Here is a 70,579-nt window from a genome sequence, read left to right as displayed (position 1 = left end):
AACTCTTAAATGCTCATCATAAATAACGAAAAATTTAAAAACATTCCAGACACGGATGGTCTTATATGTTCCAAAACCTAACGATGAAATTTAAAATTAAAACAAAAACAATTACAAATGAAATAATTTAAATAATGAAATGCAAATGTCGTATTCTAACTTAAGACTAGGAATTTAAACATGTAGTTACCCTATTCACGTGCCACAATCTCTATTTGCAACGTTGTCGTTATCCATACATGGGCGCCTTGCCTTTACCTAAAAATGATATGACACATGGCCTGAGTATTTCAAAGAATACTTAGCAAGTGACCCCACTATAGGGGTCATGCTAATGTAAAACATGCAATCATGCTCTTCGGACCTATCTCTATTCTCTACGGGTGACCTCCAGTCTCGGAAAAATTGGATGTATAGTACTTCCATATACACGACCTACACGTGCGAGTGTGAATCTCCAGGATGCTCGCACACCCCCTAGACCCTCTCTGGTCAAGCTAATTTGTAACAACGTCCGGAGGTCAGCGAAACCCCATAGTGTCATACTCCCCATGAACACCCTACTCTCATACTGTGAGCGTCTGCACTCATATCTCTAGGGGAAGTATCCCTAGCTTGTGAATATCCAGTATGCATGAGCATCCGCACACAACCCTCTAGTCTCATCCTTTTGTTACATGAAGTAACACATGCTTGTTGGTTAATTATATTAACATCATTTTCATGCTCTTAGGGTTGTGTCCTAGGTTGATCTAACAACGTGATGCAATATGACACTTATCATCATATAACATGCTCATTATAGAAAATATCATCATATTAAGATAAACGTCATGCAAACATCATACCTATCATAATGTCATCAAGTGCATCAAACATATCATGTACATCATGCATCGAAACATAAATCACATACATACAACATGCATCACAGCTCAAACATCATACTCATACATCATCATAACATCATACATCATCATGCTCGTAAATAAAGCTCCATGCAAACAATTCTAGTCTATCCTATAGTAAGGTCACTTTCATACTTTTTTTTACCGATTTTTTGTTCGTTCATTTTTTATGTATATTATTCTCGGTCAATTTTAGTTGAATAATACGCTCATTAAATTTCATACAATGTAGTTATAAATTTACGTTGAAATTTTGTAAATGGATATTAAAATTGTCGTTTTTAAAACAAAACATATTCAACACGACACCCTTAAATAAAAATATTTGACGAAGTCAAGTTGTTTGGAAAAATATAAGCATTTATACGAACGGAGTTGACTCAATGTTAAAAGACTTTCAGTTTCCAATGTCTATGTCGCTTAGCTTTGGGCAACACGCTAGAAAACTGTGCAAGGGAATCTTGTTTTGTATATTCATACATGTACTTATACATGTATCTATAAGTAACCATTCAACAAAATTTCGAGTGAGTTAAATTGGTGGCCCGAGTAATCGAATATGTTTCACAACTCAACCCAAAAACAAAGGGTAAGATTGAGTTGTCAGGTTACTTTTTTTAATTATTTAAAAAATCTTACTTATCTACCGTACATGTTACATTAATAACCATAGTTTCATAAAACTCAAATATCAAATATTCATATTTCACAGTGTATCAGTTACAAACATCAAATATTCTTCATTTTCATGATAATTTTAAAAATAGAGCGAGATTGGGTTGTACTCTATTTTTAGGTTGATCCGACAAAAAAATCTCTACGGGCTAACAAACCCAACTTTTTGGTTTTTAGAAAATTCAACCCAAATACAACATTTATAAGTTAAGTTGGGTAGTTCTAGTTACTCCTAGTTTTTAAATTGATATGGACAACCTTAGTACCAACCTTAATCGCCCATCTTTTCTCATTAACATGCACACTTGTTAGACACCAGTTTCACTCCCCTAAGTCAATGAATAGAAGAGCAATTCACCCAAAAGATGGGACTTGTCACTCAACAGATCCGTGACCCGTGACGTTAGAAAATGGTGAATCACCTCCTCTATATCTAGAGTTGGCCCATGAGCAGCTAAAGTACCACTTGAAACTTTAAAACGCCTTAGATGCTTAAATAGTAATAGAGACTAAACCCAAACTTCCTAGACCCAGAGTTGAGCCTATAGATACCTACTAGATTAAGGATATGATGTGAGCCTACAAATATATTGCTTACCAAGTATTTTTATACTCACCCATTTTCTCTTTCTTTTTCAGGCGTTTGTAGGCTATTGGTCAAGATGAAGCATTTGAGACCTACACATTCATATGGGGGGTTGTCGTTCCAGAGTGTCAGTTCGGTTTTACATTTTGAGTCATTTGTATTTTGATTTGTAATTGTATCCGTCCTCATTTCCCCATTCATAATAAAGTTGAGTATCACCGTTTTTGTAATGTCCCACATTGGTTGGGAAGGAGAATAAAACACCTTATAAGGGTGTGGAAATCTTCCCCTAACAGACATGGTTTAAAGTAGAAGTGTACATGATCCGGGTTGGGTTGGGGGATTTTTATTTTCGGGTTGGATAAAAAAAATATAAGGATTGATCATTTGTACATATAAATTATGAAATATGTTTATTTATATGTGACGTTAGAAAGATTTTTAATATATTTTATATATTTTTATTTGGTTCGGGTTAATCTGAAGTTGCTCACGAACTCGAAATCAAACCGATTCATTCCGTTCGAGTTCAGAAAAATGAACCCAATTTACCTAAAATGCTAATCCAACCCTTATAGTTTGGGTTGTCGGGTTGAATGTACACCTCTATTTCTATTTGAAAGCTTTGAGAGTAAGCCCAAAAGTGAAAGTCAAAAGATGACAATATTAAGTAGCGTGGATCTGGGTCGTTACACTTTTGTTCACTATAGTCACATTAGTCTAAGTCATAATTGATCTCTTGACCGAGTTCATTTACCATGCATCCTTGTCTACGGCAAAGATTAGGTTTGAATTAAATGAAACAGAAAAAAAGTTTGTTAGAAATGGATACACGTTACTTATTCATGTTAAAAATGGAAATTTTGCCTTATTCTTTCATAGACGCAATCAACCGGTGAGAAGAGCCAAGAAGTTTCGCCAATTATGTCAGTCAACCAAAACAAAAAAAAGTCTCCAATTGGGTTCTTCCCACGAATCTTCCTCGTATTCCGACGCTATAAATCATTTAGGTGTGGTGGTTTCAGCAAACGTTTTCAGAAGCCTGACATTTTCAGAAGCCATTGTTATACACCATGGAGCTCTTCACCAAAACAAAGGCCATCAAACTCCGAGCCCACAACGACAAGTACCTAGCCTCCGATGACGACAAACAAACCATCCGCCAGAGCCGCACCCGTGCATCCCGTAAAACCATATGGGTGGTCGAACCAGTGGAGCAGAATCCTAAAGCCATCCGCTTGAGAAACTGCCACGGGCGTTACCTGAGCGCGTCGGACCTACCAATCCTACTGGGAATGACCGGGAACAGGGTAATCCAGGATCCGCCGGATAAATCCTCGGACTGGATGGTGCAGTGGGAGCCGGTGCGGGAAGGGTTCCAGGTGAAGCTGCGGAGTTGGTGTGGGACGTTTTTGCGGGCGAATGGAGGAACGCCGCCGTGGAGAAACTCAGTGACTCACGACGAGCCGCACAGCTCCACCACCGGAAAGTGGATTTTGTGGGACATTGAGGCCGTGAATTTGGAGCCCGGGACGGCGTTTGCTGATGTGGCCGAGGTAAGTCTTCTATTATCTGATTAAATAAATTTAGGGTAATTCATTCAATAATTGAGATACCATATGCTAAAATGATAAATAAATAAATAAATAAATAATTGATATTTGAGAGTGACATGTAACAAAAACTAGGTCCTTGTGTTTGACGGAGCCAGCTGGATACGTTGACAGTTTACACCTCGGAAATCTAAATTCATATTTATTTCCACGTCAACAAATATAATAAAAACAAAAAATAATTGTCTTTGAAAATGAAAAAAGAAAATACCATTTAATGTTCCTCTAAAAACATTTTCAAACAAAATCCAATACCTAGAGATATCTTATGGGAGAAGTCTTTCACCTATTTTATTCCTATTTTTTCATTTATTTTTTTTTGTGAAAAAATATTTTTTTAAAATAAATAATATTTTAAAATTCCCATTTTATCCGCATAATTTTTTAAAATTTTTATAATATAACATCATCTTTAATAATTAAAAAGACGTAGTCTTTCATATAAAAATGAATTTTTTATGTGTTGAAAATATATTGATATCAAGTCTAGGATGGGTATCATGATATAATTCTATTCCATTCTCGTTTATTTAATAAGAAAAAAAATGTTTCTCACTTCTTCTTCATTACTCGTCTAAACGGGAAATTCCTTTCCCATTCAAGGCATTCTCTCACGGGATTGAACATCTCTACTAATACTCAGAGGCGTACTCATGTTGGATTGAAATTTCTTTTGGATAGAATCGAAATTTTGAGTTGATTGTTTTGGGGATCTAAAGAACTTAAATAGAGTTCATAATCTAACAAAATCCGACTCAAAATTAGGTTTTTTTTTCATTATTAAAATATGACACTATTAGATTGTAAGGCTATTTTCATTCATACATATCTATGTGTGTGTAAAAAACATACGTCAGCTAGTCGAATGATATCTCCGCTGTTTCCACCTTCGTGCCAACCCACACAAAGAGAATCTTCTTCAGCTTCCTTCCACTGTAAAGCAAAAAAACGCCATTGTTGCTTTTTCAGACCCATAAAATCGTGAATCCGTCTTAGAATATCTCTTATCAAACCTCTCAGTTTCAAATTCTTCTACAGAATCGCATCTCCTCCACTAAGTTCAATTCCAACATGGATTTCTTCCGCAACGCCAAGGTCGTCCGCCTCCGGAGCCATAACAAGAAGTATTTGTTCGCCGACGAAGACGAGGAGTCTGTTACTCAGAGTCGGAACGGATCGTCGGAGAATGCGAGATGGAGTGTTGAGTTTGTTAAGTACTCCGATTCTATAATCCGCCTCAAGAGCTGCTACGGCAAGTACTTAATGGCCTCGAATCAGCCGTTCTTGCTCGGAATGACCGGCTTGAAGGTTCTTCAGACTCGTCCGGAGCGGTTGAACTCCTCGCTTGAGTGGGAGCCGATCAAGGAACGCTCGCTTGTGAGACTTAAAACGCGGTACGGTAATTTCTTGAGAGGCAACGGCGGTGTTCCGCCGTGGCGGAACTCCGTCACTCACGATGTGCCGCATCGTACCGCTACTCAGGAATGGATTCTATGGGATGTTGATGTTGTCGAAATCGAGATTCAATCTTCTGTTCACAAAACCCTAGCTCATCCCGAACCCGAACCCGACCCGGATTCTTCTCTTGAATTGAGTTCGACATCATCTTCTGTTTCATTTGAATCTGCAAATCCTTCAAGATCTGAGGTGTTTTACTAATCTATTCCCCCAAATTCATTTCGATTAACACTAATTCCAATTTTCCCCAAATTTTTCAGTCGAATAACTCTGGAGCGTTGAACTCACCACCTAAATCGGAAGGGAGGAGGATATTTTACCAGATTGCTGATGATGAGGGGGAGGATGAAGATTCAGAGAGGCATTCTTTGAATTTCAATGGAAAAGGAGTGGAGGAATTGAGCCATAAATTGGAGGAAGTGACTGGAATTGAAGACGTAATTGTTTGTACTCGTAGTCCACTGAATGGGAAGCTTTATCCTCTTCGATTGCAGCTTCCTCCCAACAACACAACTTTGAAAGTTGTTCTGGTTTCGAAATCTTCAAAACGTAAGAATCATTCAACCCTTTGAAACTCTTTGAAACTCCTTGATTTAGATTAGAGCAAAAACTAAATGGCTGTGGTTTGATGTTATATTTTCATTGAATCTGTAACAGTGGGAATTGAGTTTGAGAAGGAAGGTTTGATATAAAGAACAGAGAGTGATTGATCTGGAAACAGGGGTGAGGCTGGAGCAGAACACAAACAAGAACACAAAGATTCTAGTTAGTATTGGATTACTGTTTTTGGGTTTTAATTTACAGTATTGTGATTGTAAATATAATGTGTTAGAAGCAGCCATTGAATTCAAAATCTAAATTCAAACAGAAAAGAACTCTGTTCTTCCACAGATGATGAAGGCGTCTGCTGCTGTAGAAATGAAGCTGATTAAATTAAGAACATGAACGAGCAGCACGCGCAAGGGCTGTGCGTCACAAGGCTGCCGATTTCTGTAAGCTTATTAGAATAATTATAATTAATAATTAAAAGGAGGTAGGAAAACGATAAAAAATTTGTAAAAGAGATTGTTCGACAATTAATTGTCTTTTTAGTTCCGTCAATTACTTCTAATAATTTAATTAAATTAGTTAATTTTAGATAGTTTTCATTAAGTCAAATTATTCAATTAAATAATATTTTATGTTTTATTCTTTAATTAAATAATAATAAATCTAGAATAATATATAATATATATAAACTCTTATTATTTAAGTTGTATCTAAATTTAAGTCATATTTAAATATTAGATTAGGGTACATTCAACCGGACAACCTGGACCAATTCAATCCATATAGAGTTGGGTTGGATGAGATTAGCATTTTGCAGAACCCGAATTGAATCAGTTCGGTTTTAGATTTGTAGGACAAAATTCTCGAGTTGACCTGAGCGACCCGATCCAAATAAAAATATATAAACTATATTAAAAATATTCTTTTATTAATGGATTTGTCAAAGTGGTACTTTGGCCAGTTTAGCAAGACCGACTCTAGTCTATTACATATATATATTTTTATTAATTTCTTTTATTTGTTTTTATTATTTTAATGTATTTATTATCTATTTGGTTCGACTCTAGTCTATTACTTTTTTTTATTAATTTCTTTTTATTATTTTAATGTATTTATTATCTATTTGGTGTAATATTATTATATCTCAATTTATATATATATTTATTTTTGTTTGCAACATTATTATATTCTAATTTATTATATATTTATTTTTGTTTACAACATTATTATATTCTAATTTATATATATATATTATTAATTTCTTTTATTTCTTTTTATTATTTTAATGTATTTATTATCTATTTGTGCAACATTATTATATTCTAATTTATATATATATTTATTTTTGTTTACAACATTTTATATTCTAATTTTTATATATATTTATTTTTCTAATAATTTATTTCAATTAAAATATTTTTATATATTTTTTATTTTTATTATATACACTACCTATAAACTAAATTTTTTTATTGTTTATTTATAATTTCTATCATCTATCCTTATTTTAACCAATTCTAAAAAATATGGGTATATGATAATGTTGAATTAGGTTAATATGTCAGAATTTTTGCTAGGATTTGTTTTTTTGTTTCTGTTTTTGTAAATAATTATACAAATCATTATTTGAGATTATATCCAAATAATTATACAGCATGGATTAATAAAACTTAAAAAAAATTGACAACCCAACACGAACCCAACCCGAAAATAGAGGGTTGGGTTGGGTTGTGAAAAGTTTTGGACCAATCCAACCAACCCGAATTTGGGTTGGGTAAAAAAAAATCTCTCAACCCAACCCAATCCAACCAGGACATGTACACCCATATATTAGATGATGTTAAAATTCTAATTACTTTTTATAATTTTTTTTTTTTTTTTTTTGTAGAGAAATTGTAATAGAGTATGAAGGTATAGCTTATATGCGTTATTATTATGTTACCTTCATATAGGAACAAATGAATTATATCTAGTGAAATTATGTTTTCAGCTGTCTACTGGGTAAAATCCTTGAAATTTTAAATTTGTTGAATCGACTACAAAAGTCACTTATCAATACAAATAAATCCTTGTATATTGCAAAATAAGCATGGTTAGGTGTTAAATCATCGATCTAGAGAATCGTTGAGACTTGAAGTTAGTGGACGTGATATTTGGGCATAGAAGAGGTATGCGAATGAAGTGATGCATATCCATAATTCAATCATTCTCTATCGGTATGGATCTCTTAATAAATTAATGTTAATTTTTAAAGTATAAAATTATATAATTAAATCATTGTATATTGCAAAATACACCCTTCAACAATTCTTGATAATTAAGATTAATCTTATATTAATCTTTATGAGTTTATAAGTAAGAGACAGTATCTCATTCTATTCTTTTTATGATATTATCTCGGCCTTATCTCAAAGTGTATGTAATAATTCCATTATAGAGATTGCTATTCTTGTTCTTATCTCTTTATGACTTTATTTAAAAGTTGATAATATCATACCATTGAAGAAGTGGTTACTCTCGTTCTTATATGTGAGATCCCACATTGATTCGAGAGGGGAATGAATGTCATCAAGAACGCTGGGACTCAAAGGAAGGTAAATTGTGAAATCCCACGTCAATTGGACAGGAGAAGGAAACATTATTTATAAGGGTGTGTAAACATCTACTTATCAGACGTGTTATAAGAACCTTGAGGGGAAGCCCAAAAGGAAATGCTCAATTGATAACGAACCATTTTTTTATCAGTTGGAGAGGAAAACGAAACAATCTTTATAAGGGTATGTAAACCTCTACTTACCATACACGTTTTAAAAATTTTGAGGGGAAGTCCGGAAGGAAAAACTCAACTAATAACGAAACATTTTTTTTTATTATATGGAGAGGAGAATGAAACATTCTTTACAAGGGTTGGTAAACCTCTACTTAGCATACACGTTTTAAAAACCTTGAGGGGAAGCCCGAAAGGAAAAGCTCAACCGATAATGAAACAATCTTTATTAGTTTGAGAGAAGAACAAAACATTTTTTATAAGAGTGTATAAACCTCTACTTAGCATATACGTTTTTAAAACCTTGAGAGGAAACCCAAAAGGAAGAGTTCTGATAATAAAACATTGTTTATCAGTTGGAAAGGAGAAGAAATATTCTTTATTAGGGTGTGTAAACCTCTACATAGGTAGACGCGTTTTAAAATCCTTGAGGGTAAACTTGAAAGGAAAAGCTCAAGAAGGACAATATCTAGTAGCAATGAGCTTGAGATGTTATAAATGGTATTAGAGCTAGGCATCGGGTGATGTGCCAGTGAAGAAGCTGAGCTCCAAAGTGGGGATGGACACCGGGCGGTGTGCCAACGAGGACATTGAGCCACGTAGGGGAGTGTACACGGAGAGGTGTGCTGTGAGGACGCTAGGTCCCGAATGGGTGGATTGTGAGATCTCGCATCGGTTGAAGATGACAATATCTGCGATCTCTATCGTAAAATAAACAATATCATACCATTGTAGATATGGTTACTCTTGACTTGTATCAAAGTAGACCAAAATCTCGTTCTTATCTATTTATGATCTACCGGAAGATAAGGGTTTGAATACTAATAAAAAAGGCTTTGGATATTAAATTAGGAATCAATCTAATGAAATTGGGTATTAGTATTAGTTTTGTTTGAACAGAACACTCAAACCAACCATATGTCCTAATCCTGAAATGATTTCCGTCCAATACACGGAAACCGCGCAGCGTCTCTAGGCGTTCCCAATCTTTTTACTGCTTTCATCCAACGCTCCCAAGAATCAAAAACCAGACGCATGGCTTCCCTGTCTCCCTCAGCGTTCAGGATTTTGTCCACTGCGCGATGGAATTCTTCCAAACCTTCTTCTTCACACACCAGTTCTAACAATTTCTTTTCTCTTCTTCGAAAATCTTCATCGCTTCCTTGTTGCCGTCATTCCAACTCTGGCGGCACCCGATTGTTCTCGATCATGGCAACCGCCAAACCTGGAAATGCACCGCAGCAATCACAATCACGGATTAAGGTTAATTTACCCTTTCTCTTTTGTTTTCTTCTGATTCATCGAGCTAATGAGTTATGATTCGTGATGGATAATGGTAGGGAGCTGAATCCTTTCTTAGGAATGTTCTAGCGAGCATGGAGGCAGTTTATCTTAATCGCAATCCCTCAGCAAAGGCCATATTGGAACTGGTTCGGTCCGTCGATAATGATAAGATTTGTTATGATCATCTTGCGTTTAGAACTTTTGGGGTATTTTTCTTACTCTGAAATTTGGATTACATTCTCCTCCTAGGCTGGGGCTTTGCTATCAATCTAATTAATGTTCAATTTGTATTTGTATCTATGATGACTTAGACGGATGGCCACGGCATTGATTCATTAGCAAACTTTTTTCTGGATTTTGGATATACACGACAAGAAGAATTATCATTCCCAGCCAAAAAGTTAAAAGCATTTTGGTTTTCTCCACCGGCCAATTCTGATGCAGCTTATGATGGTGATGGTGTTCATGGACCTCTACCAAGAGTATTCATATCAGAGCTTCTTGTGGATCTGATGAGCCCACAAACTCAGGTGTGGTTTAGGAACTTCTTAACTCAGGGGAATCAGCATATTGCTTGAATGTCTTATATTTTGTTCAGTTTTCTTCTTTTTTTGAATTTTGAACAAGAACTTCTATCTTGGGTCCTCTGTCATGATTTCATTTCTATCTCTGGTTCATTGATGGATATATAGTTGATTCCTAACGCCATTGTTCTCTACTTAGGTGCATAATTTGGGGAAATATTGTTATATATATAGATGTAACACAATCACCAATTGAATTACAACTTTGTATTGTTTTTAAGTTTTAATCAATCTATAGTATATCTAATTATTTTTGTTAGATCCCACAACGGTTGGGGAGAACGAAGCATTCTTTATAAGGGTGTGGAAACCTCTACCTGACGATGTGCCAGCGAGGAGGCTGAGCCACGAATGGGGGGTGGACACAAGACAGTGTGCTAGTAAGGATGCTGGATCCAAACGGGGGTAGATTGGGGGGTCTCACATCAATTGGAGAAGGGAACGAGTGCCATCGAGGATGCTGGGCCCTGAAGGGGGTGGATTGTGAGATCCCACATCGGTTGGGAAGGAGAATGAAACATTTTTTATAAGAGTGTGGAAACTTCTTCTTAGCAGACACGTTTTAAAAACCTTGAGGGGAAACCCGAAAGAGAGCCTAAAAAGGACAATATCTGCTAGTGGTGGGCTTGAGCTGTTACAGAAAATCAAATCTTTTGGTAATTTGCTTTAGCTTTTACCTATTGTGTTCAGGATATAATCAGAAAATACACTGAAAGTTCTCACAAGGGAAAGAAGCATGCTGCTCTTGCAAGTGCTCTAGGTTCCTTGACATGGGAAAAGCCTTCACACTCCGAGTTTGTCCAACTAGCGAGGTATTTCATCTCCATTGACTCCAAAATTTATGTTATAAAAGTTAATTCAGGATGATTTTAGAGTTGAAAGCTTGTGAAACGTATGCTTCGAGCACCGTAATCTGCAATGTCAATGACTTGTTTTATCTTTTCGAATCTATAGAGAGAGTGAATATGCCGCTTGGAGTCTTGTGAACGGTTATGCAGTTAATCACGTGACTATTTCGATCCATAGGCTGAAATCTCATCTTAGAAATATCAAAAACCTCAATGAGTTCATAGAAGAGAATGGTTATAAACTGAATTCTGAAGGTGGAGTTTTGAAAGGTACATGACACGGCTAGTCTAGTCTTGCTATCTGTTATTTATGCGTTTATGATCTATACTCGACCGTTTCGTTTCAGTAAGCCCAGATGGTCTTCTACTGCAAAGCTCAACCCTCGCGGATTCGGTTTCTTTTGAATTTTCTGATGGCATTACTACCACAGTCCCCTGCTCGTACATCGAGTTTGCTGAGCGTCTGGTCCTGCCTCAGTTCAAACATCTTCCAGAAACAGAGGTAATTAAACTAGCCCCAATCATAGGTTGTTTCATCCTTTCACTACTTGCCTGAGTCTTGCTGTGAAAAACACATCCTACTACAAAAAGTATAGAACATAACTTTCAAATGTGCTATTCTAAACCTTAAACTTCTCATAAAAGTTATCTTAGTCATTACTTTTCACTTTTCAACAATAATTTAAACACATTTGAGAAAAACAAACAAGACCCTTTGAAACTTAAAACATTTTAATTTCTGATCATTACAAACTTGTATAGGTGAAAGAGCAGCACAGAAGGGATGGATTTGAAGTTGGAAATGCTGATAAGATCTTTGAAAGTACATCCAAACAGCAGCAAACGGGAAAGGCTTGATTGTTCTGGAGGAGGAAATCAAATTGGGATGCGCTGTGAACTAATTTGGTATGATGTTGTATAGAATGATCTAATCTTTAGTAACTTAATAAATCGCTCAAGGCAGGTTTTAAGGCTCGTTTCATAACAATAGTTTTTTCTTTTTGAAACTTAAGCCTATAAATACTATTTTACCTATCAAATTGAGTATCATTTTGTTGACAACTATAGTAACTTTCCGACCACGCCAAATTCTATAATTGAATGAAGCTCATTTAGCTTAGGCTTACTAGATGCACTTTATATTTGTATATAATGTGAAGTAGGGCGTAGAACCGTGAGGGACCAAATGGTACACAATATTGAGATTCGGGTGTTTGTCGGGCGAAGAAGACGAAACAACGCAAGTCGGATTTCCATTTCGGGTGGCCCACACCAGTGCAGGCACTGCAGCCCAGAAGTGCATGGCCCAATAGCCCAATCACTCATGAGGCAGACCGAACACGTGAAGCCCGATCTGTTCGTCGACCCAAAGTCCACGCCTCAACTCGAGTGATGACCTGTGTCCTCAGCACCACACGTGCTAGGCACGTGTCCTGCTCCTAATTGCTGTTTGTCTCAACTCGACTTAGACGACTCGATATACATATTTTATACTGATTCCTAAGTTTTCAACCCTCTTGAAGCCATTTTTTGCTTTATTAAGGATAATTGAGGTCAATAAAACTCTCGTTTACTCAACTTTAGATAGTTTTAGGATTTATATTGAGAGCCATCACTATGTTAGTGAAGTTAAACGTCACAACATAGTTTTGAAGCAGCTATTAAATAATTAGGGACTTCGGCTAAGACCAACCAACCTTACCTTTGAAGTTGGATAATTGAATGATTTATGATGGTGCATGCCCTGTGTCCCCTGTGACACAATCGCACTTTTGAAGGCAGCGGACTAGCGATTGTGCGGCACTCACTTTCTAACGACAAGTGAGCTAAGCCAATTTGTTCTTGCGTCGCCTACGACCAAGCGACGTATGATCGAGCCTCTAGCCTCGGTTTTAAAAGAAGGTTTTAGAAAACGAGGGTGAGAGAGATTTTAGAAAGAAAGATTTTTGAAAGAGACGTTATATAAGCAAGCAAGAGAGAGATAACAACCACTTAACATATATAACCTTGGGTAGGGAGAAGTTGACAACTAGTCATATTCCCTTATGAGGCATTTCATGTCTGGCAGGCTTAGGCATGATATTTTTGAGGCGTCATACGCCCTATAACTACAAAAGTAAAAACACTAGAATGAAAAGACATGACAAGGGTTTGGCTTGCCATGGGCATGCGGCCATGGGCAACACGCCCTGGACGAGCATGACCGTGACACCCTGCATGCACCATATGATTTATGCTATGTTATGTGTTCTATATGATGACATACGATGCTACGTTATGTATGCATGTGAAACCCATTACACCATGTTGTGAATGAAATGAAATATTATGTACATCATGTTATGTCTTACCATGTGAAGCTATATGATGGATTTTGTGATGAGGTATACATGATGCATATGTACTATGTCATGGATGAAACAAAAAAGAGAATGATGTTAATGCTATGCTAATAATGTAAATTATGGGGACCTCATAAATTTATGTATGTCATGTGCATCAAAATACTTCCCCATTAGATTATGTTAGTATGGACGCATACTTTCGATATTTATGTTCGCCATGATATTATGTGGGGTCTTTCCTTTTCTATGGCATCTGACAACGCGTTAATGCGTTGTGCCCGACCAAGCTAGGCATAGGGGGTATGTATACGAGCTTGCCTGATGGGTCCATGTATGCGTGCATGGGCCGTGTGTGTAGAAGTGCCACACATCTAACTCTGCCCGGAACTGAAAAGAGTCCAAGACCATGTTGAGATGGGGTGACTTGCTGAGTATTTCTTGTACTGTCTTTATTTTTTAGGTAAAAGTAAAATGCCCCCACATGGATGACAATGAATGCTGGGATGGTCAAGGAAGTCAAGATATGACAATAGTATGCATTGACTAGGTGACTTTTTTATTTTTGTATTCAAATACTATGTTATTTCTATTTTATATTTTTAAATTAAATGTGTAAATTCATTTGAAAATGTCTTATTTTAAATTTTCGCATGTGTTAAAGACATTCCAGAAGGAAAGACAAAACCTTCTCCGGAACCTTTCTAGTCGAGTAAACTCATTCAATCCTGAACCTCTACAACTCGGTCTCACAATTTCATTCCCCCGATGGTGCCGATAATCGAGGAATGACAAAGTACTCCTCTTCCTTTCCTGTCAGTAGCAGGATAACAAAACGACCTTAGGTGCAACTCAACAAGAATTAATGATCCAAAACTCCTGACTCTATTTACCTTATTCATTCAAATGTTTCTAACTTAGACAAGAAAATTAGGGGCGTTACATTTTGTTAACTAGTTGCAATGAGAAAAGAAAAAGTAATAGGAGAAAGGAGGCCATGTATCTAATATTAAGGTTACATGATAATGGTTACATTCACGAATTTGGTGGCATAGGATGAGTTTGACCGTAGATGTTAGTTATGCTCTGGTGGCATAGGATGAGTTTGACCGTAGATGTTAGTTAAAGTAGCATATAGTAGATTTAGCATTTATTTTTTTTCATGAAACATAAACTTTATCTTAAAACACGGATATGGATATAATGCTTAAAAACATTTTTAAAATGACATAATGAAAGACTAAATAAAATAAATAAGCGTTAAAATTAAAAACATCATATTCTAACTTAAGTCTAAGAAAATAAATGCATCTGCCCTATTCATGTGTCATGGTCTCGAGTTGTAATGTTGTTGTTAGCCGTACATGGATATTTTTCCTTTACTTAAAATAGAAGTAGCACATGTCTTGAGTGTTATAAATAAAATACTCATTAAGTGACTTCATTACTGAGGTTAAATGCGAAAACATACAACCATGAATGAGACCTATCATATCAGTTTATTTTCCTGCGACGATTATCTTAACGGGCAATTGGATGTGTACTTAATTTTCCTACACACGGTCCACACCTGCGAGTATGGACCCACCATTCGGTTCGCACACCTCTTGGGCTCCTTTCTAGTCGGGCAAGCATTCTCTAGTAACTGTTAATTGGACACCCGTTAGGAATAGCAACCGTCACAACAACATTATGATAAACATAATGATCGTTTCCCAGCCTAGTAGCATACATGTTCGCATTATCTTGAAGGAGAAGGGATATTCCCCGATGCACGAGCACACAATAACGCATGAGGTCTTAACATTTTTCTATTTTCATGATCATTTAATACAACCCTGCTAGCGTCTTCTTTCATACATATCATTTTGTCATATCATTCCTCATATCCTTTATCGCATGTCGTTTATCATATCATTTATCATATCTTTCATGTGTATGTCAAGGTTGTATTTCGTTCTAGTTCGTCATTTTTGCATGTCAATCATATCATATCATATCATTCATATTACATACATATATCTCATATCATAACGTTTCCATGCTTCCAGACATAAAAATTCTTATCATGCACATATCATATCATATCATATAATAACCGTCACATAACATATCTCAAATATGGCTTCATCAATTTCACATCTTAAATATATCAATTCATCAAAAATATCATACCATAATGTATATCATATCATTCTCATATCATATATAATATATATAAATATATACATCGTTCCCATATCATACCATAATCATATTATTTCATAAACACTTCGTAGTCATATCGTTCCATATGCATATCTAGTCATATTGTTTCCTAAACTTCTCATAGATCAAATATATGACACGTGCCCTGCACGTGTCAATACACAACATCATTTCTAACCATACTAATTGTAAGAACACTTACTTGGTTGACCTTAGCCAGCGCTCTCCCTACACTTGAGTACATTTAGATTCCGTTTCCTAGAAGTTTCTCTATGTATTGTTGGGAGTTGTTTCCTATTTGAACGTCCATCTAGTTTACGTTAATAACACACATTTCTATCCTAAGTCAACTTAAACTTGGAAATAGGATGCTAAACTGACCTCAATTACCTCAATTAAGGTCAAATTAATCTCTAGGAGGGTAAAAACTATGGGAGTTGGTACCAAAAGCATCAATCCAAGCCGGATAGTCGAGTTTTGAGCAAAGAAGTGATGTCGCATCGAGCCAAGTCGCGTTGAGCCTACTAAGCCAAAGGAGTGGGTGTTCGCATGTGCGACACGTGTCATTGTGGGAAAGGAGACGTGTGTTCAGGTGGCATTCCGGTTCGAGGCGTAGACTTCGGGTTTAAGCCGAACGTATTGGGCTCGGTTGGGTTTTCGGTGTAGATGGGCTTAGGGGTTTGATCTGAGCCGTTGCATGATCTCAGGCCAAGCACTCTGGGTCGTAGACGCTTTGCATGGGTCACATGTGTTGAGAGCAGTGTTGAAAATTGCCCACAATTGAAATATGTCGAAACAAATATCTGAAGTAAGAACAAATTGAGGGGAGAGAGCTTTTGAATAGAGGAACCTTAAGCACTTAGGTATTGCTCTAGTTAATAACTTCTTTTGCTAAATCAAGCTTATTAACTCACATTCTCCTCCTTAAGCTTGACTTTGTTCGATATTTTTCACTCCCAGCAATTTCCGCATCTCTACAAACTTAACACTTGCTAGGGCCTTGGTTAGAATATCCACACATTGCTCTCTAGTGCATACGAACTCCACAATGATTTGTCTCTTCTCAACACACTCACGGATGAAGCGGAAGCGATTGTCAATGTATTTTCTGCATCCGTGAAATACTAGATTCTTTATCAGTGTAATCGCGGATTTTTTGTCGACGTAGAGAGTGTTAGATAAAACCTGAGTTTTTCAGTTTTTTCTTATTTAGATTCACACGATTTCAGAATACCTCCGTTCGACCATTTGACAAAACACTTCGAATGTATCAGCAAAGTCCAATTTTGTAGGGAGTGACACAGATTTAGTTTATCATTGTGGAGGAGCCAATCTATCAACAAAACAAGTTGAATAGCTCAAGTGGTTAGAGTGTCAACCTAACAACACATAAGTCTTAGGTTTGAGTAGAAGAAAATGCAAAGTGTGAAAACACACACATCGTGTGGGGCCCATCTTGGGTAGGCTCACTCACTCCTCCATGCTGTTGTCGTGTGCTGACATCAGTATCACTCTTTTTGCTTTTACCTTGGGTTTGAATAATGAATAACATAGGGGGGTGGTAGGTGACTCTCATATTCTTTTTCAGTTCAATCGCGGTCAGGTCATATCGGAAAAGAAGAAGAAAATTCCTTCTTGTTCAGTAGCTGATCTTTGTTTCATTTTCAGAGTCTTGAAAGAGCAGAATTAAAGGAATATCGGAAAAGAAGAAGAAAATTCCTTCTTGTTCAGTAGCTGATCTTTGTTTCATTTTCAGAGTCTTGAAAGAGCAGAATTAAAGGAAAGAAAAGAGAGACCGAGCCGAGTTCAACAAACACCTATTCCATTTACCTTGTTCAATGAAAGAATAAATAGAGAATAGAAAAGGGGAAGGGGCGAAGCCAAAGGTTCAGGCATGAGACCGAGTTTACATGGAATTGCGAGACCAATAGGTTAAGGAGTTTACTTCGAACAAGAACTGATAATAACACAAACAAGAAAAGAACAGAACAAGGGGCGAAGCCAAGGGACAGGGTCATGAGCAGTTTAAGAGTGAAATCAGTAATAGTCCAGCCAGCCAGGAGTTACTGTTCCTCTCCGGTGAACTAGTTAAGTCGAATGAATCGAAAGGTGAAGGTAAATGACCTTTCATCCAGCCTATTTACCTTGTATTTGACTGAAATGACCCTAAAAATAAATAGGGTAAAGCATCAATTTGATAAGAAATAGTCTTTACAGGATCAGGAGTCTTTGTCTTTGATTTACTCTTTCCTTGAGTCTTTATTTACTGTTATGAAAGTGATTGAGTTCAGGGCAAACAGACCGAGTTCAAGAAGGGACGAGTTCAGGAGAGTTTGTCAGGGGCGGGCACTGAGTGACGGGAGTTAGAACGCCTGAATGTCTCCTCTCATTGAGTAGCTGATACTACTGATTCAGTTGTTAAGGCAAATAGCCCATACAATCTATCCTGTTGGTCAATCCCACCTTGCGACCTTCATCCCCCTTCGAATGAACAAAGTCAACTACCCTAATGTCTCGTCAGCAGCATATCTATCTGACGCTGATTGATAATGAAGGGCGGTAAGAAGCCCTATTCAAGCTCATTCTAGCGAACGATCCTTGCCTACTTCCTTTCCAATGAAGGGCGGTAAGAAGCCCTATTCAAGCTCATTCTAGCGAACGATCCTTGCCTACTTCCTTTCCAACTACCTTACCTTAGAAGCCCTATTCAAGCTCATTCTAGCGAACGATCCTTGCCTACTTCCTTTCCAACTACCTTACCTTAGCTCTCCTATTCAAGCTCATTCTAGCGAACGATCCTTGCCTACTTCCTTTCCAACTACCTTACCTTAGCTCTCGGGAAGGGGGATTGATTGGTTGGATGTGCCTAAATAAGGCAAAACCTTCTAAAAGGCCCAACATGAGGTATAATCTGAGCATGAATAAATGTGAACTAGTCAGAGTTCATGGATGGAAAGTGAGAAGCCATTCCTTGTATGGATTTGCATTCTAAGGGTCCGCACGGGGCCGAAAGAGAGGGTGAATCCCTTACTCGTTGTAAGGCTTAGTGGATCCGACTATGTATGGGAGGTCTTACAAGACAGCCTAGAGCGATCAGGATGTATAGGGGACTCGTTAGGGAAAGAGCATCTTCGAAGCAGCATCGAGTTCCATTGATTATGGATCACCTTCTTACTTAAACTGAAAGCTTTCAAGGGGAAAGAGTGCCCTCTCGGCTAAGGAGGAATGAACTCAAAGCCCCACTACGAATGTCCACGGGATAAAAGGGGAACACAAGACGGAGTCCCTCCAACGCCAGAGCAAAGGGAAGGAGTAGTTTCTTAGTAGCCAGCTGACTTACGAGCACCAGCAGCACTGACGGTTACGCTTTCCTTATGTCGATTCTTCTTTCTAACAAGAGAAGGCTCCGCAATTGCCTGCTCCTTTGATACCCAATCCTATTTCGATTGTGAGAAGCTCGAGTAGGACAAAAGTCAGCAAGGCACGTACGGGACGGAAGTCAGATTTAGCTTTAGTAGAGAGGGATGAAATCAATTCCTTTGCTCTGGCGTTGGAGGGACTCCATCTTGCGTTCCCCTTTTTATCCCGTGGACATTCGTAGTGGGGCTTTGAGTTCATTCCTCCTTAGCCGAGAGGGCACTCTTTCCCCTCTTCATCCTGAGACTCAAGGCTAATATTGTGAGTCTGGGTCAACTCGATAAGGCCGGCTGCCACATTTTCATCAAGCGTGGGCTACTTAGGATCCGTGATGATCGACGACGGTTGCTCACGCAAGTTCGGTGCATGGAAAACCGCCTTTACATCTTAAAGCTGGAGATAGAGAAACTAGTCAACCTCTCAGCCAAGTACCGAAAGATGGAAGACCTATTAGGAAGAGGTGAACCACCTGGACTAGCGGCGCGCCAACTCGAAGAAGAGGTGACCGAACAAGACGTGGAGTTTGGAGGACATGCTGCTAGGGACACCGAGCCATAGGGCTCAAATCGGAGTTAAATCAAAATAAGGTAGATATACCAATTAGAGATTGAAGGGCGGCATGGCACCATCCTGTTCGTCGGCAAGGGAGGCAATCATCACAAGCTGACCGGCGTCTACTTCATCCCAAGACTCAAGGATAATATTGTGAGTCTGGGTCAACTCAATAAGGCCGGCTGCCACATTTTCATCAAGCGTGGGATACTTAGGATCCGTGATGATCGACGATGGTTGCTCACGCAAGTTTGGTGCACGGCAAACCGCCTTTATATCCTAAAGCTAGAGATAGAGCAACCAGTCAACCTCTCAGCCAGGTACCGGAAGATGGAAGACCTATTAGGAAGAGGTGAACCACCTGGACTAGCGGCGCGCCAACTCGAAGAAGATGCGGTCGAACAAGACGTGGAGTCTGGAGGATATGCCGCCAGGGACACCGAGACATAGGGCTCAAATCAGAGTTCAATCAAAATAAGGTAGATATACCAATTAGGAGGAGATTGTTGGATAAAACCTGAGTTTTTCAGTTTTTCCTTATTTAGATTCACACAATTTTAGAATACTTTCGTTTGACCATTTGACAAATACGTGGAATGAATCACCAAAGTTTTAGACGGAAGGGAGTGGCACAGATTTAGTTGGCCACTCTCCAGCCATGAGTGGCACAAATTTAGTTGGCCACTCTCCAGCCATTTTTAGGATAGTTTATATTTAAATAGGAAATCTGTTCAAAATATTGAATAACCTTATAAATAGATCACCAAAGTTTTAGACTGAAATTTTGTGGAGTGTCACTGATTTAGTTGACCACTCTACAGCCACTTTTAAGATAGTTTATATTTAAATAGGAAATCTGTTCAAAATATTGAATAACCTGATTTTGAGCGCAGTCAAAATTTCAGCCATTCTCTCTCTTTTATTTTACCCATTTTATTTTTTTTCCAACAACCTCCTGTCGACGATTTCCTCTCACTGAATTTCTCTAGCTGATTATCGAAAAACAACAGAGAGTTAGTGGCTTTAGTTCACTTCTAGTCACTTTGCTCAACAAATTTCTCAGCCACAATGCTTGGTACGACATCGCAATTGCTGCCATGAATTCGGCCTCACAAGAAGAGTGTCACAATTGGCTGCTTCTGAGATTTCCAAGAGATCAAATTTTCGTTGAGATAAAAAGTCACTCCTATGGTTCTTTTTCTATTGTCAATGAATTCGACCTCACAGGAAGCTAGTGTCACCTCACCTTCTTTGATATTTCAACCCATAGCTTGTGGTTCCCTTCACATAGCGAAGAATGTGCTACCGCTTGATGTGCATCATAGTGGGCTTTTCCATGTACCTACTCATTATTCCAACAACATATGAAAGGTTTGGATGAGTATGTGTTAAGTACCTTAGACTTTTGATGACACGCCTATACTCAGTGAGATTCATTTGCTGCTTGAACTCTTTGACGCCTTCCACACTTGTATCAATGACGTTTAGGTCATCAACGTACACGCCAACGATGAGTGTTTCAACCCCATCATTTCTTCTATACACTACTTGTTCTTGTAGCACTTCATGAAGTTTAGACTCTTTAAGCTCTTTTCCAGACATATGTTCCATGCCCTCAATGCTTGTCATAAATCGTAGAGGGACTTTGACAACTTGTACACTTTATGCTTTTTTGCTTTGATGACGAACCCTTCAGGTTGGGCAACATACACTTCTTGGAGGTCACCATTTAGAAAAGGTTGATTTGACATTCAAGTGATGGATAAGAATCTATCTAACAGTGTACAGTCTAGCCATAGGTGCGAAAACCTCCTCAAAATCAACTTCTTGTCGTTGCACATATCCCTTCACCACGAGCCTTGCTTTATGCTTGATGACATTTCCTTCACTATTCTTCTCCAACTTAAACACCTACTTCAAACCGATGGGCTTGTGTACGAACAATAAGTTAGTTAATGTCCACGTCTTGTTCTTCTCAATGGCTTCAAGCTTCTTTTCCATGGCCTCCTACCACATCGTCTCAGTTGCTGCCTCACGGTAGGTTGTTGGATCCTGAATCGCGAGCAGTAACTCATTGGGATCCAGTTATACTATAATTTCAGCAAGAAAACGAATTTCTTTGGTCCATCCTCTGTTGTGGATCCTCGTGTGCTCTCAACTGAGCTCTCTTGTTCTAGAGAGACCATCAAGCCTTTCTGTGTCACCGGTGATGACATGTGTGGACTTGCTGGTGTTGTTGTAGGGGCACGTTGTAAGTCTGTTGCGTCTCCCTCTTCTTCCAGAGCAATGAAATTTGTAACAGTCTGCCTGTTATCACCAATGCTGCATCAATCCCATTTCTTATCTTCTTCAAATACGACATCTCTACTTACATAAATTTTCTTATGTTGCTAATCATACAACCTATGTGCCTTGGTTCCATCCTCTATGCCAAAATACACCATCTTTTAGCTTATGTCATCAAGCTTTTTGATATATGGTTTTGCAGTCTTAACATGTACTGTACAATCAAAGCCTCTTTGGTAATCGAAGTGAGGTTGATGTCTTTTGACTGAGGAAATCGTTGGTGAGAGGAAATCGTTGACGAAGGAAAAACAGCCTAAGAATTTTTTTTGGAAGAAGAATGAAAACAGAAAGCGTAAGAAAATAGCAGAGAGAACGAAAGCTTGGGATTTAACTTTGCTGGAAAACACTGTGATTTATTTCTCATTAGATTGACTTACTTAAATAACAATTCTACCCTAAAATGGCCCAAAGTGGCCAGCTAAAAATATGGTAATCCATTCGACGTGTATGTCAAATGGTCAAAAGAAAAGATTCAACTAACTAATTTGAGTAAAAACGTGAAAAAACTAAAGAAAACCGCAAGCTTTTATCTAACTATCTCCTCCTAAAACCTGTGGTATATCTACCTTATTATTTGAACTCCGATCTTTGAACGTAGATATTTCCAAGTTGTTCCTCTGTTCGGATGAAGTAAATCTTGATAAGCCCCTGATCTGCACACTCCTGGATGTAATGGAGCCCAATCTCTATGTGCATGCTCCGGTCGTGCAAAACTGAATTTTTGATCAAGGAGATCATAGCTTTGTTGTCTACGTATAACATTGGTGGACTGCCTTCTCTTCCGATGAGTTCTTCTATCAGTCACGCAAGTCAGACCCCCTATGTGGCTGCTGTCGAACCGGCGATGTACTCGACTTCGCAAGAAGACAAAGTAACTACCTTTTGTTTAATTGATTGCTAGCAAATCACGCCGCTTGAGAGGAAGTAAATCATCCCGTTGGTGCTCTTACAATCATCAACGTCACCGGTCATGTCACTATCACTGTAGCTGACCAGCTCAAGCTTCTCCTTTCCTCTCCTTGCATAGTATCTCACAACCTAGCCTTTGGTTCCAACCACATAGCGCAAATATGCCTGACAACCACAAGATGCTCCTCCCTAGGTGCTTCCATAATCCTACTCACGTATCCAACGAAATAAGCGAGGTCATGGCGTGTGTTTACTAGATAGCGCAAGGTCTCAACAATGGTGCGGTACTTGATGGCGTCGATTGTCGTCGTAGTGCCGGCCTTCCTTGTAGGGTTATTGTTCGCTAGCCTAGCTGTGTTCAGCAACTTCTTCGCGTACGCACTTTAACAAATGGTGATGCCAGCAGTAAAAGGAAATCGTTGGTGAGAGAAAATTGTTGACATAGGGAAAACAGCCTAAGAAAATTTGTTGGAAGAAGAATGAAAATAGAAAGCGTAAGAAAATAATAGAGAGATCAAATCTTGGGATTTGACTTTGCTTAAAAATCTGGTGATGTGTTTCTTATTAGATTGACTTATTTAAATAACAATTCTACCCTAAAAATGACCCACCAACTAAATCTGCAACACTTCCCTGCACATATTGCCAACTAAAAATATTGTAATCCTTTGTCAAATAGTCAAAAGAAAATATTCAACCAACTAATTTGAGTACAAACGTGAAAAAACTAAATAAAGAAAATTGTAGGCTTTTTTCTAACAGAGGTGTCTTACCGAACCATGCTTCATAGGGGCTACAAGTGCCAAGCGCCTTTGTCGATAAACGATTTAGAAGATAAATCACATGTGATTGCCTCGCCACAGAAAATCGTCAAGACTTGCATGCTCTTGAGTAGGCTTCTTGCATGTTCATTATGGTGCGATTTCTTCGTTCGACCAGTTTTGTTGTGGAGTGTATGGTGCAGTGAGTTGACGCTTGATACCTTCCTCGCAAAACTTTGAGAAGTTCTAGGATACGAACTTGTCACCTCGGTCAGTGTGCAAGGTTTTCAACTTGTGATCCTACCCATTTTCAACAAGTCTTTTGAATTTCTTGAACTCTCATAATGCCTCTCCTTTTTCTTTGAGCATGTACACCCACATCTGATAACTATAATCGTCAACAAGTAAGAAAATACTTATTACTAGCAATCGATGATAGGGTGATCGGGCCACACAAATCTGCATGAACCAGTTGTAGTGGTCACTCAGCATGAAAACTGGTTTGAGCTGGGAACGACAGTCTTGCTTGTTTGGAGACTAGACAACTTTCACATAGCTGGTTCGAGTGTATGATTTTGGATAGCCTTGTAGTCATCTTCTTCCCTCCCATCATTTTGAGCATCTGAAAGTTTACATGCCCAAGTCTTGCATGTCATATCCAAGATGGGTCTAAAAGTTTCGTCAATAGAGAGGTAGGTTGGTTGGTCTCCAATAGTAGCATGTATAGGCGGTTATGCGATCGTTTTACCTTCATCAACAAGATTCCATTTCTATAGAACATCTTGAGGAATGAGCCAACTAACTCCACTCTGCTTCCTTCTTCCGTCATCCGACCAAGGCTAATAATGTTACTCTACAAGTTTGGGATATAGTATACCATTAAAGATCACATGTTTTAGAAAACTGTCACTTAGTATTTTGCTGTTAATGGTTTTGAATAAGTCATCTTATAGTTAGGGATTGAATTAGCTTTGTTTGTTTACTAGTTTGTTACCAGATATTGTGCGGTTTTCCAACCGACTTTCTAAAACTTTCTTTTTCTATTCTCTATATATATAAAGTTTTCTTGCTCTTAATAATACAATCTTCGGATCAACCATTCAATCACTCATTCTTTCACTAAAAAATTGGTATCAGAGCCATGCCCTAAACTTAGCCATATCAATAGAATTCTCAAATATTGAACAAAAGTATTGTTAGCCTCGAAGGCATAGTAAAAAATGACTAAGACTCCAAAAGAAAAGAAATCGAGCCTCGATGAGCCTCGAAAGCATAGTAAAAAATGACTAAGACTCCAAAAGAAAAGGAGTTGAGCCTCGAAAGCATAATAAAAAATGACTAAGACTCTAAAAAGAAAAGGAGTCGAGCCTCAATTAAGGGGAGGTGTTCGATGAAAGTCCCACATGGGCTAATTTAGAAAATGAGATCATGGGTTATAATCAAGGAATACTATCTCCATTGGTGTGAGGCCTTTTGAGGAAGCCCATGAAAGCTTATTCTCAAAGTGGACAATTCATACCATTATGGAGAGTCGTGTTCATCTAACATGCTATCAGAGCACTATTTTTTAAGGGATATGTGAAATCAAGAAAATCCAGTTTTTTAGCTGTTGCACCATTAGTCTTTAATGGAGACAATTATTTAATGTAGGCAGTTCGTATGGAGACGTATCTGGAGGTTTTAGATCTTTGGGAAGCAGTAGAAGAGGATAACGAAGTCCCTCCACTTCCAGGAAATCCTACTGTAGCACAAATCAAAGCACAGAAGGAAAAGATGATCTTCATGTGAATAATGTTCCTTAAAACAGCAAAGGAAATCGGGGATTACCTCAAGGCTGAATATGTAGGAGATGAGAGGATTCGTGGAATGAAAGTCCTGAATTTGATTAGGGATTTCGAGTTGCAGTAGATGGAGTCTGAGTCGGTTTAAGAGTACTCTAATAGATTTCTCAGCATTGCCAACAAGATGAGATTGTTTGGTTCTTTTTTAAATGATTTCAGGATTGTTGAAAAGCTGTTGGTCACTGTTCCAGAGAAGTTTGAAGCCACCATTGCTACTCTGGAGAACCCCAAAGACCTATCAAAGATTTTTCTTACAGAGCTCTTGAGTGCTATATAAGCTCAAGAGTAAAGGAGGTCTATGAGGAAAGAAGGGGTGATGGAAGGTGTCGTTGGATAAATCCCTATTTTTAGGTTAAGAATTCCTATTTTATTGTTAAAGCCACATAATTAAAGTGAGTGGAATATCCATGTCGAGTGGAAGGGCTTAATTGAGTTGCCACCTCTTCCAATTTTTAGTATATAATGGTTATTTAAACATGCCAATTGAATGAGAATAAAATCATCCGGTCTTCAGTGCAGAATCTAAAATACTGCCTTTCTCTTTATTTTTTCGTTATTTTCTTCTTCCAAGATTTTCCTTTGGAAGTTTTCCTTCGTTAAGATTTCCTCACAGACGCTCTGTCAGAGACAACAAGTGGTATCAGAGTGAGGTTCATATACCAGTGATATATCATTGTGGAGAATCCAAGTCTATCAAAAGCCAAGTTGAATAGCTTAATTGGTAAGAACGCACAAGTCTCAGGTTCAAGTAGAAGAAAATGCAAAGCGCAAAAATACGCACATCGTGAGGTCCATCCCTAGGTTCACTCATTCCTCCACGTCGTGACGATGGATGCTCACGAAGTTCAGCGCACGGCAAACCGCCTTGACATCCTAGAATTGGGGATAGAGTAATCGGTCAGCCTCTTCAACAAGAGCACCATCTGGCAATGGAACACCGTGACGGAGGCAAACCAAAATCCAAATCAATTCACGATTGAGAAACTTCAACTCGTCACCAAGTCAGAAGAAGGAGGAGCCATCATCAGAAACCGTCACCATCGCCAGCAGCTGCACTAGGCACACCTACGCCAAGGTCATCTTCCTCGGCTATGAACCCGAGAGCAAAGTGTACAGGCTTTATGATCATTCAAGGGGGCGAGCTCACGTGTCGCACGATGTCATCTTCGACAAGAGAACCTTCTGGCAGTGGAACGACGTGAATTCACGGTGGAGTACCTCATCACCAAGCTGGAAGAAGGAGGAGAGTAGCATCAGAACCCGTCACCGCCGCCAGCAGCTGTATCGGGCACGCCTTCGAGGAAAAGGTGGCCAAACTGGATGATTGGACTTTGAAGAAGTATTCGAGCCGGTGGCAAGATTGGAATTTATCCGCCTATTGCTGGCGGTCACGACACATCATTCCTGGGAGGTTCAGCACATGGACGTGAAGTCCGCTTTCCTTAACGAGAGCTGAAGGAGACTGTCTACGTCTGACAACCACCTGGTTTCCTAGAAACTAACAACCCCAACAAGGTACTGTGTTTGCACAAGACACTCTACGGGCTTCGGCAAGCACCACGAGCCTAGAACGCAAAGCTCGACAGTACCCTTCTATCACTGAGATTCAAGCACTGTGCCTCTAAGCATGGCATGTACACGCACGACCACGACATGTAGCAGCTGATCGTGGGAGTGTACGTCAGCGATGTCATAATCACTAGAGGTGACATGAAAGTTCTTGGGAGATTCAAGAGGGAGATGTCAAAGAACTTCAAGATGAGTGATCTCGGCGTGCTCAACAACTACCTGACACTGTTGGTTATAAACTTGTTTTTATATACTACAAAATTTACCTATTTCTACTACAAATCAGCAACCACTCCACCACTCTTTCCACCTCAGGGGAGGCTTGTAGTGTGCTTTGTTCGAGGGGAGGATTGTTTAGGATTGTTGGGAGTGAGTGTGAGGATTGTTGAGGATTATTGGGAGTGAGTGTCCTACATTGGTTAATTTAGTGGAAGATCATGGGTTTATAAGTGAGGAATACTAACTCTATTGACTTAGCAGGTACACGCCTTAACCACTCAGCCAAAGCGACACATGTGTTGTTGGAAAGGTACGCTTCGGTGATAACTCTGTAATAGACATATGTGGTCGAGGAATAGTGCTCTTCAAATGCAAAACCGATGAGAGTGAAAATAAAATTGTCATAGAGAACAGTGTGATGAAGATATATGACAGAGCTAGGAGCCTGATTATTATGGTGACCAGACAATCTGACAATCCAACAGATTGTATGTAGCAAAGCTGAAGCTTGCGAATCAAGTGTGTTTAATGAAAAATATCAGTAACAGTGGTTGACTCTGGCACACGAGGTATGGACACCTCAATTTTCACTCTTTAAAGCAATTAAATGACAAGAGAATGGTTGAAGGGTTTGTATTCTACTGCTTTTAAAGACTATTGCGAGAATGAAGGCATGAAGAGACTTCTTACTGCACCATTTTCACCACAGCAAAATGTCGTAGTAGAAAGGCGTAATCAAACGGTGGTAGAGATGACCAGATGTATGTTAAAGAGCAAAGAGATGCCTGCAAAATTTTGGGGAGAGGCTATCAAAACTGTCGTGTATATTCTGAACAAATCGTCAACAAAAGAAGTTGCAAATGGAACACCGTATCAATCTTGGTTTGACAAGATACCAAAGGTTCATCAGTTTAAAATCTTCGGGTGTCTTGCTCATGCCAAGAATACATATTCACACCTTCCTAAACTTGCTGATAGGAGTGTGAAGACAATTATGTTGGGATATGAAGATGGAACCAAAGTTTACCGACTATTGGATCCACAAAAGAATAGAATTATGGTGAGCAGGGATGTGGTGTTCGAAGAGGAGAAAAAGTAGTGTTGGAAAGAAATGACAAACGGTGATGATGAAGAAAGAGGAACTTTCACCGTTCAAATTTTAGAAAAACAGAGGAGAGGAATATTGAAAATATCAAAGTTGAACCAGACGAAAGACAAAGGGAAAATTTTTCCTCAACTTTATCAACGCCAGACAGTACCTCAAATGCATCATCGTCAAGCTCATCAACGCCGAAAAAATTCAGGTCTCTAGAATATATTTATAGAGAACTGAACGAAGTAGAGGAGGAAGCAATGGACCTTTGTTTTCTTTCTATAGAGAAGCCAACCTCATATGAGGAAGCTGCTAATGATGAAAACTGGAGGAATGTCATGAAGTCTGAAATTCTCTCCATCGAAAATCACAGAACGTGGGAACTCACAAACTTGCCGAAAAATCATAAAGCAATCGGCATCAAATGGATTTTCTAATTAAAGAAAAATCCAAATGGAGAAATCATGAAACATAAGGCGAGACTCGTGGCAAGGGATATGCACAGCAGTTTGGTGTAGATTACAGTGAAGTATTCATACGAGTGGCCAAGTTAGAAACAGTGAGATTAATTCTTGCCTATGCAGCCATTAAGAATTGATATGATGTAAAGACAGCTTTTCTGAATGGCGAGTTAGAAGAGGAGGTGATGTATGTTGTTCAACCAAAAGGGTTCGTTGACAATGAAAATTCAAACATGGTATTAAAACTGCGTAAAGCCTTGTATGGATTAAAATAGGCTCCGTGGGCCTGAAATTTTAAACTTGATCAATGTTTGCAATCACTTGGTTTTGTTAGATGTCCACAGGAATATGCTATGTACAAGAAAATTAATGAAGTTAGTATTCCTCACTTATAAACCCATTATCTTCTACTAAATTAACCAATGTGGGACACTCACTCCCAATAATCCTCAACAATCCTCCCCTCGAACAAAGCACACTACAAACCTCCCCTAAGGCTTGTGAAGCTCTCGAATAGCCTCCCCTTAATCGAGGCTCGACTCCTTTCTCTAACTCACTCCCAATAATCCTCAACAATCCTCCCCTCGAACAAAGCACACTACAAGCCTCCCCTGAGGCTTATGAAGCTCTCGAATAGCCTCCCCTTAATTGAGGCTCGACTCCTTTGTTCGAGGGCTCTAGAGAAAGGAGTCGAGGCTCGATTAAGGGGAGGCTATTTGAGAGCTTCATAAGCCTCAGGGGAGACTTGTAGTGTGCTTTGTTCGAGGGGAGGATTGTTGAGGATTATTGGGAGTGAGTGTCTCACATTGGTTAACTTAGTGGAAGATCATGGGTTTAGAAATAAGAAATACTAACTCCATTGGCATGAGGCCTTTTGGGAAAGCCCAAAGAAAAGCCATGTGAGCTTATGCTCAAAGTGGACAATATCATACCATTGTGGAGAGTCCTGATTTCTAACAGGCACTCCGACGGCAGCCGACTCCACCAATTACCGCAGCATTGTAAGGAATCTACGCTATCTGGTAAACACAACACGCCCTAACCTTACTTATTCCGTTGGATACGTGAGTAGGTTTATGGAAGCATCTAGTGGCTGTCAAGCGTATCCTGCGCTATGAGAGGAAAGGTGAAGCTTGAATGTGACATAGTCGGTGACGTTGGGGTGTGAGTTACTACGTAGGGAGAGGAAAGGAGAAGCTTGAGTTGGTCGACTAAGGTGAAGCTTGAATGTGACATAGTCAGTGACATTGGGGTGTGAGTTACTACGCAGGGAGAGGAAAGGAGAAGCTTGAGTTGGTCGGCTACAGTGATAGTGACATAGTTGGTGACGTTGATGCTCGTAAGAGCATCAGCGGGATGATGCGGGATGATTTATATTGATATATACAATAGGGATTTAGGGCAAGATTGTTAGATAAGGAGAGAAATTTCGGAGAGGAGAAGCTTGAGTAAGCTTACAGTGATGCTCGGGATGATTTATATTGATATATACAATAGGGATTTAGGGGAAGATTGTTAGATAAATCCCTAAGAATTCGTAAAATTCCTATTTTCTTGTTAAAGTAAAAGAATTAGGGCTTTAATTTAGTTTCTTTCCATTTTTAAGGATATAATGGTAGATAAATCCCTAAGAATTCCTATTTTCTGGTTAAAGTAAAAGAATTAGGGCTTTAATTTAGTCAACATTTCTTTACATTTGTAGGATATAATGGTTATTTAAATATGACAATTGGATGAGAACTTTAATTGAGTAGCCATCTCTTTCCATTTTTATGATACAATGGTAGATAAATCCCTAAGAATTCCTATTTTCTTGTTAAAGTAAGAGAACTAGGGCTTTAATTGAATAATCATTTCTTTCCATTTTTAGGATATAATGGTTATTTAAATATGTCAATTGAATGAGAATAAAATCATCTGGTCTTGAATATGAAATACTGTCTCTCTCTTTGTTTTTGGTTATTTTCTTCTTCCAATATTTGCTTTAGTCCACCATTTATTTCCATTTTTAGGATATAATGGTTATTTAAATATGCCAATTGAGAATAGAATCATCGGGTCTTCAAAGCATAATCTGAAATACTGTCTCTCTTTCTGTTTTTAGTTACTTTCTTCTTCAAAGATTTGCCTTTTGACAGTTTTCCTTCATCAAGATTTCCTCACCGGACACTCAGTCAGAGACAACATGCCTTACTTGTTAAGCACCAAGACAACAACAGGTATAAACAAAAGAAAATTTTCAAAAATCAATTGACAAATGGAGATTCATCTGCAACTTATCATAAGACAGAAGGAGGAGGTTCCAAAAAATCCTACCCACCTTGCTGCAATTGTGAGAATAAAGATCATCCACCATACAAGTTTTAGAGAAGACCTGACGCCAAATGCTCTAAATGCAATCAACTTGGACATGAAGCTGTGATCTGCAAAGTCAAAGGTCAGGTGAAAGAAGTAGATGCACAGGTAGCTGATCAAGAAGAAGATCAATTGTTTGTGGTCACTTGTATCTCAGGCAAAGAATAAAGCGAGAGCTGGTTAAATCATATGACATATGACAAGAAGCTTTTTTGAGAAATTAAGAGACACAGAAGTCAAGAGAGTGAGGATTGACAATGGTGAACACTTGGAAGTCAAGGGAAAGGCACAGTAGCTATAAAAGCTATGAAGGTACAAAATTTATTGTAGATGTCTTATTTATACCTAAAATTGATCAAATCTCTTAAGTGTTGGTCAGTTACTTGATAAAGGCTATAAAGTGTTGTTTGAGAATAAGCATTGCTTGATTAGAGATGTTAGTGACAATGAGTTGTTCAATGTCAAAATGGAAGGAAAAAACTTTGCTCTAAATTCGATGGAGAAAGAGCAAATGACCTTTATATCCAGAGCTAGTACCACTAAAATTTGGCACAAAAAACTTGGGCACTTTCATCATTGAGGTTTGCATCAGATACAGTCAAAGAAGTTGGTAGAAAGGCTCGCTGACATTGATGATGACATGCCTCTTTGTCGTGCTTGTAATTTCGGGAAGCAACGTAGCAACCCTTTCCTAAACAGGCATGGAGAACCTCGAAAAAGTTGCAGCTAGTTTATACTGATCTTTGTGATCCTCAGCGAACACCATCATTAAATGGTAATCTTTATTACACTGTTTTTATTGATGATCAAAGAATGTGTTGGATCTTCTTGCTAAAGCAAAAGTTAGAAGTTGCGAATGTATTTTGGAAATTCAAAGCCAGAGTTGAGAATGAAAGTGCATGCTTGATTCAAACTATAAGATCAGATAATGGCAAGAAGTACACTTCAGAAACTTTTAACAGGTTTTATGAAAAGGCTGGAATTGAATATCAATTGACAGCACCATACACTCCTCAACATAATGGCATTAGTGAAAGGAGGAACAAATTCATAATGGAAATGACGAGATGCATGCTTCATGAGAAGAATCTTCCAAAACGTTTTTGGGGAGAAGTAGCAAACACTGCTGTGTACTTGCAAAATCGAATTTCAACGAAAGCTGTGAAGGACCTGACATCATTTGAAGCTTGGTATGATTACAAACATTCTTTAAAGTTCCTTAGAGTATTTGGGTGTCTTTGTTTCACTTACCTTCCATAGGTCAAGCCTGATAAGCTTGACAAATAGATAGAAGCTGACATCTTTGTTGGGAATAACACTATATCCAAAGCTTATAGAGTTTTTCAACCACACACTAGTCGTGTTATTGTGAGCTGAGATGTTCATTTTGCTGAAAATGTGCAATATAATTGGGAAGAACTGACGAAGATGAATCAGATTTCTAATGCACCAAACAATTTAATCTTTGGTAGCATGTCAGAAGAGTCTGAAGATGAACAACAAGATGCTTTGGTTGATTATGCACCTGTCAGAGGTACAAGATTGTTGTCTGATATTTATCAAAGGTGTAATCTAGCTGTTTGTGAGCCTTTCGGGTTCCATGATGCAAAAAATAGTGGACATTGGATGGCTGCAATGCAGGAGGAGCTTTCGATGATCGAGAAAAACAAAACCTGGGAGTTTGTTGATCGACCTCAAAATAGAAAGATAATTGGAGTAAGATGGGTGTTTAGAACAAAGCTAACTTTTGATGGTTTAGTTAACAAATACAAAGCAAGACTTGTTGTGAAGGGATATGTGCAATTTTTTGGAGTTGACTATTCAGAAACATTTGCTCCTATCGTCAGGCTTGATACAGTAAGACTGTTGCTTACTCTTGCTGCTCAAAAGAGTTGGAAAGTGTTCCAGTTAGATGCTAACTCTACATTCTTAAATGGAGCCTTGCAAGAAGAAATTTTTGTCGAGCAACCTCAAGGTTTTGTGAGCAAAGACAATGAAGATAAAGTCTACTTGCTGAGAAGGGCTCTATACGGTCTGAAACAGGCTCCACGAGCATGGTACAGTAAAATTGATGATCATTTGGTTGGTCTTGACTTTCAGAAAAGCCAATCTGAACTCACACTGTATGTCAAGCATGAAGGTACAAATACTCTAGTCATTTCTCTTTATGTAGATGACTTATTAATTACAGGAAGCAATCTTGAGCAAATTAACCAGTTCAAACTGGAAATGAAAAAGGTCTTCAAAATGATAGACCTTTGGTCTCATGTCATATTTCCCTGACATTGAGATCAAGCAAACCCAAGATGAAGTGTTCATTTGTCAAAGAAAATATGCAAAGGAGATACTTAAAAATTAACGATGGAGGATTGCAAAGCAATTAATACTCCTATGAATAAAAAATAGAAGTTGGTCAAAGATGATGGTTCTGTCAAAGTTATTGAAGCTGAGTTCGAGAGTTTGGTAGGTTGTCTGATGTACTTAATAGTAACTAGACCTAATATCTTAAATGTTGTAAGTATTCTCTCCAGATTCATGCATTGTCCCAATGAAACACACATGAAAGCTGCAAAGAGAGTTATCGGATACATCAAGGGGACTTGGAATTATGGAGTGAAGTTAGCACAAGAAAATGAAGCTAATTGGTTTCTCTGACAGTGAGTGATTGTGGTGGCTCAATCGATGACATGAAGAGTACATCTGACTACTATTTTTGCCTCGGATCAGGCACGTTCTCTTAGTGCTCAAGAAAGTAAGAAACTGTAGTTCAATTCACTGCTGAGGCAGAATTTATAGCTGTAACAGTTGCAGTTAATCAAGCTCTCTGGTTAAGGAAAATTCTCGTGGATATAAACTTGGAACAAAACCAAAGCACTAAGATACTAGTTGATAACCAAGCTTCTAACCAAAGCACTAAGATACTAGTTGATAACCAAGCTTCTATTGCAATCTCCAATAATCCAATTTTTCATGGAAAAACTATGCGTTTCAACATAAAGTTATTCTTTGTTCGAGAAGTTCAAAAGAGTGGTGATGTGACTCTTTGTTACTGCAAATCTGAAGATCAAATTGTAGATGTTCTTACCAAACCTATGCCACTTAGAAGTTTGAAGATTTCAGGAAAAAGCTTGGAGTTTGTAGCATTTAAATTAGGAGACACTATAAGGCCTCCCCTGAGGCTTCGTTCACTTTTCTCTTATCAACCATACAATCACTCATTCTCAATAAATTAACTCATGATCTTTCTCTAAATTAACCAATATAGGACTCACTCCCAATAATCCTTAACAATCCTCCCCTCGAACAAAGTACACTATAAGCCTCCCCCAGGCCTCATACCAATGGGATAGTATGGGCATGACTCTAATACCATGTTAAACGAGCATGACTCTTCACAATGATATGATATTGTTCACTTTGAGCATAAGCTCTCATGGCTTTGCTTTGGGCTTCCCCAAAAGGCCTTATACCAATGAAGATAGTATTCCTCACTTATAAACTAATGATCTTCTACTAAATTAACCAATGTGGGACTCACTCCTAATAATCCTCCACACTCCGGTCATGTGGTTGCTTACTCCGTTGTCAAGGTACCACATGTTGGTCTCCACTCGGTCTTCTCCTTTTGTGAGAAGGTTTCGCCATGACCTTTGCTTTGTTGAGCATCAACAGGTTGGGCATCTTCTCAGCCAACATCAGTGCGGGCTCTTGATCTTGCGTGAGTATGAGGTTGGCCTCCTCATCTCGCTTCTTGTTGCGGCACTCTGCCGCATAATGCCCATATTTTCCACAAGAGTAACACTTGATCATACTCTTGTCCTACGAGGGTTGCCATTTTCATGGTTTGTGAAATATTGTCATGACCTCCTATATCATCATGTCCGCGGCCACGTCCACGACCTATGCTTTCTTTGTTATTGTTTTCACGTCTGCTCATACCTGGAAAAGAAAAGTCATTTGCATCTTTCTTTTTCATCCATGCGAGCCACTCCTCATGTGTGAGTAAGAGGTATTTCTTCTTCTCTTTGTCTTTGTAACCACGAAATCTCTCCTCATGGACAAAATGACCAATGATCTTCTCAGCCGACATGTTCTTGAGGTCATCGAACTATTCGATAGAGGTAATAGTCTGCATGAATCTTGGGGGAACAACTTCTTGACGATGGAGATCTCCTCCATCAAGTCATCTAATGAACGGATATCGCTCGTCAACTTCATGGTAAAGTCATTTATTAACTCACCGTCCTTCATGCAGCAGATAGCCTCGAACTCGCTCTTCAAGGTCTACACCTTTGCTTTCTTGACACGCTCCACACCCACCTGCATTGTTTGCGACGTCTCCCATGCTGACTTTGCTGAGTCCTTTGCCAATATGAGAAGGAAGTCCTCTAAGACTGCTTGGAAGATGGCGGCAAGAGTCTGTCCTTACGCTCCCGACCATATTGTGTAATTACTATCCGTGAGTAACGAGTACTCAAGCGTTGCACTCCCCTCCCTTCCGCTCCTTGTTGTACCGTGGTGGCTTGTCTTTTATGTCTGGAAATTCCTTGTAACTTGTTCAAAACACCAAATGTATTCTTTGATTTTTTACATTTAATATATTAGAACATTAATGAGAACATTTCAAAGTTCTCTTAACTAAATTAATCTTCATAGTGAAATCTTACCAAGTACAAATTATACATTACAATAATATAAAATTGAACACCAAATGAGATTTTAAAAAACCACAACCAACACATTTTCATTTATTACATTTGGTAGAAGATAGAAAAGAACAAAACATAAGAAAGGATTTGACAATTCATCTTGTCTTCCTTCTTCCTAAAAAACTAGTGGCTGAGTTATTCAAACACACTTACAAACACACTTAAATAAAAAATAAAAATAAAAACTAAAAGCCACCAAGAGATCAAGGAGTGACCAAAAATGGTGTAAAGCAGCTTAGCATGGCTTGCCTACTTGACACTCAAGTGTACCAGCGAAGCGTGTAAGCCTTTTCACGTAGGCTCCTGGCTTGAATTTAATCATATCATATCTTGAGAGACCGCTCTTCTTCCCCTTGGTTTGATCCCCCGCCGAAACAAAGTAGGCCCCATTGATCATCAAATCTCCCTCCGACCGCCATGACCAATTCTTCCATTCCGACTCATCTGCATACTCTCTCTTCGTTATCTGTTTCGCGCTCGGATTGGGAGGGGCAATGAAACGGTTCCCTTGGCTAACAATGGTGGGGTGCTGGCTGCCCCCAATGGCATACATAAGCCAATGAGTATAGTCATTATTAACCACATGGAAGAACCCAAATCTACACCTTGGCATTCTTTGCACCAATCCCCTCCCAAAATGGTTGAATGCGAGGGTTATTTGCATTACAGAATCTTCCTTATAGCTATCACTCGCTCCAAATAACATAACCTACAGGTGTAAAACAATTAGATTTGAAATGGGTTTGTGTTGAAAATGTAATCAAATTGATACCTCGTTATGGTGAGTGAAATGACTATTGGAAATTGTAATGGCAGTGGAACCCATAATGGCATCAATTAACCCGTCTTGGCAATTGTACATTGAAACATGATCGATCCAAACGTGAGAGCCTCCAAAGATTGAAATACCATCGCCATCGCTTTGTGTTCGGAACCCATAATGATCAAATGCATCTCTAATCATTCCACCGGATTTGGAAATAATGTCATGGATATGAAGGCCATGGATGATGATATTATGCACGAATTGAAGAGTGAGCCCTGCGCCGAAGGCTATGTGGACATTGAAGCCGCGGGCGTCGATGGTCTTGTTGCTTGAGATTATGAGCTCTTGGGATAGCCTGATGATCATGCTGCGCCCGAATATGATCCATCTTGGGCCGTTCTGGACAACCGCGTGGCGTAGGGTTCCAGGCTTGGGGTCGACTAGGTTTTCATCGGAGGCGTCTGTCACCACGTAAATGGGTCCTCTCTTGCCGCCGATGGTTTGGTGGCCGAACCCTAATGGACATTCGGCTAGCTTTTTTCTATTCTTGTCCCAATTTGGGTCGCACCTCCAGCATCTGTCAATGGGGTTGGTCGCCAAGCATGGACCTCTGAATCTCTTCAAGCTCCTCCTTGAATTGTTGCTGTTCACTATCTCCCTTTAATTTAACATCGTATCAAAATAGGATGAAATCGAAATTGATAATTTAATTTAACAGGATGAATATTGAAATGGGCAGGTGGGCTGGATGAATTGAAATGGGCGGGCGGTATCAAAACAAGATGGAAATCGAAATGCGTGGGCGGTACCAAAACAGGATGGAAATCGAAAGGGGTGGACGGGTTCAAAACATGATGGGAATCGAGATTGGTGAGCGGGTTTAAAACATGATGGGGATCGAAATGGATGAGTGAGTTCAAAACATGATGGGAATTGAAATTGGGGAGAAGTATCAAAACATGATGGGAATCGAAATTGGTGAGCCTAATTTAATTTAACATGGTATCAAAACACGATGAAAACATAATTTAGTTTAACATGGTATCAAAAATAGGATTGAAATTTGAAACTCACTGGCCGACGGCGGCGTTGAAGTTATCAGCAACGGAATCGGGGTTAGGATTGAAGGCCTTTTGAGCAGCCTTTTGAGCTTCAGCAGCACGTTTTTGCCAGTATTCATCAGCCTTTTTGAGATCGATTCCTTTATCGGTATCAGTGTCGGTAACATTTATCTTATCAAATTCAACATCAGGTGTCTTACCAACTTCAGGTTCAGCATTGGCGGCATTGGCATATACGACCACAAACAACAAAGAACAAAGAAACAAGGCTCTAAAAGGGATCATCGTGTGTTTTTTTTTCTTTTTTTTCCCCTTTTTTTTGTTATTTTTGTTGGCTTTTGTTTAAATTTTTAGTTTTGGGGTTTAATTTTTGTTAGGGATTAGAAGGGCTGGTGAAGGTGAGCCAGCAGAGGTGGATGAGCAAGCTTTTTATTTAGCGAAACGCAAATGGTTCCGCAGAGGGGTTGTGGATTGTGGTGGTGTGGGTTCCCTGCAAACTGAGTCGATTTTTAAGGTCTAAGATGGGAAAACCGTTACCAACTGCTTTTCATAAATACCTCCATTTTTGTTTACTTCCCTAATTTTAGTCTTTCATGTTTTTTAATTTTAGTGGTTCACAAATATTTTCTTTTCTTTCCTCATCTCTCATTTTTAATTATATTTTAATCATCTAACCTTAGTTTAATACTGGTTCGGATTATTCACGTCTAAACCTATATCCCTATATCGCATTCGAGTCCAACCCATAGACCTGAACTCAGACTACTCGCCCAGTCCACCCTATAACCCAAAACCTTTGGCCCTACTCGTATGCGGTTTAGCTCGTCCAACTTAGTTGGTGTGTGCAACTCATTGACACGATTGACTCACTTGTTTGATGGTCTGGTCTCGTTCAATTGAATCAATCTTGCTTGATTTTGTATCCTAATTTTGTTGATTATCTTAAATTGGATTTGAGGCAAAGAAATTTTCTATTTAGATACTTTTCAACTGTTAGATATGTACATATGTGATTATTTTGTCTAATAATGTGCAAATTACCTATACGTTATGCATACTTGAAATTTATCTTTTTTTTAAATAGTAAGTATGCAAATAATAGGATTTTAGCAAGTCTGAATCAGTATCAAAATTTACATAATAACTCATAACATTTATCCCCATTGCAAAGTAACAAACCCTCGATGGACAAAAGGAAAATGGTTATATTTTTGTTGTATTATGTGATGTATGGTGGTTATAGTAGGTTAAAATTTGAGTTATAAGAGGACTGACAAGAAGAACTTATACCAGATGTGTTTTAGTTGTTAGATAATATCAATGCCTCGACAAAGAGATAGCGGATAGTTCATGCATTCCACTTATTGAACTGGGTTCTATGGTCAGTTTGTGACCCCTAGATATCGAAGGCGTCCTTAGGGTGATCTTGTAGTTACTGTAGGGTGGAAACGATGGGGCCAATCCCTGAATTTTTCTTCCTTTTGCCGCATTTGGTTCAAAGGGTTGAAGGGAGATATTGCATTATTCGCAAGGGCCAACTTGATCCTATTCCCCACGGATCCCAAATGAGAGAACCCTAAAAGAGCCATCAACTCCAACTACAGTTCACCTACAATCCTTACTAGATCCAAAAGTTGAGTAGATTTTAAAAGTATAATAATTATGTTAGATGAAAGATAAAATTTATAGCCAACTAAAATAATTATCTAAATTTAGCTTATAATGAATAATTGAGTGGCATGACTTAGCTGGCTTCTCTATACTTGGGATTGATTGGACTTCCTGATCCTTCCTTGTCGATCTTCTAAGTCGGCTATCAAGCACAGTGTCGGCTTCGTATAGCTTTTTTGACTCAGGTCCAGAGTGACTCACAATATCAGGCTCTTGTTGCTCAGGTGCTTATGCCCGCATACAGAAGTCTAGCATCCCAGAATACGGCACTCACAATATCAAGCTCTTGTTGCTCAGGTGCTTATGCCCGCATACGGAAGTCTAGCATCCCAGAATATGGCAGTACTACATTTTCGGAGGACCACCAAGATGCACCAACGCGGAAAAAAATGAAACAAACAATTATGGGATAAATGTTGAGAGTGGGATTTGAACCCACGCCCTTTCGGACCAGAACCTTAATCTGGCGCCTTAGACCAACTCGGCCATCTCAACATTTGTTAATCAAAATCATTTTTTAATATATATTTTAATAAAATGTAGTTTTTGAAAATTTCCACCGACGACAATTTTGAACCAAAAATTAGAATATCTTAATAATTAAATTTTAAAATTTCTAATTGTTATCGTGTGTTAAATGAAGTTAGAGATATGAGAAATTTAACTCTATATCTTACTAGAATATAAAAAAAATGTTAAATTATAATTTTATTGTTGAAATTTTGTTTATTTGAGATTTTTAAATTTTACAAGTTTAAAAAAAATTACAAAAAAAAGAAAAAAACTATTAGATAATTTTAAAATTCGTATATAAGTTTTAGTCGCCAATATTATAAACCTATCATTCATGAAGGTCTTGGACCAATGTGATATCATAACGTGATTGTAAAGCATAAAGCACAAACAAAATCATTATCGAACGGATGAATTAATGGGTGAGTAGAAGAGTTAGGGTCCCGTTTTCATGTGTTGTTGGAGGAAATGGAAAAGAAGAATTAGTAGTTGTATGGAATGATTCATTGACGTTGACAGCCCACTCACTTTCATGTGTTTTTCTAGAAAGGTTGAAAAACTTCTATCTAATAAATTTATTTTAAAATAGTTCAAAACAGATCATATCTACAATTATTTTATTAATATAGGTGAACACTATTATTATTATTATTATTATTATTATTATATTTTTATAAAATAATTATAAGCTGAATTCTTATCATTAAATTAAGAAAAAAAAAATGAAATTGTCGCCATTCATAATCCCAACGCCAAACACGCCCCATCAATTTGAACGAACTCCAATATGAAATGAATAAATACAAATTTTAGATTAAAAAAAAAAAAAACTCCAAAGGGAACCTTTCCTCTTCCTTGAGGCTTCTGCAAGCTTCACCTTCCATTTTAATTTCACAATCACTGCCAATGGGTAACTGCCTAGATTCTTCTGCTAAAGTTGAAACTTCCCACAGCTCCCAAGCGACTTCCGGTAAGAGTTTTCGAGTTTTGCCTGATGGTTTCTGAGTTTCCGCTGGATTTTTTGGTGGATTCTGCTATTTCTCTTCTTCTTTTTGCTGTGTTCTTACCAAATTTGAAATAGGGTTTTTGGTTTAGCGATATTGTATAGCTTCGTAGTGTTCGTACTTCAAAAATTGGTTCCAAGTTTCAGATTCATTTTTCTGATTGGGAAGAAAAAGATTTAGGAGTAGAAATTTATTTCAAACTCCTACAAAATCCAACCATTTTTATTAGTTTTTTTTTACAATTAGAAACAAGATTTGAAATCCTTGTTTCAAGAGATGATAAACAAGAGAAATCATTTCAAATATTTCAAAATCTTTGTGAAAACAAACAGGCCATCAAGTGTTCTTGCACTTTAAACCGTTTCTAGGCCATTAAACTTCATTTTTGTTCAACAAATCTCTATATTAGTTTACTTAGTTCAACAATTATGCATCCAAACACTGATATCCCCCCCTACAATTAGCTGCAAGGGTGGAGAAAAGAACAAAGGGCGCTAACTTTTTAAAATGGAAAGATATTGCATCTAAAAAATTAGAAGGTCAAATTCTCCCCCTACCTCTGAAATGTATGGCTCCGCCCCTATTAGATGGTTACATTAATCTAAAATGAAAGCATTAAATGGACCTAATTAACGACAAGACGTATTAGACATATAATTAAACGATTAGAGATTTATAAGTAACTTTTTTAAGTACAGGGTCCCAAGCGATGCGACGCGAAAGTTTTTGAGATATTTTAGAAACTTTGTTATCTTTTGATAGGATGTTCTGTTAATGCATTTAAATTTGCAATAACCAATGATTTCCTCTGTTTGTTCTTCTTGATGGATTAGAAATCTCCCAAAGTTCAAGCAAGAAATGTCATTCATTAGTTCCTTCCAATCTTCCTAGCTCATTGGAAGATAGGAACCGAAACATATCGAGTCTTACCACATCAACAACAGAAGGTGAAATATTGTCATCTTCCAATTTGAAGCCTTTCTCTTTCAGTGAACTCAAGAACGCAACTAGAAATTTTCGACCCGACAGTCTGTTGGGTGAAGGGGGATTTGGTTGTGTTTTCAAAGGATGGATTGATGAAAACACATGGGCCGCTACAAGGCCAGGATCGGGAATTGTTGTTGCTGTCAAGAAGCTTAAGCTTGAAGCTCCCCAAGGCCACAAGGAGTGGTTGGTATGTAGCTTACTTGATACTCTCTCTCTCTCTCTCTCTCTCTCTCTCTCTCTCTCTCTCTCTCTCTCTCTCTCTCTCGTATGTTCCTTTTCGGTTGTATGTTCGTGTCTGTTACTAACTGCATACGAATTTCAGACAGAAGTTAATTATTTGGGAAAATTTCATCACCCAAATCTAGTTAAGCTGATTGGGTATTGCTTGGAAGGCAAGAATCGGTTATTGGTGTACGAGTTTATGCCGAGAGGGAGTTTGGAGAATCATCTCTTCAGAAGTAAGTTCCTGGGAAATAGCATGTACCTTACTTCTATCCTGTGGATGCCTCATATGGTTGACTCTGCTTGATTTAATACAATTCTATGGATTCAGTTTCTTGAATATTCTTCGATGAAATATGTTTGCTTCTCTCTCAAATGCTATAATTATCAGTTGCCAACTTGCCACATTGTAAAGGTAGTTAACAGTTTGTGTATGTATGCTGATGAAAGTTCATCTTTTTGCAGTTTATTTTTCTTGCATGTTAATTTCTAAAACTTATGATTATTATGAAGCATATTGAAAAGAATTTATATTATGATCTTCTTTAGGAGAGATCCCAAGGATTATTACTGAATCAACAGAATCTTATCCGTTGCTTTTGTTAGCCATTTGGATTGGCCTAGTGGTCGGGCAATATGATTAGTAAAAGGTTAGAGGGAATGAGTTCAAGCTATATTGACCATTTTTCTTGAATTTAATATCTTATGAGTTATCTTGGAAATAAAATGTAGCAGGGTTAGGTGGTTGGTTTTTGAGATTAGTTGAGATGTGCGCAAGATGACCCACTCATGGGTATTAAAAAAAGAATAATCAGTTGCCTGCTTTACTTGAATATTGAGGAATCCAAAGATGTACGTGAACTATAGTTTTACTTCTCATTCCAACATGGTGAATGATGGTCCCCTTAGATATTCCTTATATATTGTAACGGCCAAAGTCCACCATTTGCAGATATTATCCTCTTTGAGCTTTTTCTTTTGGGCTTCCCCTTGCTAAAACACGTCCTCGCTGGCACTTGTTCCCTTCTTTAATCAATGTGGGACCCCCCCAATCCACCTCTTTCGGGGCCCAGTGTTCTTGTTAGTACACTACCTCGTGTCCACCCCCTTTGGGGCTCAGCCTCCTCGCTGGCACATCGTCTAGTGTCTGGCTCTGATTCCATTTGTAACGGTTCAAGTCTACCGCTAGCAGGTATTGTTCTCTTTGGGCTTGCTCTTTTGGGCTTCCTCACAAAGTTTTTAAAACGTGTTTGCTAGGGAGAGGAATCCACACCCTTATAAAGAATGATTCGTTCTCCTTCCCAACTGATATGGGATCTCATATATACTTTTTTTGAAGTTGGAGCAGTATTACTTTACATAGGACTAAGAGTACTCAAAGATCTAAATGGTCTTCGCATCTTGATGATGTTGCATATTACCCTCTTTTCTTTACAAGTTTATAATGGGAAAAATGCTTGCATGTTATCCTCTTTACTAGTTTATAGTGAGATAAGTACTTTCACATGATTTTGGATTTTGATATGAACATCTTGGGAGATTCACACTTTATTTTTGCTTCTGAAATTCAACAAACTTACCTGCTAAGTTCTGTTGTGCCAGCGTGTTCCCAACCTCTTTCTTGGGCAGTAAGGATCAAAGTGGCAATAGCTGCCGCCAGAGGTCTTTCTTTTCTTCACGAAGCCGAATCACCCGTCATTTATCGCGATTTCAAGGCATCCAACATCCTACTTGATGCAGTAAGGCAGCTCTTCTTGTTAAGAACACAAATGATATATGATCTTATTGTAGGAATTGTTAATGGTAATTTTAAGCATTGTTAATGCAGGAATTCAATGCTAAGCTTTCTGATTTTGGTTTGGCGAGGGCTGGTCCCACTGGAGATAGAACTCATGTAACTACTCAAGTTATGGGGACTCGAGGCTATGCTGCACCTGAATATGTTGCTACAGGTTCGTAACATACCCTATATTTCATATTGTGGTGACTTTCTCTCTTTCATTTACATAAGTTGATTTTCTCTCTTTTTCCATTTTATAACGCAAGAGACACCAGGAATTTGAAACTTAGTTCCAAAAGTACAAAATAATATCCACGGAGTCGAATCAAAATGGCTTTCAAAATATTGAAATTTCGAGAAGCAACATTAAAATAATATTATAATGACAAGAAAAAAGATGACTCGATCTAAGGGATGCCCCTGCAGTTGCATGGCTTTGCACGCTCTTGTTGCCGATGGTGGTCTATACTCCATCTGAAAAAAGAAAAGAAAAACATGAATGAATATAAAAATACTCCGTAAGCAACCTACTTGTAAAGGTTCGTCGGACTTAATCCTTAGGATGGTCTCTCAAGATATGTGCTCATATTTTGACTCTAGCATTAGCCAATGTCATGTCCGATACTAGCCCTATAAGGCTTATACGTACCAAAATCCTAAACACGCTTACTCTAGGGTGTATAACTAAGCCCCTCGAGCCATAATGTAGGGTTAGGTTGTACTTGGCCTTTTCTTTACATTTTCCCAAAGTCTATTATTAACTCAGTGCTACTAGCACATGAGTCAACTAGCTCTATAATGGACTCACGGGTAAGTTTCATGTTGTATGAGGTAATCTGTGCACTATTAGACCACCTGCACCCATATGAATTGTCTACTAGGTGCACTCTATAGCATATTCTCTATGACTTCGGCATCTCCTGTGGGTGCCAATTAACTCTTTATCTATCAAGTAAACACTAATCATGCTAGAAAAGTTTGAGGTTACTCATCAAGCGTCCCTACTTGATTGCTTGGTCACCCAAAAATACCAGTGGGACCAAATGTGGATCCTAAAACTAAGAGGATGTGCAATATTTTCTCATGTTCATGCTTATAATCATTTAGACTCTCTAGGGCACATGGCATATTTCCAATATAATATTCGGGGATACAAAGGTATTTAGTCCCTATAACACGCATAATACACACATGTAACGGTGTCCAACATGCTCAATCAACAGATTTACAAGCATACGATGCATGCTAAAGTCCTCATAAAGTTAACACTAGTAAAAGTATATAATATACAAGCGAAAACTTTAAAATAATATCGTGCTCAACCAAAAAACAAACTAGTTTTTAGCTTAACTATATACGACTTGATCAATTAGATTTACCATCATGCTTTCTAATAAATTTGCCCATTGTCCTAATCGACTCCTACAAGTATTACTTAAAAATTATCCACACGGCTACTTGTTTGTTGATTTTTCGAGCTTGTTTCTAGTCTCCAAGAATTTCCATTTACAAAAATCCTTAATTATGTCCTATGGGACGAAAAGTCAGGACTATTCTAGGGTGTTTATGTATTTTTAGTGGGTTCAATTAAAGTTCTGACTATGATGGTTTAGAGTATGAATCTATATGGTCTCCATTGCTATTCTAGAATCTATATGGTCTCCATTGCTATTCTAGAATCTATATGGTCTCCATTGCTATTCTAAAAAGAGTACGTAAACATTGGTGAAACTATGAACTTAGTGAGAAAATGTGCACACGAATGCTACTAGCTTTTACATTATACATACAAAGATATCATTAAAATTTTTTATTTATGTTACATTCTTTATGTTTCTTGAAAGAAATTCTTGGCGGTTAACTGTGTAAACTGCAATATCCATTGCTTGGCAGGTCGATTGACATCGAAAAGTGATGTTTATAGTTTTGGGGTTGTGTTACTCGAATTGTTATCTGGTCGACGTGCTGAGGACAATCTTGTCAATTGGGCAAGTCCATATTTGGGTGATAAAAGAAGGTTATTTCGAATTATGGACACCAAACTTGAGGGGCGGTATCCTCAAAAGGGAGCTTACATAGTCACTAATTTGGCTACACAATGCCTTAGGAGTGAACCAAGAGCTCGACCACGAATGGTAGATATTTTGGGTGCATTAGAGGAGCTTGAATCCCTAAAAACAACAACTAGAATCTCACAACCAATTCAACGTGCAACTCTTACTTTGACAAACCCGAAGCCAAAGATTGATGCACCTCTTTTGATATCGCATCAGAAGTCACCACGACGATAATAATGAAAATTTATAGTATAGTGTACACAAAGGTTTGTATCGAGCAGAATCACTCAAATTATTAGTGATACCCCAAAAAAAATATATTGATAGATTCTTTACCATGTATATTAAGGTTTGAGTTGGGTAAAAATAGAAGTTCGAGTTGTGTAACAGTTTCTCGAAAAGGAAAACGACCAGTCTGCCTTCGAGCTGCCTCTTATTATGGGTAGGGTGGGTGCTTCATGTGTTGGGATTATACTATAAAGGCATGTAATTAATTATTTTTATTTTTAATAATATTTTTAATTATTTTATTTATAATTTTATATTATTTATTATAATATAAATTCAAGTTTATTAATATGTCGTACATGATAATTATGATAATGTTAGGTGTATAAGACCGGACCCAAAATATTTAATTTTTTTTTATAAATTTGTTTATTGAAAAGATTAATGTTTCTCAAAATGATTCTATACAACTCGATCTTAATCCTTATCCTTTATGAGTTCATTATCTTTTATGAGTTATGAGCTCGTGCATGTGAAAGTTTGCTTTAACAATTTTGGAGAATTTGAGCAGTAGATTAATAGTTCTTTCTGTTAGACGAACACGACTCTCCACAATGGTATGATATTGTCCACTTTGAGAGGCCTCACACCAATGGAGTTAGTATTCCTCACTTATAAACCCATGATCATTCCCTAAATTAGCCGATGTGGGACTTTCATCATCCAACACTTTCAACTCATAGCCCATCTCGAGCCCCGTCCTCTGAATACAACTTGTCTTATGTATAACTAGGTTTACAGTATACAATTTATTTTGTAGCGTATAAGTGAGTGTAACTCAATTATATGTTTAAAAAATGAACATGTACTTATAATATCTCTTGTTATAAGCTTATTATTATTATTATAAATTTTTTAAAAGGTTTTTCAGATTCCAAAATAGGTAAGCAATAATCCTTCATTTCCTTCACATTCCAACTAAAAATAGAAAAACCAATAAAATCAAAACAGCAAAACTATAAAGTTGGCTTTTCAATAGGAAAAAGATATGATGAGTTCCTAGTCAAATGTAAAACAGATTTAATATATATTTTTCTTCAAATTTATTCGCCTATTTCAAACAATAATCCTATCCTTCTACTTCTACTCTATAAATACAACATTACATTCACTTCATTCTTCGTACTTCTCATTTACAAGGTATAATGGCTAGAACACTCTATCTAATTGCTTTAATCTTCTCTTCTTTGTTTGCTTTTTCTCAATCCTTACCTCTCTCTACACGAGGAAGATGGATTGTAGATGCTCGAACAGGTGAACGTGTGAAGTTGAGTTGTGTCAATTTGGTATCTCATGCTCAGTCTATGGTTGCTCAAGGACTTGATAAACGTCCTTTGAAAGAGTTGGTAGCTGAGATTAGTAGTCGCAAATTCAATTGTGTTCGATTGACATGGTCTGTTCATATGTTTACTCGTTATGCATATGAGACTATTGGTGATGTCTTTGACGGTCTAGATATTGCTGATGTAAAAAATGGAGTTAAAAGGCACAATCCTGAAATATTGAAAATGACGGTTGCTAAGGCGTTTCAAACTGTCATTAATGCTTTGGGCTCGGAGAAAATTATGGTTATTTTAGATAACCATATTAGCCAACCAAGATGGTGTTGCTCTCTCGATGATGGAAATGGCTTCTTTGGAGATTGCAATTTTAACCCTAGTGAATGGCTTCAAGGCTTGTCATTTGTTGCCGTGCAATTCACATGCAATCCATATGTGAGTTTGACTTTCTAAATTAACTTTTTAGCGTTACATTAATATTTAACAAATGAAAATTTCATTATCATTACTAATATTTTGAATTTTTACGATCCTTTTTGTGTTAAAGGTGATAGGAATGAGTTTAAGAAACGAGCTTCGAGGGCCATTATCAAATGCTGATGCCTGGTGCTATTATGTGAGACAAGGAAGCCAACTCATCCACCGAATAAACCCTAATCTTCTTGTAGTCATTTCTGGACTAAACTATGACAATGATCTAAGCCATCTAAAGAAAAGGCCTCTAGGCTACACTTTACATAACAAAGTAGTGTTGGAGGCACATCTCTACTCGTTCAGTGGAGATCATGAAAGCAAGTTCACAAAGAATCCATTAAATGTAATATGCGACCAAATCATGGAGAAGTTTGAAAAGGAAGCCGGGTTTGTGGTGGACATGGAGAATCCATATCCTTTGTTCCTTAGTGAATTCGGGTACGATCAATCGGGTGGAAACGACGCTCAAAATCGATTCATGAGCTGCTTTTTAGCTCGAATTGTAGAGAAGGATATTGATTGGGCATTGTGGGCTTTCCAAGGAAGTTATATGTACCGACAAGGACATCAAGATATTGAAGAAAGTTTTGGTGTTATGGATTATTCTTGGACTAAAGATCGTAACCCTAAACTTCAACAATTACTTCAACTTGCCAAGAGAATCAACCAAGGTTTGTCGTTTCTGAATTATCTATATGAATCCTATATATATTTTTTGGTCAGAATTTGAAACCAAAGTTTGTTTTTGCAGATCCAAATTCAAAAGAACCAATGTCATACATAATGTTACACCCAGCATCGGGACAATGTGTCAAGTCCAATAGCAACGGAGAAGCTGAACTTGGTGATTGTACAGCACCGACCCAATGGAACCATACTGGAGATGCAAGTTTGATGAAGTCGTCAAGCGGGAAATGTTTGAAGTCTGCTGGAGATGGAAAGTCGCCGGTGGTATCTGATGATTGCTCCGGTGATGGAAGCAATTGGACGGTGGCTTCCAAAGCAAAGCTTCAATTGGCCACCAAAATTGGTGAGGACAACTTTTGTTTGGAAAAGGAATCTGATACTTCAATTGTGGTGAAGAAATGCATTTGTCTAGACCAGGGGAGTTGCATGGATGATCCTCAAAGCCAATGGTTCAAGCTTATTCCAACCAATGTTGCTTAGTTTATTTATCAATTTTAATTAGAAATTTAGAATTTTGTTCAATTTCTATTGGAATTGGAATTTGGTGGAATTTGGTAGGGGTTTGGCATGAAAGTTTTGTAAATGCCATGGTAGTGTTTTAGGATGGTAGATTTTGTTCTTAAATCATATTTGGTCAATAATCTTTTCGTATTCAAACGAGCATGAGTCTTTTCGTATTCGAACGAGCATGAGTCTTTTCGTATTCGAACGAGCATGAGTCTTTTCGTATTCGAACGAGCATGAGTCTTTTCGTATTCGAACGAGCATGAGTCTTTTCGTATTCGAACGAGCATGAGTCTTTTCGTATTCGAACGAGCATGAGTCTTTTCGTATTCGAACGAGCATGAGTCTTTTCGTATTCGAACGAGCATGAGTCTTTTCGTATTCGAACGAGCATGAGTCTTTTCGTATTCGAACGAGCATGAGTCTTTTCGTATTCGAACGAGCATGAGTCTTTTCGTATTCGAACGAGCATGAGTCTTTTCGTATTCGAACGAGCATGAGTCTTTTCGTATTCGAACGAGCATGAGTCTTTTCGTATTCGAACGAGCATGAGTCTTTTCGTATTCGAACGAGCATGAGTCTTTTCGTATTCGAACGAGCATGAGTCTTTTCGTATTCGAACGAGCATGAGTCTTTTCGTATTCGAACGAGCATGAGTCTTTTCGTATTCGAACGAGCATGAGTCTTTTCGTATTCGAACGAGCATGAGTCTTTTCGTATTCGAACGAGCATGAGTCTTTTCGTATTCGAACGAGCATGAGTCTTTTCGTATTCGAACGAGCATGAGTCTTTTCGTATTCGAACGAGCATGAGTCTTTTCGTATTCGAACGAGCATGAGTCTTTTCGTATTCGAACGAGCATGAGTCTTTTCGTATTCGAACGAGCATGAGTCTTTTCGTATTCGAACGAGCATGAGTCTTTTCGTATTCGAACGAGCATGAGTCTTTTCGTATTCGAACGAGCATGAGTCTTTTCGTATTCGAACGAGCATGAGTCTTTTCGTATTCGAACGAGCATGAGTCTTTTCGTATTCGAACGAGCATGAGTCTTTTCGTATTCGAACGAGCATGAGTCTTTTCGTATTCGAACGAGCATGAGTCTTTTCGTATTCGAACGAGCATGAGTCTTTTCGTATTCGAACGAGCATGAGTCTTTTCGTATTCAAACGAGCATGAGTCTTTTCGTATTCAAACGAGCATGAGTCTTTTCGTATTCAAACGAGCATGAGTCTTTTCGTATTCAAACGAGCATGAGTCTTTTAGTATTCAAACGATGGAACATATTTTGGAATAGCACATGCAAAATTTATGCGATCACTCAAGCAATAACTACACTCCATCCCTTTGGATAAAAAAAGGGTAGTACTTGTAGTACAGAAATATTCATATTGTTGTCCCTTGATCTTAGGGCCCAATGAACAAACTTTGACACCTTGTGGAGGAACATTCCCTTGAGTTTTTGGGGCATTTAGCGGTAATTTCTTTTTAAAATAATGTCATGTTATTGAATCGAATTGATAATTTTAGAACTGAATTTTCTTATAAGGGTGTGAAAATCTAAGATCCCACACAAATTGCGAAACATTCTTATAAGGTGTGGAAACCTAATATACCACATAAATTACGACACATTTTTATAAGGGTGTGAAAACCATATCTGCTTGGGCTGTTACAAGTGGTATTAGAGCTAGACACCGGGTGATGTACCAGCGAGGCACTGAGCCCTGAAGGGAGGTGGACACCGGGTGGTGTGCCAGCGAGAACGTTGAGCCCAGAATGGGGTGGATATTGTGAGTTTCCACATCGATTGGAGAGAGGAACGAGCGAGAACGTTGAGCCCAGAATGGGGTGGATATTGTGAGTTTCCACATCGATTGGAGAGAGGAACGAGTGTCAGCGAGGACGTGAGCAATGAAGGGATGTGGACATCGGACGATGAGCCAGCGAGGACACTGGGCCCCGAAGGGAGGTGCATTGTGAGATCCCAAATCAATTGGAGAGAGGAACGAGTGCGCAAGACTGGGCCCCGAAGGGAGGTGCATTGTGAGATCCCAAATCAATTGGAGAGAGGAACGAGTGCGCAAGGACGTTGGGCCTCAAAGGGAGGTGGACATCGAGCGGTGGTGTGCCAGCAAGGACACTGAGCCCTGAAGGGAGGTTGACACCAGGTGGTGTACCAGCGAAGACGCTAGGCCCAAAAAAGGGGGTGGATTGTGAGATCCCACATCGATTGAAGAGAGGAACGATTGCCAGCAAGGACGTTGGGCCCCGAAGGTAGGTGGACATCAAATGGTGTGCCAACAAGGACACTGGGCCTCGAAGGGGATAGATTGTGAGACCCAACATCGATGGGAGAGAGAAATGAGTGTCAGTGAGGACGTTGGGCTCTGAAGGGAGGTGGATTTCAAGATCCTACATCGGTAGGAGAGGGAAACAAAGTATTATTTATAAGGGTTTGGAAACCTCTCTATAGCCGATTCGTTTTAAAAACCTTGAGAGGGAGCTTGAAAAGGAAAGCCCAAAGAGGACAATATCTACTAGTGGTGTGGGCTTGAGCAATTATATTAGCCAATCAGAAAGAAAGGACCACACAACAGCCTGTAAGCTAGTAGAGACTCGAGGTCACTCCCCTTGAAATTATATTATTAGGATACAAGACGGGAACTACGAAAAGTCGGTAATTGTACTTGTAAGTTGGTTATGCTAGAGTCGTATGCATGTGTTCTGTAGTATTATTAGGTTATCACCTGGGGATCATTCATTGGTTATGCTAGAGTCGTATGCATGTGTTCTGTAGTATTATTAGGTTATCACCTGGGGATCATTCAAAGGATCTCCAACTATTTTTTCGACATTGAATATGCTCTATAGAACTATTATAGAAAAGACAACTAGTAGATTTTTTTGTGAGACAGAAGTCATATATATCTTAAAGTTGAATTATGGTAGAGGTGGCACCCCCACCTTATCATGCTTTGATTTGAAAACAGGGGAATGATGGAGTGCAACCTGACTTTAATAATGTACTCAAGGAAGCTTGGTCACATGACTTTAATAATCCAAGGATGTTCAATAGAGCTTGATATTGTTAACCAAATCATTGGATAGGGTCATAAGATTAGTTCAGCCAAGCGTTAAAATGTATATTTGGAGAATGAAAACTCTATGCGAGAGCTCAGGTAAACTTGGAGATGGTATTAGCAAAACTTGGAGATGGTATTAGCTAAGCTTGGAGGAGCTATACGAGTCTTAACCTTACAATACTTTGATGATAACCTAAGGGTGAGAATCTAGGTCATTACACCAAGAGACCTATTAGTAAACACATGTTATACCGATCCATAGAGTTTATAGATATGGTTGATATCTATTTGTGAGCCTACGAATGAGCTACTTATTGAATAGCTTTGTACTCACGTGTGCTAATCTTTTTTTCTCTGGCAAACGGTACCTAAGATAATAATTAGTAACTAACATATTCTAAAAGTTAGGATGCTATGAAGTTGGTTTGATTAGAGTCTTATATAGACTCGAGAACGTCGGTTGTAAATGTGTTTGAGACATGTTACATGTCGGCTTGTATACTTCGAATTTTATTATAATAATTTTTTAGATTAATTTTATTATAATAATTTTTTAGATTAAGTTATTTAGCCTCGAAAGGAACCGACATGGTAGGAGATAAAGAGATTGAAAATAGTGGTTAATAATTAGTGAAATGGTTTTTTACATTAATAAACTCCTAATGAGAGCAGCCTCGGCGCTATCGTTTTGTGTTGCGGCCAAGAGTTGCGACAATCGATCACTTAAATCATTCATTTCCCCATGTAAGCTCCTTATGTAATTGCACGTTTCTTGCAACACTTCTGAAGCTGACACCTACGCAAAAAATAATAAATTAAGTACACTATAGAGCCTCCTCGAGACCTATGGAACCCTCGAACAACCTTCCCTTAATAGAGGCTCGACTCCTTTTATGGAGTCCTAAAACAAAGTACATCATTTGTTCAACACTAGAGTTACTTTTGACTATACATTCGAGGCTAGCAACTTATTTGTTCAACATTTGGAGATTCTATTGACATTGCTAATTTAAGAGCATAACTCTAATAGTATATTAGGAATCACGACTATCCACTTCCTACGTTAGCTAATTTAGAGAATGATCATGGGTTTATAAGTAAGGAATACATCTTCATTGATACGAGACCTTTTGAGAAAACCCAAATCAATGTCATGAGAGTTTATGCTCAGAGTGGACAATAACATACCATTGTAGAGATTTGTGATTCCTAACATGGTATTAGAGTCATGCCCTTAACTTAGTCATGTCAATAGAATCCACAAATGTCGTGGTCCTCAAAGGTGTAGTCAAAAGTGACTCAAGTGTTAAACAAATTGGGTACTTTGTTCGAGGACTCTAGAGAAGGAGTCGAGCCTCAATTAATGGGAGGCTGTTCGAGGGCTCCATAGGCCTCAAGGGAGGCTCTATAGTGTAGTTTGTTCGAGGGGAGGATTGTTGGGAGGGAGTCCCACCTTGACCCATATTGCCTAATTTAGGGAATGATCATATAAGTTTATAAGTAAAGAATACATCTACATTGGTATGAGATCTTTTGGGAAAATCCAAATCAAAACCACCAGAGTTTATATCAAAGTGGATAATATCATACCATTGTGAGAGTCGTGATTCCTAACAATCCTCAAAACATTTGGTTATGTGATATCATAACGTGATTGTAAAGCATAAAGCACAAACAAAATCATTATCGAACGGATGAAATAATGGGTGAGTAGAAGAGTTAGGGTCCCGTTTTCATGTGTTGTTGGAGGAAATGGAAAAGAAGAATTAGTAGTTGTATGGAATGATTCATTGACGTTGACAGCCCACTCACTTTCATGTGTTTTTCTAGAAAGGTTGAAAAACTTCTATCTAATAAATTTATTTTAAAATAGTTCAAAACAGATCATATCTACAATTATTTTATTAATATAGGTGAACACTATTATTATTATTATTATTATTATTATTATATTTTTATAAAATAATTATAAGCTGAATTCTTATCATTAAATTAAGAAAAAAAAAATGAAATTGTCGCCATTCATAATCCCAACGCCAAACACGCCCCATCAATTTGAACGAACTCCAATATGAAATGAATAAATACAAATTTTAGATTAAAAAAAAAAAAAACTCCAAAGGGAACCTTTCCTCTTCCTTGAGGCTTCTGCAAGCTTCACCTTCCATTTTAATTTCACAATCACTGCCAATGGGTAACTGCCTAGATTCTTCTGCTAAAGTTGAAACTTCCCACAGCTCCCAAGCGACTTCCGGTAAGAGTTTTCGAGTTTTGCCTGATGGTTTCTGAGTTTCCGCTGGATTTTTTGGTGGATTCTGCTATTTCTCTTCTTCTTTTTGCTGTGTTCTTACCAAATTTGAAATAGGGTTTTTGGTTTAGCGATATTGTATAGCTTCGTAGTGTTCGTACTTCAAAAATTGGTTCCAAGTTTCAGATTCATTTTTCTGATTGGGAAGAAAAAGATTTAGGAGTAGAAATTTATTTCAAACTCCTACAAAATCCAACCATTTTTATTAGTTTTTTTTTACAATTAGAAACAAGATTTGAAATCCTTGTTTCAAGAGATGATAAACAAGAGAAATCATTTCAAATATTTCAAAATCTTTGTGAAAACAAACAGGCCATCAAGTGTTCTTGCACTTTAAACCGTTTCTAGGCCATTAAACTTCATTTTTGTTCAACAAATCTCTATATTAGTTTACTTAGTTCAACAATTATGCATCCAAACACTGATATCCCCCCCTACAATTAGCTGCAAGGGTGGAGAAAAGAACAAAGGGCGCTAACTTTTTAAAATGGAAAGATATTGCATCTAAAAAATTAGAAGGTCAAATTCTCCCCCTACCTCTGAAATTTATGGCTCCGCCCCTATTAGATGGTTACATTAATCTAAAATGAAAGCATTAAATGGACCTAATTAACGACAAGACGTATTAGACATATAATTAAACGATTAGAGATTTATAAGTAACTTTCTTAAGTACAGGGTCCCAAGCGATGCGACGCGAAAGTTTTTGAGATATTTTAGAAACTTTGTAATCTTTTGATAGGATGTTCTGTTAATGAATTTAAATTTGCAATAACCAATGATTTCCTCTGTTTGTTCTTCTTGATGGATTAGAAATCTCCCGAAGTTCAAGCAAGAAATGTCATCCATTAGTTCCTTCCAATCTTCTTAGCTCATTGGAAGATAGGAACCAAAACATATCGAGTCTTACCACATCAACACCAGAAGGTGAAATATTGTCATCTTCCAATTTGAAGCCTTTCTCTTTCAGTGAACTCAAGAATGCAACTAGAAATTTTCGACCCGACAGTCTGTTGGGTGAAGGGGGATTTGGTTGTGTTTTCAAAGGATGGATTGATGAAAACACATGGGCCGCTACAAGGCCAGGATCGGGAATTGTTGTTGCTGTCAAGAAGCTTAAGCTTGAAGCTCCCCAAGGCCACAAGGAGTGGTTGGTATGTAGCTTACTTGACACACTCTCTCTCTCTCTCTCTCTCTCTCTCTCTCTCTCTCTCTCTCTCTCTCTCTCTCTCTCTCTCGTATGTTCCTTTTCGGTTGTATGTTCGTGTCTGCTACTAACTGCATACGAATTTCAGACAGAAGTTAATTATTTGGGAAAATTTCATCACCCAAATCTAGTTAAGCTGATTGGGTATTGCTTGGAAGGCAAGAATCGGTTATTGGTGTACGAGTTTATGCCGAGAGGGAGTTTGGAGAATCATCTCTTCAGAAGTAAGTTCCTGGGAAATAGCATTTACCTTACTTCTATCCTGTGGATGCCTCATATGGTTGACTCTGCTTGATTTAATACAATTCTATGGATTCAGTTTCTTGAATATTCTTCGTTGAAATATGTTTGCTTCTCTCTCTCAAATGCTATAATTATCAGTTGCCAACTTGCCACATTGTAAAGGTAGTTAACAGTTTGTGTATGTATGCTGATGAAAGTTCATCTTTTTGCAGTTTATTTTTCTTGCATGTTAATTTCTAAAACTTATGATTATTATGAAGCATATTGAAAAGAATTTATATTATGATCTTCTTTAGGAGAGATCCCAAGGATTATTACTGAATCAACAGAATCTTATCCGTTGCTTTTGTTAGCCATTTGGATTGGCCTAGTGGTCGGGCAATATGATTAGTAAAAGGTTAGAGGGAATGAGTTCAAGCTATATTGACCATTTTTCTTGAATTTAATATCTTATGAGTTATCTTGGAAATAAAATGTAGCAGGGTTAGGTGGTTGGTTTTTGAGATTAGTTGAGATGTGCGCAAGATGACCCACTCATGGGTATTAAAAAAAGAATAATCAGTTGCCTGCTTTACTTGAATATTGAGGAATCCAAAGAGGTACGTGAACTATAGTTTTACTTCTCATTCCAACATGATGAATGATGGTCCTCTTAGATATTCCTTATATATTGTAACGGCCAAAGTCCACCATTTGCAGATATTATCCTCTTTGAGCTTTTCCTTTTAGGCTTCCCCTTGCTAAAACACGTCCTTGCTGGCACTTGTTCCCTTCTTTAATCAATGTGGGACCCCCCCCCCCAATCCACCCCTTTCTTGTTAGTACACTACCTCGTGTCCACCCCCTTTGGGGCTCAGCCTCCTCGCTGGCACATCGTCTAGTGTCTGACTCTGATACCATTTGTAACGGTTCAAGTCCACCGCTAGCAGGTATTGTTCTCTTTGGGCTTCCCCACAAAGTTTTTAAAACGTGTTTGCTAGGGAGAGGAATCCACACCCTTATAAAGAATGATTCGTTCTCCTTCCCAACTGATATGGGATCTCATATATACTTTTTTTTGAAGTTGGAGCTGTATTACTTTACATAGGACTAAGAGTACTCGAAGATCTAAATGGTCTTCGCATCTTGATGATGTTGCATATTACCCTCTATTCTTTACAAGTTTATAATGGGAAAAATGCTTGCATGTTATCCTCTTTACTAGTTTATAGTGAGATAAGTACTTTCACATGATTTTGGATTTTGATATGAACAACTTGGGAGATTCACACTTTATTTTTGCTTCTGAAATTCAACAAACTTACCTGCTAAGTTCTGTTGTGCCAGCGTGTTCCCAACCTCTTTCTTGGGCAGTAAGGATCAAAGTGGCCATAGCTGCCGCCAGAGGTCTTTCTTTTCTTCACGAAGCCGAATCACCCGTCATTTATCGCGATTTCAAGGCATCCAACATCCTACTTGATGCAGTAAGGCAGCTCTTCTTGTTAAGAACACAAATGATATATGATCTTATTGTAGGAATTGTTAATGGTAATTTTGAGCATTGTTAATGCAGGAATTCAATGCTAAGCTTTCTGATTTTGGTTTGGCGAGGGCTGGTCCCACTGGAGATAGAACTCATGTAACTACTCAAGTTATGGGGACTCGAGGCTATGCTGCACCTGAATATGTTGCTACAGGTTCGTAACATACCCTATATTTCATATTGTGGTGACTTTCTCTCTTTCATTTACATAAGTTGATTTTCTCTCTTTTTCCATTTTATAACGCAAGAGACACCAGGAATTTGAAACTTAGTTCCAAAAGTACAAAATAATATCCACGGAGTCGAATCAAAATGGTTTTCAAAATATTGAAATTTCGAGAAGCAACATTAAAATAATATTATAATGACCAAGAAGAAAGATAGACTCGATCTAAGGGATGCCCCTGCAGTTGCATGGCTTTGCACGCTCTTGTTGCCGATGGTGGTCTATACTCCATCTGAAAAAAGAAAAGAAAAACATGAATGAATATAAAAATACCCCGTAAGCAACCTACTTGTAAAGGTTCGCCGGACTTAATCCTTAGGATGGTCTCTCAAGGTATGTGCTCATATTTTGACTCTAGCATTAGCCAATGTCATGTTCGATACTAACCCTATAAGGCTTATACGTACCAAAATCCTAAACACGCATACTCTAGGGTGTATAACTAAGCCCCTCTGAGCCAGTAATGTAGAGTTAGGTTGTACTTGGCCTTTTCTTTACATTTTCCCAAAGTCTATTATTAACTCAGTGGTACTAGCACATGAGTCAACTAGCTCTATAATGGACTCACGGGTATGTTTCATGTTGTATGAGGTAATCTGTGCACTATTAGACCACCTGCACCCATATGAATTGTCTACTAGGTGCACTCTATAGCATATTCTCTATGACTTCGGCATCTCCTGTGGGTGCCAATTAACTCTTTATCTATCAAGTAAACACTAATCATGCTAGAAAAGTTTGAGGTTACTCGTCAACCGTCCCTACTTGATTCCTTGGTCACCCAAAAATACCGGTGGGACCAAATGTGGATCCTAGAACTAAGAGAATGTGCAATATTTTCTCATGTTCATGCTTATAATCATTTAGACTCTCTAGGGCACATGGCATATTTCCAATATAATATTCGGGGATACAAAGGTATTTAGTCCCTATAACACAATCATGCATAATACACACATGTAACGGTGTCCAACATGCTCAATCAACAGATTTACAAGCATACGAAGCATGCTAAAGTCCTCATAAAGTTAACACTAGTAAAAGTATATAATATACAAGCGAAAACTTTAAAATAATATCGTGCTCAACCAAGAAACAAACTAGTTTTTAGCTTAACTATATACGACTTGATCAATTAGGTTTACCATCATGCTTTCTAATAAATTTGCCCATTGTCCTAATCGACCCCTACAAGTATTACTTAAAAATTATCCACGTGGCTACTTGTTTGTTGATTATTCGAGCTTGTTTCTAGTCTCCAAGAGTTTCCATTTACAAAAATCCTTAATTATGTCCTATGGGACGAAAAGTCAGGACTATTCTAGGGTGTTTATGTTTTTTTAGTGGGTTCAATTAAAGTTCTGACTATGATGGTTTAGAGTATGAATCTATATGGTCTCCATTGCTATTCTAAAAAGAGTACGTAAACATTGGTGAAACTATGAACTTAGTGAGAAAATGTGCACACGAATGCTACTAGCTTTTACATTATCCATACAAAGATATCATTGAAATTTTTTATTTATGTTACATTCTTTATGTTTCTTGAAAGAAATTCTTGGCAGTTAACTGTGTAAACTGCAATATCCATTGCTTGGCAGGTCGATTGACATCGAAAAGTGATGTTTATAGTTTTGGGGTTGTGTTACTCGAATTGTTATCTGGTCGACGTGCTGAGGACAATCTTGTCAATTGGGCAAGTCCATATTTGGGTGATAAAAGAAGGTTATTTCGAATTATGGACACCAAACTTGAGGGGCGGTATCCTCAAAAGGGAGCTTACATGGTCACTAATTTGGCTACACAATGCCTTAGGAGTGAACCAAGAGCTCGACCACGAATGGTAGATATTTTGGGTGCATTAGAGGAGCTTGAATCCCTAAAAACAACAACTAGAATCTCACAACCAATTCAACGTGCAACTCTTACTTTGACAAACCCGAAGTCAAAGACTGAAGCACCTCTTTTGATATCGCATCAGAAGTCACCACGACGATAATAATGAAAATTTATAGTATAGTGTACACAAAGGTTTGAATCGAGCAGAATCACTCAAATTATTAGTGCTACCCCAAAAAAAATATATTGATAGATTCTTTACCATGTATATTAAGGTTTGAGTTGGGTAAAAATAGAAGTTCGAGTTGTGTAACAGTTTCTCGAAAAGGAAAACGACCAGTCTGCCTTCGAGCTGCCTCTTATTATGGGTAGGGTGGGTGCTTCATGTGTTGGGATTATACTATAAAGGCATGTAATTAATTATTTTTATTTTTTAATAATATTTTTAATTATTTTATTTATAATTTTATATTATTTATTATAATATAAATTCAAGTTTATTAATATGTCGTACATGATAATTATGTTAATGTTAGGTGTATAAGACCGGACCCAAAATATTTAATTTTTTTTTATAAATTTGTTTATTGAAAAGATTAATGTTTCTCAAAATGATTCTATATAACTCGATCTTAATCCTTATCCTTTATGAGTTCATTATCTTTTATGAGTTATGAACTCAGTGCTGTGAAAGTTTGCTAATAGTTCTTTCTGTTAGACGAACACGACTCTCCACAATGGTATGATATTGTCCACTTTGGGTGTAAGCTCTCATGGCTTTGCTTTGGGCTTCCCCAAAAGGCCTCACACTAGTATTCCTCACTTATAAACTCATGATCATTCCCTAAATTAGTCGATGTGGGACTTTCATCATCCAACACTTTCAACTCATAGCCCATCTCGAGCCCCGTCCTCTGAATACAACTTGTCTTATGTATAACTAGGTTTACAGTATACAATTTATTTTGTAGCGTATAAGTGAGTGTAACTCAATTATATGTTTAAAAAATGAACATGTACTTATAATATCTCTTGTTATAAGCTTATTATTATTATTATAAATTTTTTAAAAGGTTTTTCAGATTCCAAAATAGGTAAGCAATAATCCTTCATTTCCTTCACATTCCAACTAAAAATAGAAAAACCAATAAAATCAAAACAGCAAAACTATAAAGTTGGCTTTTCAATAGGAAAAAGATATGATGAGTTCCTAGTCAAATGTAAAACAGATTTAATATATATTTTTCTTCAAATTTATTCGCCTATTTCAAACAATAATCCTATCCTTCTACTTCTACTCTATAAATACAACATTACATTCACTTCATTCTTCGTACTTCTCATTTACAAGGTATAATGGCTAGAACACTCTATCTAATTGCTTTAATCTTCTCGTCTTTGTTTGCTTTTTCTCAATCCTTACCTCTCTCTACACGAGGAAGATGGATTGTAGATGCTCGAACAGGTGAACGTGTGAAGTTGAGTTGTGTCAATTTGGTATCTCATGCTCAGTCTATGGTTGCTCAAGGACTTGATAAACGTCCTTTGAAAGAGTTGGTAGCTGAGATTAGTAGTCGCAAATTCAATTGTGTTCGATTGACATGGTCTGTTCATATGTTTACTCGTTATGCATATGAGACTATTGGTGATGTCTTTGACGGTCTAGATATTGCTGATGTAAAAAATGGAGTTAAAAGGCACAATCCTGAAATATTGAAAATGACGGTTGCTAAGGCGTTTCAAACTGTCATTAATGCTTTGGGCTCGGAGAAAATTATGGTTATTTTAGATAACCATATTAGCCAACCAAGATGGTGTTGCTCTCTCGATGATGGAAATGGCTTCTTTGGAGATTGCAATTTTAACCCTAGTGAATGGCTTCAAGGCTTGTCATTTGTTGCCGTGCAATTCACATGCAATCCATATGTGAGTTTGACTTTCTAAATTAACTTTTTAGCGTTACATTAATATTTAACAAATGAAAATTTCATTATCATTACTAATATTTTGAATTTTTACGATCCTTTTTGTGTTAAAGGTGATAGGAATGAGTTTAAGAAACGAGCTTCGAGGGCCATTATCAAATGCTGATGCCTGGTGCTATTATGTGAGACAAGGAAGCCAACTCATCCACCGAATAAACCCTAATCTTCTTGTAGTCATTTCTGGACTAAACTATGACAATGATCTAAGCCATCTAAAGAAAAGGCCTCTAGGCTACACTTTACATAACAAAGTAGTGTTGGAGGCACATCTCTACTCGTTCAGTGGAGATCATGAAAGCAAGTTCACAAAGAATCCATTAAATGTAATATGCGACCAAATCATGGAGAAGTTTGAAAAGGAAGCCGGGTTTGTGGTGGACATGGAGAATCCATATCCTTTGTTCCTTAGTGAATTCGGGTACGATCAATCAGGTGGAAACGACGCTCAAAATCGATTCATGAGCTGCTTTTTAGCTCGAATTGTAGAGAAGGATATTGATTGGGCATTGTGGGCTTTCCAAGGAAGTTATATGTACCGACAAGGACATCAAGATATTGAAGAAAGTTTTGGTGTTATGGATTATTCTTGGACTAAAGATCGTAACCCTAAACTTCAACAATTACTTCAACTTGCCAAGAGAATCAACCAAGGTTTGTCGTTTCTGAATTATCTATATGAATCCTATATATATTTTTTGGTCAGAATTTGAAACCAAAGTTTGTTTTTGCAGATCCAAATTCAAAAGAACCAATGTCATACATAATGTTACACCCAGCATCGGGACAATGTGTCAAGTCCAATAGCAACGGAGAAGCTGAACTTGGTGATTGTACAGCACCGACCCAATGGAACCATACTGGAGATGCAAGTTTGATGAAGTCGTCAAGCGGGAAATGTTTGAAGTCTGCTGGAGATGGAAAGTCGCCGGTGGTATCTGATGATTGCTCCGGTGATGGAAGCAATTGGACGGTGGCTTCCAAAGCAAAGCTTCAATTGGCCACCAAAATTGGTGAGGACAACTTTTGTTTGGAAAAGGAATCTGATACTTCAATTGTGGTGAAGAAATGCATTTGTCTAGACCAGGGGAGTTGCATGGATGATCCTCAAAGCCAATGGTTCAAGCTTATTCCAACCAATGTTGCTTAGTTTATTTATCAATTTTAATTAGAAATTTAGAATTTTGTTCAATTTCTATTGGAATTGGAATTTGGTGGAATTTGGTAGGGGTTTGGCATGAAAGTTTTGTAAATGCCATGGTAGTGTTTTAGGATGGTAGATTTTGTTCTTAAATCATATTTGGTCAATAATCTTTTCGTATTCAAACGAGCATGAGTTTTTTCGTATTCGAACGAGCATGAGTCTTTTCGTATTCGAACGAGCATGAGTCTTTTCGTATTCGAACGAGCATGAGTCTTTTCGTATTCGAACGAGCATGAGTCTTTTCGTATTCGAACGAGCATGAGTCTTTTCGTATTCGAACGAGCATGAGTCTTTTCGTATTCGAACGAGCATGAGTCTTTTCGTATTCGAACGAGCATGAGTCTTTTCGTATTCGAACGAGCATGAGTCTTTTCGTATTCGAACGAGCATGAGTCTTTTCGTATTCGAACGAGCATGAGTCTTTTCGTATTCGAACGAGCATGAGTCTTTTCGTATTCGAACGAGCATGAGTCTTTTCGTATTCGAACGAGCATGAGTCTTTTCGTATTCGAACGAGCATGAGTCTTTTCGTATTCGAACGAGCATGAGTCTTTTCGTATTCGAACGAGCATGAGTCTTTTCGTATTCGAACGAGCATGAGTCTTTTCGTATTCGAACGAGCATGAGTCTTTTCGTATTCGAACGAGCATGAGTCTTTTCGTATTCGAACGAGCATGAGTCTTTTCGTATTCGAACGAGCATGAGTCTTTTCGTATTCGAACGAGCATGAGTCTTTTCGTATTCGAACGAGCATGAGTCTTTTCGTATTCGAACGAGCATGAGTCTTTTCGTATTCGAACGAGCATGAGTCTTTTCGTATTCGAACGAGCATGAGTCTTTTCGTATTCAAACGAGCATGAGTCTTTTCGTATTCAAACGAGCATGAGTCTTTTCGTATTCAAACGAGCATGAGTCTTTTAGTATTCAAACGATGGAACATATTTTGGAATAGCACATGCAAAATTTATGCGATCACTCAAGCAATAACTACACTCCATCCCTTTGGATAAAAAAAGGGTAGTACTTGTAGTACAGAAATATTCATATTGTTGTCCCTTGATCTTAGGGCCCAATGAACAAACTTTGACACCTTGTGGAGGAACATTCCCTTGAGTTTTTGGGGCATTTAGCGGTAATTTCTTTTTAAAATAATGTCATGTTATTGAATCGAATTGATAATTTTAGAACTGAATTTTCTTATAAGGGTGTGAAAATCTAAGATCCCACACAAATTGCGAAACATTCTTATAAGGTGTGGAAACCTAATATACCACATAAATTACGACACATTTTTATAAGGGTGTGAAAACCATATCTGCTTGGGCTGTTACAAGTGGTATTAGAGCTAGACACCGGGTGATGTACCAGCGAGGCACTGAGCCCTGAAGGGAGGTGGACACCGGGTGGTGTGCCAGCGAGAACGTTGAGCCCAGAATGGGGTGGATATTGTGAGTTTCCACATCGATTGGAGAGAGGAACGAGTGTCAGCGAGGACGTGAGCAATGAAGGGATGTGGACATCGGACGATGAGCCAGCGAGGATACTGGGCCCCGAAGGGAGGTGCATTGTGAGATCCCAAATCAATTGGAGAGAGGAACGAGTGCGCAAGGACGTTGGGCCTCAAAGGGAGGTGGACATCGAGCGGTGGTGTGCCAGCAAGGACACTGAGCCCTGAAGGGAGGTTGACACCAGGTGGTGTACCAGCGAAGACGCTAGGCCCAAAAAAGGGGGTGGATTGTGAGATCCCACATCGATTGAAGAGAGGAACGATTGCCAGCAAGGACGTTGGGCCCCGAAGGTAGGTGGACATCAAATGGTGTGCCAACAAGGACACTGGGCCTCGAAGGGGATAGATTGTGAGACCCAACATCGATGGGAGAGAGAAATGAGTGTCAGTGAGGACGTTGGGCTCTGAAGGGAGGTGGATTTCAAGATCCTACATCGGTAGGAGAGGGAAACAAAGTATTATTTATAAGGGTTTGGAAACCTCTCTATAGCCGATTCGTTTTAAAAACCTTGAGAGGGAGCTTGAAAAGGAAAGCCCAAAGAGGACAATATCTACTAGTGGTGTGGGCTTGAGCAATTATATTAGCCAATCAGAAAGAAAGGACCACACAACAGCCTGTAAGCTAGTAGAGACTCGAGGTCACTCCCCTTGAAATTATATTATTAGGATACAAGACGGGAACTACGAAAAGTCGGTAATTGTACTTGTAAGTTGGTTATGCTAGAGTCGTATGCATGTGTTCTGTAGTATTATTAGGTTATCACCTGGGGATCATTCAAAGGATCTCCAACTATTTTTTCGACATTGAATATGCTCTATAGAACTATTATAGAAAAGAAAACTAGTAGATTTTTTTGTGAGACAGAAGTCATATATATCTTAAAGTTGAATTATGGTAGAGGTGGCACCCCCACCTTATCATGCTTTGATTTGAAAACAGGGGAATGATGGAGTGCAACCTGACTTTAATAATGTACTCAAGGAAGCTTGGTCACATGACTTTAATAATCCAAGGATGTTCAATAGAGCTTGATATTGTTAACCAAATCATTGGATAGGGTCATAAGATTAGTTCAGCCAAGCGTTAAAATGTATATTTGGAGAATGAAAACTCTATGCGAGAGCTCAGGTAAACTTGGAGATGGTATTAGCAAAACTTGGAGATGGTATTAGCTAAGCTTGGAGGAGCTATACGAGTCTTAACCTTACAATACTTTGATGATAACCTAAGGGTGAGAATCTAGGTCATTACACCAAGAGACCTATTAGTAAACACATGTTATACCGATCCATAGAGTTTATAGATATGGTTGATATCTATTTGTGAGCCTACGAATGAGCTACTTATTGAATAGCTTTGTACTCACGTGTGCTAATCTTTTTTTCTCTGGCAAACGGTACCTAAGATAATAATTAGTAACTAACATATTCTAAAAGTTAGGATGCTATGAAGTTGGTTTGATTAGAGTCTTATATAGACTCGAGAACGTCGGTTGTAAATGTGTTTGAGACATGTTACATGTCGGCTTGTATACTTCGAATTTTAATATAATAATTTTTTAGATTAAGTTATTTAGCCTCGAAAGGAACCGACATGGTAGGAGATAAAGAGATTGAAAATAGTGGTTAATAATTAGTGAAATGGTATTTTACATTAATAAACTCCTAATGAGAGCAGCCTCGGCGCTATCGTTTTGTGTTGCGGCCAAGAGCTGCGACAATCGATCACTTAAATCATTCATTTCCCCATGTAAGCTCCTTATGTAATTGCACGTTTCTTGCAACACTTCTGAAGCCGACACCTACGCAAAAAATAATAAATTAAGTACACTATAGAGCCTCCTCGAGACCTATGGAACCCTCGAACAACCTTCCTTTAATAGAGGCTCGACTCCTTTTATGGAGTCGTAGAACAAAGTACATCATTTGTTCAACACTAGAGTTACTTTTGACTATACATTCGAGGCTAGCAACTTATTTGTTCAACATTTGGAGATTCTATTAACATTGCTAATTTAAGAGCATAACTCTAATAGTATATTAGGAATCACGACTATCCACTTCCTACATTAGCTAATTTAGAGAATGACCATGAGTTTATAAGTAAGAAATACATCTTCATTGATACGAGACCTTTTGAGGAAACCCAAATCAATGTCATGAGAGTCTATGCTCAGAGTGGACAATAACATACCATTGTAGAGATTTGTGATTCCTAACATGGTATCAGAGTCATGCCCTTAACTTAGCCATGTCAATAGAATCCACAAATGTCGTGGTTCTCAAAGGTGTAGTCAAAAGTGACTCAAGTGTTAAACAAATGGGGTACTTTGTTCGAGGACTCTACAAAAGGAGGCTGTTTGAGGGCTCCATAGGCCTCAGGGGAGGCTCTATAGTGTAGTTTGTTCGAGGGGAGGATTGTTGGGAGGGAGTCCCACCTTGACCCATATTGCCTAATTTAGGGAATGATCATAAGCTTATAAGTAAAGAATACATCTCCATTGGTATGAGATCTTTTGGGAAAATCCAAATCAAAACTACCAGAGTTTATATCAAAGTGGATAATATATACCATTATGAGAGTCGTGATTCCTAACAATTTTCAATGGTGTTGAAAAACAAAGAGTTAGAATTATAACCTTGTTGGGAGGGATGTTGCGAATCTGAGGAATGAGACGCTGCAGCTTGGAAACAATGTCGGTGATCTGATGGTCAGAGATATGAGCGGGGGAGGAGTTTCTAGAACAAGATGATCGTCGGGTGGACATTATGGGGAATGAGCAAAGAGATGTTGTGGGAATGAAGGATGGAGGAGTATTTATAGAGAAAGGGACTTGCTGGGGTTCAAGCGGACAGCTGCATTGGAGAATAGCTGTGGGTGAATTTGCTGTTGCTTTGCCTTTCTTACTTCTTTGGAGTTACATCTGTCTAATAGCTCTGCTAGGTCCATTGTCGTGTCGTGGACTATTTGACTATTTTCAGATTGGATTATTGGGTAATTTTTTTTATAATTAAAAAATTCTAATTATTTATTATGTCATCACTAACATTAAGTTTAATAATAATTTTATTTAGAATTAACTATTTATTAGTTAAGTTATAAGGTCAAATCTCTTCTAACACTTTCGGTATTAGATATGTATAGAATTAAATTAAATCTAACCAAACTTGGAGTTAGAAAGACTAGAAAAAAGTGGTCAAAGATAATGAATGTGAACTGAGAAGCTCAAATAAGTCTAGTTTTCATTAGACCAACCAACTCTATGAACATAGCACGTTTTCTATAATACGGCACGTTTTTTTTTCTTTAAACGTGATGAAAAAGTAAATATGAGTAACAGAGTTTTGAAGATAGGTCATATTTTTATTCGGCTTTTTATTAGTTTCAACGCTAAAAAGTGGGTCTATGTTCGAATTTTCAAACCGACATGTTCATCAATCTTATTTTCCATTTTCACACTTACAAACTTTACATCACATGGAATGTTGGGGTGTAAGTAGTATGGTAATAGAAAAGGGTTTAAGAAGTGAAGAGTATGAAGAAACAGTTGAGGGGAGAAAGTTGTGGTTCATATTTGGATTGCTGATCAGTAACCAGAACGACAATGTTGACCAAATAAGTTTTAAGATTTAAAACCATTATATAATATTATAATTAACATATGTTTAGTACCCACCAAACTAAACTTAATTAGCCTATCAAAACAACAACTTTCTCATTAAGAAACAAACAACTTAACCATGTCGAGTTCAATATGTTTCGTGCACAAATGAAGTTGTGAGATGCCACATCGATTCGAAAGAGAAATGAGTGTCAGTGAGGACGCTGGATCCCGAAGGGGAAATCCCACATCGGTTGGAAAGGAGAACAAACCATTCTTTATAAAAGTGGAAACTTCTCCATAGCAGATGTGCTTTAAAAAATTTGAGAGGAAGCCCGAAAAGGAAAGCCCAAGAATGACAATATCAAATTAGCTGTGAGCTTAAGCTGTTATAAATGGTATCAGAGTCAGACAACGGGCGGTGTGCTAGTGAGGATGTGCCAGTGAGGATAGTGAGTCTCGAAGGGTGGGTGGACACCGGGCAGTGTGCCGGCAAGATTGTTGAACCTCAAAAGGGGGTGGATTGTGAGAGGAACAAAATATTTTGTATAGGGGTAGATTGTGATTGATTGGAGAGAGGAACGAAATATTTTTCTCTCCCTAACAACATTTTGAAAACATTGAGAGGAAGTTTAAAGAGAATAATATCTAGGTGTGGAAACATTTACCTAACAGACTCGTTTTGAAAACCTGATGCAATATCAGTCTTGAAAGGACAATATCAGTCTTGAAAAACTGATGGGAAGCCCAAAGAGGATGGAAAAGCCCTAAAGAGGACAATATCTGAGAAAATTTATCTAGGAGTTAAAACAGCCCCAAAGAGGACAATATGTGAGGAAATTTATGTGGGAGTCAAAACCTTTTTCAAACAGAAACATTTACCTAACAGACTAATTTTGAAAACCGGATGGGAAGCCCAAAGAGGACAATATATGAGTGTGTAAATTTATCTGGGTGTAGAAACCTTTTTCTAACAGACTCATTTTGAAAACCTTGATGGGAAGCCCAAGGAGGACAATATTTGGGTGTGGGAACCTTTTTCTAACAAACGCATTTTGAAATCCTTGATGAGAAGTCCAAAGAGGATAATATTTGGGCATGGAAACCTTTCAGCGTTTTAAAAACTTGATCAGAAGCCCAAAGAGGACAATATCTGGTGTGGAAACCTCTCCGTAACAGATGTGTTTTGAAAACTTTGAGGGGAAGCCTAAAGAGAACAATATCTATCTTTTCAGCTGGAAGGGAAAAACTCAAAAAAGACAATATCTAGTAGCGGTCGGGTTAGGCTATCATAGACATTCTACACGTGTGTAATTATCAGCCAACCAATTGCTCCTAGATAACTTCTAAACACAAAAGTGATGTTTGTTTTTACCGTTGTTCTCTCTTACATGGAATGTTCCAAAATTCTTAAAAACATTGTAACAGTGTCTTGAATAATTTGTTCAAATCAAATCAAGGTATCTAATCTCACACCAAAAAGGTCATCAATATTCCGAGTAAAACATCATTAGTTATTATACTAAATCTTCAACTAAACCACTGTGGATAGTTGAAGTGAGTGATTAGTAAATTGTTGGCCCTCCCCACTGTTGACAGGCATTCTAGGACGACAGTTCATAACTCACCCATGCTTCATCCACATGGTTTTGTGCATTGAATATTGGTACCTTCCTGCATTACCCCAATTTACCTGATGTTAGTATGATGTCCCTGAATCCAACATCTGGTACTCCATGACAGCCACTCCTGACTTTTGCCAAGACTCCGAGTCAACTCTTTCTCTTCTCCATTTTCTTTATTCAACTAAACCAACTATTCTACTCTAATAATTTAATATTCTTCACGTGAATTAACCGTATCTTTTTCAGTTCATTAAGACAAACGTGTGTACTATAGGGTTACATTGTTTTCCTACGAACTAAATTGTTCGGTTTGTTAAAATTCAAGGACTGTAAGTGGTTTTAACCTAGGGTGCGAAATTAAATATTCGATTTTTCTTTTTAAGCTTGAACTTTCGGGATAATTGACGGTCTTAGAGGTCGTGTTTTAAGATAAGATAGAAGAGAAAAATGCTTAAAATATCCTAGGAAGCCAAGAGAAATATGAAAGAAAATAGTCGTAATTCTGTCGAAATTCCTTTACCAGATTTGTTTCGGATGTTGAGAATATCAAGTTTAGGCATTTGATTTGTTCGAATCCGTCAAGAATCAAGAAATAACGAAAGGTAACAGTTTTACTTGAATTTAGATTATAAATTTTTAAAATTTAGAGGTATTTTGCACATGGTACTTGATGGAAGATTGGAGTTGAATCGATTTCAAAGTCGATGTTTCAGTGTGCATCAAGAACGAAAAGATTTACAGCTTTGGACCATCTTTAGACTTATTTATTTCTTCATGTGTTTAATTTGAAATTACAAGAAAAATACCTTTGTAAAGATGGATAAAAACTCTAAAATTTTGGTGAATGAGAGAAAGTTATAAAAAAAAAGTATGGTCACACACA

General features: G+C 37.9%; 7 protein-coding genes, 1 non-coding gene and 1 pseudogene across 8 annotated transcripts; 6 read left to right on the top strand and 3 right to left on the bottom strand.

Moving 5' to 3' along the window:
* Positions 1 to 3,220: 3,220 nt before the first annotated feature.
* LOC111496090 lies at positions 3,221 to 6,132 on the top strand. Its single transcript, XM_023146373.1, has 4 exons — positions 3,221 to 3,725; positions 4,821 to 5,429; positions 5,501 to 5,789; positions 5,898 to 6,132. The coding sequence occupies exons 1-4, from the start codon at positions 3,243 to 3,245 to the stop codon at positions 5,930 to 5,932; spliced, it is 1,416 nt and encodes a 471-aa protein (XP_023002141.1). The 5' UTR covers positions 3,221 to 3,242; the 3' UTR covers positions 5,933 to 6,132.
* A 3,327-nt stretch (positions 6,133 to 9,459) lies between these two features.
* LOC111496091 lies at positions 9,460 to 12,257 on the top strand. The gene is made up of 7 exons (XM_023146374.1): positions 9,460 to 9,819; positions 9,897 to 10,046; positions 10,152 to 10,370; positions 11,115 to 11,236; positions 11,379 to 11,542; positions 11,620 to 11,774; positions 12,035 to 12,257. The coding sequence occupies exons 1-7, from the start codon at positions 9,592 to 9,594 to the stop codon at positions 12,128 to 12,130; spliced, it is 1,134 nt and encodes a 377-aa protein (XP_023002142.1). The 5' UTR covers positions 9,460 to 9,591; the 3' UTR covers positions 12,131 to 12,257.
* Positions 12,258 to 32,980: 20,723 nt separating this feature from the next.
* On the top strand, positions 32,981 to 46,502 carry LOC111496643 (annotated as a pseudogene).
* On the bottom strand, positions 39,967 to 40,047 carry TRNAL-AAG. Its single transcript has one exon. It is a non-coding gene; the product is annotated as a tRNA-Leu (tRNA).
* Positions 46,503 to 47,707: 1,205 nt separating the features above from the next.
* On the top strand, positions 47,708 to 49,324 carry LOC111496467 (major extracellular endoglucanase-like). The gene is made up of 3 exons (XM_023146914.1): positions 47,708 to 48,118; positions 48,231 to 48,828; positions 48,909 to 49,324. Exons 1-3 carry the CDS (start codon positions 47,708 to 47,710, stop codon positions 49,322 to 49,324), a joined length of 1,425 nt encoding a protein of 474 aa, XP_023002682.1.
* Positions 49,325 to 53,074: 3,750 nt separating this feature from the next.
* Positions 53,075 to 53,433, bottom strand: LOC111496642 (transcription factor PRE6-like). The gene is made up of 2 exons (XM_023147133.1): positions 53,413 to 53,433; positions 53,075 to 53,227 (listed from the first exon to the last, which is right to left on the bottom strand). The coding sequence occupies exons 1-2, from the start codon at positions 53,431 to 53,433 to the stop codon at positions 53,075 to 53,077; spliced, it is 174 nt and encodes a 57-aa protein (XP_023002901.1).
* Positions 53,434 to 54,537: 1,104 nt separating this feature from the next.
* LOC111496468 (probable serine/threonine-protein kinase PBL3) lies at positions 54,538 to 60,089 on the top strand. Its single transcript, XM_023146915.1, has 6 exons — positions 54,538 to 54,685; positions 55,553 to 55,893; positions 56,035 to 56,170; positions 57,516 to 57,652; positions 57,742 to 57,865; positions 59,539 to 60,089. The coding sequence occupies exons 1-6, from the start codon at positions 54,622 to 54,624 to the stop codon at positions 59,934 to 59,936; spliced, it is 1,200 nt and encodes a 399-aa protein (XP_023002683.1). The 5' UTR covers positions 54,538 to 54,621; the 3' UTR covers positions 59,937 to 60,089.
* Positions 60,090 to 61,291: 1,202 nt separating this feature from the next.
* LOC111496466 (major extracellular endoglucanase-like) lies at positions 61,292 to 62,908 on the top strand. The gene is made up of 3 exons (XM_023146913.1): positions 61,292 to 61,702; positions 61,815 to 62,412; positions 62,493 to 62,908. The coding sequence occupies exons 1-3, from the start codon at positions 61,292 to 61,294 to the stop codon at positions 62,906 to 62,908; spliced, it is 1,425 nt and encodes a 474-aa protein (XP_023002681.1).
* Positions 62,909 to 66,118: 3,210 nt separating this feature from the next.
* Positions 66,119 to 67,237, bottom strand: LOC111496469 (transcription factor PRE6-like). The gene is made up of 2 exons (XM_023146916.1): positions 67,109 to 67,237; positions 66,119 to 66,271 (listed from the first exon to the last, which is right to left on the bottom strand). Exons 1-2 carry the CDS (start codon positions 67,235 to 67,237, stop codon positions 66,119 to 66,121), a joined length of 282 nt encoding a protein of 93 aa, XP_023002684.1.
* Between the last annotated feature and the right edge of the window lie 3,342 nt (positions 67,238 to 70,579).

Source organism: Cucurbita maxima, unplaced genomic scaffold (genome assembly GCF_002738345.1).
Source record: "Cucurbita maxima cultivar Rimu unplaced genomic scaffold, Cmax_1.0 Cma_Scf00022, whole genome shotgun sequence".
Lineage (NCBI taxonomy): Eukaryota > Viridiplantae > Streptophyta > Magnoliopsida > Cucurbitales > Cucurbitaceae > Cucurbita > Cucurbita maxima.
Note: the sequence above shows the minus strand (reverse complement) of the source record. Positions and strands in the feature narration are given on the sequence as shown.

What these genes read in the sequence shown, in the direction of transcription:
- LOC111496090 (XM_023146373.1), top strand. Translation starts at nt 3,243, where the DNA reads ATGGAGCTCTTCACCAAAACAAAGGCCATCAAACTCCGAGCCCACAAC. An exon ending in CAAATCCTTCAAGATCTGAG is followed by an intron (nt 5,430 to 5,500) that starts GTGTTTTACTAA and finishes CAAATTTTTCAG; the next exon opens with TCGAATAACTCTGGAGCGTT. An exon ending in GGTTTCGAAATCTTCAAAAC is followed by an intron (nt 5,790 to 5,897) that starts GTAAGAATCATT and finishes AATCTGTAACAG; the next exon opens with TGGGAATTGAGTTTGAGAAG.
- LOC111496091 (XM_023146374.1), top strand. Translation starts at nt 9,592, where the DNA reads ATGGCTTCCCTGTCTCCCTCAGCGTTCAGGATTTTGTCCACTGCGCGA. An exon ending in TTGCGTTTAGAACTTTTGGG is followed by an intron (nt 10,047 to 10,151) that starts GTATTTTTCTTA and finishes ATGATGACTTAG; the next exon opens with ACGGATGGCCACGGCATTGA. An exon ending in TGATGAGCCCACAAACTCAG is followed by an intron (nt 10,371 to 11,114) that starts GTGTGGTTTAGG and finishes TATTGTGTTCAG; the next exon opens with GATATAATCAGAAAATACAC.
- LOC111496467 (XM_023146914.1), top strand. Translation starts at nt 47,708, where the DNA reads ATGGTTGCTCAAGGACTTGATAAACGTCCTTTGAAAGAGTTGGTAGCT. An exon ending in AATTCACATGCAATCCATAT is followed by an intron (nt 48,119 to 48,230) that starts GTGAGTTTGACT and finishes TTTGTGTTAAAG; the next exon opens with GTGATAGGAATGAGTTTAAG. An exon ending in TGCCAAGAGAATCAACCAAG is followed by an intron (nt 48,829 to 48,908) that starts GTTTGTCGTTTC and finishes TTGTTTTTGCAG; the next exon opens with ATCCAAATTCAAAAGAACCA.
- LOC111496642 (XM_023147133.1), bottom strand. Translation starts at nt 53,433, where the DNA reads ATGTCAATAGAATCTCCAAAT. An exon ending in TGTCAATAGAATCTCCAAAT is followed by an intron (nt 53,228 to 53,412) that starts GTTGAACAAATA and finishes TTTTTTGCGTAG; the next exon opens with GTGTCAGCTTCAGAAGTGTT.
- LOC111496468 (XM_023146915.1), top strand. Translation starts at nt 54,622, where the DNA reads ATGGGTAACTGCCTAGATTCTTCTGCTAAAGTTGAAACTTCCCACAGC. An exon ending in AAGGCCACAAGGAGTGGTTG is followed by an intron (nt 55,894 to 56,034) that starts GTATGTAGCTTA and finishes TACGAATTTCAG; the next exon opens with ACAGAAGTTAATTATTTGGG. An exon ending in GGAGAATCATCTCTTCAGAA is followed by an intron (nt 56,171 to 57,515) that starts GTAAGTTCCTGG and finishes CTGTTGTGCCAG; the next exon opens with CGTGTTCCCAACCTCTTTCT.
- LOC111496466 (XM_023146913.1), top strand. Translation starts at nt 61,292, where the DNA reads ATGGTTGCTCAAGGACTTGATAAACGTCCTTTGAAAGAGTTGGTAGCT. An exon ending in AATTCACATGCAATCCATAT is followed by an intron (nt 61,703 to 61,814) that starts GTGAGTTTGACT and finishes TTTGTGTTAAAG; the next exon opens with GTGATAGGAATGAGTTTAAG. An exon ending in TGCCAAGAGAATCAACCAAG is followed by an intron (nt 62,413 to 62,492) that starts GTTTGTCGTTTC and finishes TTGTTTTTGCAG; the next exon opens with ATCCAAATTCAAAAGAACCA.
- LOC111496469 (XM_023146916.1), bottom strand. Translation starts at nt 67,237, where the DNA reads ATGTCCACCCGACGATCATCTTGTTCTAGAAACTCCTCCCCCGCTCAT. An exon ending in GCAACATCCCTCCCAACAAG is followed by an intron (nt 66,272 to 67,108) that starts GTTATAATTCTA and finishes TTTTTTGCGTAG; the next exon opens with GTGTCGGCTTCAGAAGTGTT.